The 72,089-nt window shown below is 34.4% G+C and overlaps 2 protein-coding genes and 1 long non-coding RNA gene across 3 annotated transcripts; 1 reads left to right on the top strand and 2 right to left on the bottom strand.

Moving 5' to 3' along the window:
- Positions 1 to 4,442: 4,442 nt before the first annotated feature.
- LOC124632093 lies at positions 4,443 to 8,056 on the bottom strand. Its single transcript, XM_047166758.1, has 3 exons — positions 7,691 to 8,056; positions 6,439 to 7,495; positions 4,443 to 4,633 (listed from the first exon to the last, which is right to left on the bottom strand). Exons 1-2 carry the CDS (start codon positions 7,803 to 7,805, stop codon positions 6,444 to 6,446), a joined length of 1,167 nt encoding a protein of 388 aa, XP_047022714.1. The 5' UTR covers positions 7,806 to 8,056; the 3' UTR covers positions 4,443 to 4,633; positions 6,439 to 6,443.
- Positions 8,057 to 8,621: 565 nt separating this feature from the next.
- Positions 8,622 to 9,161, top strand: LOC124631991. Its single transcript, XR_006984567.1, has 2 exons — positions 8,622 to 8,784; positions 8,958 to 9,161. It is a non-coding gene; the product is annotated as an uncharacterized LOC124631991 (long non-coding RNA).
- A 6,996-nt stretch (positions 9,162 to 16,157) lies between these two features.
- On the bottom strand, positions 16,158 to 46,245 carry LOC124631795 (alkylglycerol monooxygenase-like). Its single transcript, XM_047166400.1, has 10 exons — positions 46,029 to 46,245; positions 32,243 to 32,418; positions 30,064 to 30,191; positions 27,518 to 27,669; positions 27,102 to 27,205; positions 24,819 to 24,981; positions 24,363 to 24,514; positions 22,618 to 22,752; positions 20,209 to 20,322; positions 16,158 to 17,597 (listed from the first exon to the last, which is right to left on the bottom strand). The coding sequence occupies exons 2-10, from the start codon at positions 32,396 to 32,398 to the stop codon at positions 17,331 to 17,333; spliced, it is 1,371 nt and encodes a 456-aa protein (XP_047022356.1). The 5' UTR covers positions 32,399 to 32,418; positions 46,029 to 46,245; the 3' UTR covers positions 16,158 to 17,330.
- Positions 46,246 to 72,089: the final 25,844 nt, after the last annotated feature.

The raw sequence follows: 72,089 nt of genomic DNA, 5'->3' as shown, positions 1-72,089 counted from the left end.
GCAATCGGTCACTGATAAATAATAGACATCATTGTTCCATGACACAAATTCCATTTTCCGAAGCAAACATATCACCCAATTACAGTTATTTTTATACGATAAATGTAAAGATAAAAATAAACAGTAGAAGAAAAAGCTTTTTCTCTCATTTTGATTAGTATTTGATCTCTTCATTTTACGGAATAAACATTGTGAGGACATAAGATGTGCTTATTGGGATTTATTTTTATATTCCTATTTATTGGAGAAGACTTGGCGATATTATTGGTACAGCAATTAAATTTGGAAATGCTCACATTCTTCTATTGTTTGTTTGAAATTGATAATGATTAATATCGATGGGAAGTAATTGTCTACTTCAAATGAAGGTTATACAATTTGTGTAGGTTGATTTAATTTTAATGGTAGTATCTTTTTGACGGTGTCTTGTTTGAAGCTTGGTGGCTCTTTGAATTACAGTTGGTTGAGAATTCCTTGGTAGTACTTTTTAACGTTAAACATTTTTCACATGATTTTGATTTAATAAGTAATGATGAATGTTAATGGTGAGTGAAAGAAGTTAGATTTTGGATGGATTGTTTTTATTGAAAGTCAAACCCTTGTGGAAAAGAAAACATTACATTTTCAGGCCTTGTTATTTTTCCTTGTCCAATCAAAACTGACTTCAATACGGCCTTCTTAATAAATAGAATTCTCAAAAATACGTCAAAAATTAAATCTCTAAACTAAGCTCGTCTTGTTACTTGCAAGTAAGTGTATTCAAAATTTAATTAGTACAACTGTGTTGATAATGTTTATATAACATACTTAGTTAAGTTAGTAAATACAGGTAAATCATTGATGGTTTATCGGTTCGTTAATTTTATTGGCTCAAAATATATTAGGTAACTATTGATATACGATTTTAGTTATAGTTACTGTACCTATATCAAATGACATAGTATTAATTACTCTCTAAAATAATTGTAAATAATAGGTACTTACTAGATTTGATAATTAACAAAAAGAATAGGACAGTACCGAAACTTTTATCTACTTGAATCATTGCTTCCAAATATAGCCTTTTAGCAGTACTTAATAAAACGTATAACAATGTTACATTTGTTTATACAGTACTTTTTTAAATTCCCTTCAATAAATCTATTCTATTCTGTTTGTATTTCCCTTCTATTTTTATTATCCCTTCAGTAGTTGTTGTGATTATAAACAACAGACAGACTGACAGGCGTAGGTGCCTTTTTACACATACTGACAATATCTAATTAATTACCAAATTAAAATTACACCAACTAGTAAAATTCTATTCTTGTTTTGATTATTTGTCTGTAATGCATAAACACTGATTTATAAATGTGAATACCATGTAGCATTTTAATTGTCGTTTTATCCTCATATGTTTTCTTTGCGATTCTACATGATCTTCGCATGCTGTTGTTGTACTTATGTATCAATACATACAAACTGTAATACCACACTATTTAAAAAAAGAGTAACCATGGAGTTTCTTGCCCGTTCTTCTCCATAGGAAGCTACTTTTGGAATGAGCAACTAGAATTAAACTTAGTTATATTTTTGACGTTCATAAGTGCTTGTAAAGGCCTAAATGAAATAAATGATTTGACTTTATATTTTTTTGACTCTGACTTTGAAATCCAGCAGATTAGGGAGTAAAAAGAAGATTACATAGGAATAGGAAACATCGTAAAGCGGATGGTAATAAATCTCCAACGATAAGAAAGACCCTCAAGCTATTTAAAAATCGTAGGTTCTTTATTTTAACGTTCATAGCCTTTTAAACCACCAAGTTTTAGATAATAAGGAAATTGATTTACATTCAAAATAAAAGTCCTTAAGTAAAAAGGCTTTTAAAAAATAACGTGTTTATAATTTTCTTGAAAATGTATGTATTTTGATTTATCTCGCACAAACTATATCAAAGTACAAATATATCCTCTCTTTATATTAAAAAAAAAAACTGTCATGCTTGATACATGATCTTTAATAAAATAAGATATTAATTAATTTAAGTCTTAAAGATGCGCGAATGTAAAAAATTGGTTTAGTCAGGGGTCAATTTTTCAATCACTAGACAACTTTTATTTGAATAATATAGTGTTTTAACAGCTTTTGTAAAAAATGTGTCAAACCGCTATATTAACTCCTCAAATAAAAGTTAACTGATAATTAAAAAATCGACCCTCAATAAAAAATAATGCCAACTTACCTCAAATACTAAACAAAAATTCCAAAACACACATTCACAAACAACACACAGTTCTTAATTCAATTTAAAAGACGACAGAACATTTTTGAATAAAGAACAATTTATTTAAAACCACATATTAAATATTTTGAATTTCGAATACTATGTTCCGAGTTCTCCCGACGAGATGCGATGACGACCGACCGCCACGTGGGGTGAGATCGAACGTTCAGAAGCAACTGGCGGTAAAAGCCTGAAAGTATCTATATATCTATGTTTTTGTATTAAATACTTTTTGGTAAAAAAAAAACTCGTAATTCGCTTTTTTAAATAATCTTATTTTTTCCGTTGGCCATTATGATAGGTTTATTTCGTTTGTAATGAAGCGTGAAATTTATAGGGTCAGATTCCTGATTGTTTTTTTATAATCTGTAAAAGTGAAGCAATTTAAGTATATTTATAAAGTATGATAAAATACAATTGTATGCGATATTTTTTTTAATTTAAATGATATTAACTTATGACAATGTTTTTTAAAATTAACTTGCATTTCATATTATGTGGTAGCTTTAATTAGATTTTTCGTTTTTCAGTAAATTGAACAATTTAAATATTCTTTGCGAACTTTGAAAAAAGGTGTACCCAATGGCTTATGTGTAAATATGCTTTGTGAAAATAAATATTATCTTTTGACGTTTTATGTAACGTAATGACTATGTTCAAATAAATTTTACAAAATAATAACTAAAAACATTTTACAAAATAATTGATAATCAAACGAACTTACCAAGTGATGTTCGATGACAATTATGTGAACAGGTTTATTCGACGCGATTTATTGTTTACATGTTGTACAAGTATCTCCATTCACTGGCCTTCTACACAGATTTTTAAATTAGTCTATGGATTTTTTGTTGGTAACACAGGGAAAATAAATAAAATAAAATTTTATATGGTAACATTCTACCCACTCATTATTCACTTCCATCGACGGAGCTTCATTTTGTTTAAAGACATAACATTGTTATATTATTTCGTTGTAGGGTGTGGAATATTTATCTAAAACTTATTGAAATAACCAGGACTAACCATTTAGGTAAGTACTCATTAATAAGTTTTTGTTTTCAGGGAGGGTTAAGATGTAAATCGCGTCGAATAAACCTGTTCACATAATTGTCATCGAACATCACTTGGTAAGTTCGTTTGATTATCAATTATGTTTCACAGGTTTATTCGACGCGATTTATTGTTTACATGTTGTACGATGTTCAGAGAACACAGTGCGAAATAATATAAACAATGGACTGAGGAATTGCACTTTTTTATTCAAGAAAATCTACAGATTCATTACAAGTGGGTAATTGATCATTTATTTATTCACAATCATGTTTTATTTTTAAGTATTCATTAAATATAATTTTATTACAGATTGGCAGATAATATGCTGTTAGCAAACTGATTTGGATCAGAAATAATATCACGATTATAAAACCGTGCAAACACGGAAGAAGATTCCGTCCAGCCAGCGGTTTTTCGAATTACATCGATACTCACTCCGAGTCTGTTGGCTGATGATGTGGAAGCATGCCGTGTGCTATGAGCGCTGAATATAGAAGTATCAATACCACTTTTGAGAAGAATATTTTTTATCCAGTGACCGAGGGTTTGAGAAGATACTTTATTGTGAGGTCGTTTGTAACTAATAAATAAATAATCGTTATGACGAAGTGAATTTGTTTTATTTATGTAGTCTTCTAGGCACATGGCGGGGCAAATTTGAGGACGAGCAGTAAAGTAAGGTAATTTTAAAACAGGTTGAAAGGAATTTGGTTTAGATGTTTTAATTAGATCTGGTATAGTGATAGTTATATCATAAGGTGAGTTTATAATGATATTTTCAGTTTTTATTAGAGCAAAAGTTTGCACTCGATGTGCTGTCACCAAAGCCAACAGACTCACAGTTTTTTTAGACAGAGTTTCTAGGTTGAGGTCAGCATTGGGCCATTGTTGTGCTAAGTAATTTAATATAATGTTAGGATCCCAAGTCAAATTGTATTTAGGGATGGTTGGCCTCAACCTGTAAACTCCTTTTAAGAATCTCTTAATTCTATCATCCTCTATTATATTTCCTAATATTAAAGATAGTGCAGACTTGTAGGTATTTATAGTACCATATTTAGCACCCTTATCAAACATAGTAGTCAAAAAATGAATAACGATAGGAACTGATACAGCAGAATAATCATAACCATATTTATTACAATAATTTAACCATGACTTAATACAACCATCGTATTGTTTGTAAGTAGAATCAGACAAGGACGATAACATTATTTCCACTGATCTCACAGACAGACATTTCTTCAGTAATGTTTCCCGGAAAGCTTCGCGGCTACTAAGATTAAGCTGCGGTGAAGATTGTGACGAGACCTGAAAGGACAAATTAATAGGTCATCACTGGGGCCGAAATAAATTTGTTCGGAACACACAAGCTTTTTGAATATAGGAAACCACGGTTGAGTAGGCCAATATGGTACTATAACAATGCCTTCAGCTTTTTCACTAATAATTTTTTGCATGACTTTAGTAATCATAGAAAAGGGTGGAAATGCGTAGAAAAACTGTTTTTTCCAAGAGATTGTAAAAGCATCTCTTGCCAATGCATCTGGGTCATGAGTCCAAGTTACGTAATTTGAGCACTTTGCATTACATCTACTAGCAAATAAATCTATTTCAGGTATGCCGAAAATACTAGTAATTTTGTCATAAACAGCATTATTAATTTCCCATTCAGTATCTTGAAACTTTTTACGTGATAATTGATCTGCTTCTACATTATCCTTTGTATTGATATAACCTGCAAAAACAGTTATTTTACGCGTCTCACACCACTGCCATATTTCTCTAGCAATAACATCAAAATGGTTAAACTGTACGCTTCCCATTTTGTTGATGCAACATATTGCAGTTACATTATCAAGCCTTAACAGAATGTTAATATTACACTTATGCTTTGCAAAGCATTTGAGAGCAAGAAATGCAGCCTTAAGCTCCAACTCATTAATATGCAGAGATTTTTCTGAAGGCGTCCAATGACCAAAACACTTTTTTGTATTACAGTAGGCGCCCCATCCTGTAGATGATGCGTCGGAAAAAATCTCTAAATCATAATTACCACAAGCTAACGGATTAGAACTGTGGTCGATATGATTCAACCACCAAAACATATCAATTTTTAGGCAGCTAGGAAGTTGTACAACTTGATCATAGCTAGGGTTTTTTAACAAGCAATGATACTTAAATTTCTCCATTGATTTAGTGTATAGCCATGAATACTGCACGGCAGGACAAGCAGAAATTAATATACCGATAAAACGAGCAAACTCTCGAAGTTTGCAACCCTTTAATTTTAAAAATTTGTTAATACAGTCCTTAATTTTCAAGATTTTGTTATGTGGTAATTTTATTTGCATATTAACGGAATCATATTCAAAACCTAAAAATTTGCATTGAGTATGAGGCTTTAAGCTACTTTTCTCCATATTTATTAGAAAACCTAGATCCTTGAGGAGTTTTATTGTGGCTTCAATATTGTTTTTGCATTCCAAAAATGTATTTCCGATTAAAAATATGTCATCAATGTAAATTACAGATATAAAACCATTTAATCTAAGGTATTCCATGACGGGTTTCAATAATTTTGTAAACACGTACGGTGCCGTACATAACCCGAAGGGTAGACAGTTAAATTCATAAAGAACATCATTATAAATAAAACGGAGGTACTTTTTATGAGAATTATGAATAGGTAACAGAAAATATGCGTCTTTCAAATCTACCGACGCCATATAGCAATTTTGAGTAATAAGTTTGGATGCGGTACGGTAATCCTCCATTTTAAAGTGTTTATTATCAACAAATTTATTTAAACATTTTAAGTTTAATATGAACCTTTTGTCTCCGTTTGGTTTAGGTACCAAGAACACGGAGGATATAAATTCTCCTACTTCATGAGTGCATCGAGATATTGCGTTAACCTCTAATAATTTATTAATGGATTTTTCAAAATCTAAAGCCTCTTCGATTGATTTAGGGTACACTTTAGGGGTATCAGTACGACATGGAGTACATTTAAAGGGTATTAAATATCCTTTAACCCATGACAAAATATTGCTATCGGAAGTTAATTTCTTCCATTTGTGTACATAATATTTGAGACGACCAGCGTAGTTTACCTGGGTTATTTCCGAGGCTGCGTTTTCCGCCGGGGAGACGTCGTGCGCGTTGGTGACGGACGGCGTTGCCGCGACGACGACGTGCCGCTGCTCTGTGGCCGCTGTGCTGGCCACGGTGGTCGTTTCGGTCCAGCCTGGGGTTTGTGTTCTACCTTGCGATGTTGAGCTTGGTAGTTTAAATAACCTTTGTTCCTGATTGTAGCAGCATTAGGGTGCGCAGGTATTTTAGGTTTTTGGCTTTTCAGCGCATCGCCAGACTGTTGTATTGTTTTTGCGGCTTTTAATTTTTCAGTTAAATTTTCACCAAAAAGCATTGAATCTCTGGTAGCTTCTGTCAGAGTATTTTTCAGCTTGTGATTTATTGACGTAATTATAAAGTTTCGCCGCGTCCTTGTCTCCTGATAGTGACTATCACATAAAATACGCGAAGCGTCACTCAGTGGCTTGAGCAGTTTTTGTCGGGACAGTTCGTTGGAAATGATCATGTCAGTTAATGTTGCTAATGCAGACAAAGCTACCCCCAGTTGCTTTTGCTTATTTTGGAGAATCGCATCTCTCTTAACGAGAGCTTCTGGCAGAGCCGCTTTAACTTCAGGATTTAGTAATGGTGTTAACAGTAAATCGCAGTTACTAGGAGCATTATGATCTCTACAAATGTTGTCTTTGGAATCTTTAGCAAGTCCATTGGCTAGAATTAATTGCCATCGACTGGCAATATCTTTGTGAATAGCTGGACCCCTTGGAGTCTCAGTTTTAGGAGCATCACCCAATAACAACAATATGTCCTCTTCCAGTTCAGTCTCCTCAATCATTTCAGGCTGGGTATCTAATGATGAACCTGGTACTGTGGTTGAGGTTAGATTTTCTAGTGGCGGCTGCTCAGGCTCCGGCTGAGACGGTGGCGGCTCAGGCGGTGTTGATTGAAGGTTCGACACGTGCGTTGGTGACAACGATGGCATATCCAGTATTTCGATGTCATCTTCTACATATGCTGAGCCCACGTGTATATCACGTGGTGACACCTCGACGGATATGTCCTCTTGCTGTCGTGTCGGAACTGTAGCGAAGAGAAAATATACGATTATTTAAAAAATAACGTATTTTTAATTTAGTTTTAAATTTTTTACGATAGTAACAGCCCTAGTAGCAGTACGTATCGTTATATGTATTAGCTCAATTTATGTGACAGTAGTAGCCCAAAACTAGCAGTACGTATCACGGTATTGAACCAATAAAAGTATAAATAACTTACAGTTTAAATCATCGTCCGATTCGAACGTAACCTTCCTCTCCCGCAACGTGTTCTTCAATTTTCTTATTTTTCGCATGATGTCTTCATCACTTCTCTCGTGCTTCCTTTTCCCCATCTTTAGAGTATTACTGGATCGGGAAGAGACGTGCGAAGGCCAGCAGACAGAAACACAGAATGAAGCTCCGTCGATGGAAGTGAATAATGAGTGGGTAGAATGTTACCATATAAAATTTTATTTTATTTATTTTCCCTGTGTTACCAACAAAAAATCCATAGACTAATTTAAAAATCTGTGTAGAAGGCCAGTGAATGGAGATACTTGTACAACATGTAAACAATAAATCGCGTCGAATAAACCTGTGAAACATAATACAGGTTGGCACAATCTGTTTCACGCATATTTCGTATTTCAGATAACAGCTGTGTTTTAGTGTAAAAATAAAGCCCTTCTTCACTAATTAATTATTTTGCTCGAGATAATTCAGTTGAGAACAAAATTTATAGCTTTTGGCTTTGTCTACTTAGTCTACTAATTGTTTATCGTTTTAAGCTTAGGTCAATCCACTATCTTAGATTATATTCTAGGCCACAAACCCTTGTTTTAAATAAGACTAATGCCCTCTTATTATAAAACGCGGTATCAAATAAGTATCGGCTTTTGTACTACCTTTAATCCAGCTTTAAGTACGACCTTGAAAAAACGTTATTACAAAACGCAGTTTATCGCAAGTCCTATTACTATCTGTAGTACAAAAGATAAACCATCGATCCCCCTAGTTTAACTGCAGTACTTAGTCGACAAACGTCAAATTCCGACATTATTTACTTTTGAGGTTATTTGTTTTGTGATGAAAAAAACGAAAGTGGATATAAATATGTGTGATTTGGAATACTTGAATGTGTTAGAATACTATTGAGAGTGTCCGGGGACCCAACAGAGTGCGTCATCGAGTAAATCTCTTCAAATTACCTGACAACAATTTTCGATATCAATATCGATTTACGTTTTTCGAAATAATAATCAATTGAATGCATGATGATAATCCATGACAATCCAGGATGTTCCTATGATGCTCAACTGGGCTCGCCATAAAGTAAGTAGCCTTTACAGTGCAAGTAGGTTGCCAAAACATCCTAATTAATTGTATAAGAGTCGAAGTTTTTATTATGGATGTTTGGTTATGTTCCACGCATAAACTACCACATGGATTTTGATGAAACTCCTAAAATATATCAGATTATCATACAGTCTACTGTTTATTTACAGATTCAAGACTATTTTGGCGTTTTGCACGCCGTATCTTTGCCAGTAATATGCAATGTTTGTAAAAGACTGGAAGCTTGCTAAAATGTACAAGAATGCCAAGATGAGCAAGGGAATAAGATTGTGTGATGAAGAACAGTGTCCAACATGTATCAGTGCGTTTGACTGTATGAATAGACATCGGAATAAAATATAATTTTCTACTTTTATGTTGTTTAATTTTCTTTTGGTAATTTAATGCACATAATATTCTGTGTGTAAGTTATCGTGCACTTCATTTTGAAGAGGTTCTAATTAGATGCACAACGTCTTATTTAATCATTAAAATCGGGATAAAAATAATCCAAGTTATTTCTAACCTAAAAACAAAACAACTCGGATACGCGCGCTGACGTTCCGTTATAGGTACGCGCAAACTCGATAGTTGTTTAAAAGAGAATAATTGGATCACGTATATCGTTAAAAGATACTAGAAATATAAAATTACCTTTAAATAATAAACAGTAATATTTTCAACTGCAGAGATATTTTTTTTATTATCATAGTTTTTAATTTTTCATCAACATAGACTTACCAAAATAATGTAAAAAGGAACGGCGCACAGAATTCGGAACGATTGAACCATTGACATATATTCTAGCGATAGACAAGAACATCCATACAAATAATTTACCCGCTTATGTCGTCTGTTGACATCTCGATGACGTATTGTGACATGTAGTCATCCTCATTGATGTTAATTGCAGAAGTGTCGCTCGTATTTTGCCTACATCTTTCATTACTCAAAAAGTTTATATCTAAGTGAATTCAAAATCATGTAATATATCAAAAAGTTTATTTATATCTAATTGAATGCAAAATCATGTTATATATTAAAACCAGGAACTTATTTTTAGGGTTTTTAATATTAATTACGATGTTTTTTTTTCTTAAGAGGGCTATCACAAATTTTCGCGAATTTAATTATTTTTTCTTGAAAGTAAGAACATACCATGACAAAGTGAAGTCTGTTTTCATTGATATTTTACCTACTGCCAGTTTTATGGCACATCTGTTTCTGCACGATTTTCTTAATCCATAATTTAAGATGGCGGGCGGGAACAAATTAATGCATATTTGTAAAATTGAATTATAAATGAAAAGTATGATATACAAGCGTTGTAATAGCATGAACAGCGTATAATTTTACTAACTTGACTCTCGAATTAGTTTATATGTGTAAGTTTATACCTTGATATGTATTTTCTATTTTATAATTGTCGTTTCATAGACATCCATCTGACGCAGGTGTCAAAATCGCTCTGATTTGCCATTTTGGGCACTGCATAGTCTGCACTGCAGTTCAGTGTGGTAAGCTTTTTGTTCGGAACGTTCTATCTAGTACGTAGTACATATATATCGATGGATTGAACGAATAATTTAAATATTTGTTGCTTATAATCTGTGGATATTATTTGAACCACAGACAAATCGAAGTACCAAACAGTCTTCTCTTAGTCTACGTTTTGTAATAAGGATGTAAAGACTATCGTAAGTACCGTAACAAACCAAGACGTCTTCAGTCTGGTTTAAACCACTACTTGCGGCAGTTTTTATAATAAGGGATGATGATTTTAAAGTCACTTAGTGAATTTGTTTTTACGAGGTGAAAACATTAATGTCTGGTCATTTATTTAAGTTAACATGCAAATATTTTTACTGATGTGTATTATTATAGGAATTTTTAAATATAAAAATAATTACCCCCACTATGATATACAAATGTACTTTTAGCTTTTGAGTAAAGAACGTTTAATTTGGCAGAGATGAAATAACGCCTCCCGCTGTGGGTTTGCCGCGTGAGGGAGTATCAGACTCTTACTGACTAAAAGCCACCATGTTCCTTCTTAAGCCCTTCATGTCCCAGGGCCGCGGTAACTCTTTCGAACAATCCCGTAGCCACGGCAGACTTTTGGCCAAGGGGGGTTAGACAACGACTAAGGTTGTAACTTTTTTATAAAAAAGGACACTATACACAGACCGTAACATGACTAACAATATATGTTTTCATATTTAAATAAAAATATCTATATTTGTTCGAAACATTCATTTGCTATATTATCCTTCAGTCAGAGGGCAAACCACAAAACCCCGAAGTACTCTCATTTTAATAAATTATTGCGTACATTCGCCAACATCGTTGCCTGAAACTATGATTGTTTATTTACTTACCGAGATTTGTACGCGAGTGTACGCAGAGTAAATTGTATTTGCGTTTCATAATGTTGCTGAGTGTACACTGTTGAGTACACTTAGATGACAAGAAACTGGGGAAATCACAAATTAACTTTATTCAAGACCACTATCGTTTACATTACAAAGAAAATATAACAGAGTCTATTTAAAGGTTGTCTTCATATAAGAAGATCAAACAACTGCGCGGGGCATAAGTATTATAGTGCACAAGCATTTACGCAGACACAGTTGTACTCACTTTCCTTCGTTCTCATGTAATTATATCAAAGGATTATATTACTATCCAAAAGCAAAATCGCTATACCTATAGTAAAACTAACTTAGACGGCATAAAAGAAGGCACGAATATTGTTAATATCTCGCATAACCCAAACACATTATTATTTCATCGTAGTCAGGGGTTACATCAGGGGATGTGGAAAGTAGGTATCCATGATATTACAGGAAGCCCCATTTTTTGCTTATTTACGTTTATATTTACAAAATTTTATTTACCGATAAATATGCAACTGACCCGAATTAATTGTCCCCAAGTGTAAGCAGAAGGAAACAGTACGTCTCGGTAGTTGTTTGTATTTCACGAACATGGGTATGAAACTCCGAAGGAACAAGCATCTACAACTTTATTGAACAATATTATGTCGTAATGTAATATTATATTATCAGTGATTGGTACCTATATGAAGTACCGAATAACTTTCTTGATAAAGCACAAATATAAGGTCATAGGTCAAAATATCGTGAAAGTGAGTAGGAGAAAACACAAAGGTTTGGTACATGCATCTCTTCCTGATTATGCCAGAAGGAGGATATTTTTTTTGGAGTATATTTTCTACTCTACACAGAACTCAAACGGCTTACTATATAAGTTGTTTTGCTTTTGATAACTATCATTTCACGCAGTGGGGCGGAATTTGAACCAACTCTTTCGTACATGTATGAGCTACTGTATATAATCTAATTAAATTCATAACAAAAACTAGCTCAATTAAAAGTTAGCTCTCAAATTATTTAAGACAGACACTTGAAAACCCTTTGAATTTCGTATTAAGTGCGAGTACTAACTACTTTACAGATAACTTTGTTTATTTCTGTTTACAATAGAGTCTGGCCTGACTTCGTCTGAATGTAAATATTTTCAGTTGCTTCATGTTATTCTGAAGCTAGATTTAGACTGACACAAATGTCTTTGTTACTGTTAATGCCTTTTTATCGTTCCACTGCAGGGCACAGGCCTCCTCTCACACGGAGAAGGATTGAGCATTAATCAGCACACTTGCTCAATGCGGGTTGGTGAATCAAGACTATATAGTCCAGGTTTCCTCAAGAAGTTTTCCTTCACATTTTTATCAGCCATTGGTGTCCAAGATATACTTAGAAAGTACATACAAACTTAGAAAAGTTGCATTGGTACTAGCCTGAACTTTAATCGAACCCACACCCTCATACTCGAGAGGTTGGTTCTTTACCCACTAGGCCACCACGACTTATTCTTTAAATTCTGTGTATACAGTAACGGCCGGTTCACACATGTCTCCGTTTTACTGTCCCGTTTTATCGTGTACGTTTTTTTTTCGTCGATGGCGTATGTAGTTGTATACAGAATACTGTGCCATGTGTGAAGTCACTCATACAACTACATACGCCATCGACGAAAAAAAAACGTCAATTGTTATACAGCGCTAGTAGCGAGTTCGCTGTTGAAACATTGTTGATATGCTTAGAGCATGTAACTAACTGGAGACGTTATTGGCAGCGGCTTTCCCTTTGTTGAAGTTACAAAAGTTTCACTCATACTCGTATGCATTGAACTCCAAGACCAATGCAGATTTCACGTGGATTTATTACTCATTATTTAAGCGAGCGGAGTGTTTTTTTTCTGAGTAGCAGTTAATGTAGGTAAATAAAATAGAATCGTCTTCTTAGAATTTATCTTAATTATTTTTATCTTAATTATTTAATTGAATTAGTCTCAAGCACTACTTTATAGTCAACTCTTATCAAATACCTTATACTTTATAATGTTAGAAGAGTCACGTAAGTACATGACAAATAAGTGTTACCTACGAACGCAGTGGCACTGAAAATCCTTTGAAGTCTAAACAATATAGTCCTATTAACAAAGCTTTCTAAGTACAAGTTGTTCTATACATTCACATACTTAGGTAAGTAATTAAACAAAAGAAATCTACACACACGTATTTACAACTCTCAAAGAAAATGTGAACTTGGTTTTAAATTAGAAAAGTAAGAATTGTATAAAGGTTTAACAAAGAGGTTGGTTGTAGGAACGATTAATCGTATGTTCCTGTACGTTTACAGTACAAAGGAGTTTTCACTTGCAAAAACTTATTGTTACAGTACCTTAGACCATGCAGCACGTATTAATATAAAAGCAAAGGAATTTATATTGTATTTGTGATGCATTATAGTTTTAATTTGTGTATTTTTATTAAGCGCTGAGTGGCATAAAAATCATACGCGCAAATGATAGCTTTAACCTATCAAACAGAGAGTAATAAGTAAAAAAAACCTGGCACATAAACCCAAATTCCCTTTAAAAAGTAATGTATACTCAAATAATGAAGAGTAAACTTTTTTTGTTTATTTGTGACTCTTAAGGCTCTGAAATTGCTGAATTAATTTTAAAAATTCTTACATTGTTGGAAAGATACACTCTTCCCGAGTAACATAGGCGGAAAACAGTTAGTTTTGAATATAAAAATCAATACATTTAAATATACCTATTGTTCCTTTATATGATTTTCAATAGTACAATCCTATAGATATCATATTATTGTGCATTGAACCGTAGAACGATTCATTCAGGGGCCCGATTCTCCTAAGTTAATAATGTCAAAATTGAATAGAAATCGAATCGCAATATGATCGCAATAGTAGTTTTAACCATATCGGGCATTCTGCTACTAATATAAGACCAATCGCATTCCAACGATATTCGATTGGTTTGCGATTGGTCTCCTGTTTTGGTGATTTTGGTCTAAACGTTAGTTTGTTCTACAATCATATTGCAATCGTAAATCATTTGCAGACAAAATGATTCATTATTGAATGACAGAAAAGGATAAGAACGTTTATTTCAAAGAAAAAATAGCGGAATGCCACATACGCTTCAATCGTAATCGAGTCGTGATTGGATCGCAGTCGAATGTGAATCGAATGCCACTTAAGTAAAATTAGGAGAATCGGGCCCCAGATTCAATCATGAAACTCCAGGCTAGCGATTTCAATTTACCAATAACTAAAATTGGTTCAAAATATTTGATTCAGATTTTAATTTGATTATGGTATTGTGTTGCCAGGGCTATAAATCTGGAAATGCTATTACTACCAAATATTGAAATCACAATGGTCAACCTTGTTTTTATTACAAGCTAGTTTTTTTGGTGGTTGATTAAGGTAGACTTCTACTGTTATTGTGCTATTTAGTAACTTTTTACTCGGGACTACAAATCGCTGCAACACCTTGCAGGATGCAGCAAAGCTTAAAACTTAGCTAAGTAGCTATCTACTTTTGATTTGACATACTTACATATCACCTTCCTTACCATAATTTTCATACCATATGTAAATACCGGGTCCATCAAGCTAGGTATCTGGGTGGCCTGTAACTACGGCCATAGATATGCATATGGGAACCCATTGTTGTGTTGGACCATGGGTTAGACCTACGTGCTTTGCAAGAAAAGGGGTTTTTCAAGTCCCTACCATGTAGAACAAAATGACGAGCGAAGATGAATGAATGTAAGAAAGGATGAGGAACGTTACTAGTTCCGCCCTCATAAGCCTTCTTTGGAACTCTGGAACCCTGAAAGGTGCCTTACCTACCGCCTTATGGCTTTTACGCCTTATTTTGATCATAATAATATTATATACAAAATATTATTTTGTTCGGCGCTTGTTATATTCAAAGTTTTCCATTATCAAATAGGTACATTAAAAATATACATACAATATTTTTTTAAACGAACAAAGTACATATTAACATTTCAATGTTTTCCTGGTGTATAAAAAAGCAAGCCGTGTCTGTCTGTTTGTGCTGCACACCGATGTGTAAGATTTTGAGTTAAATGGACGAAGCTTTTATTCCGAATGTATTTATTCTGTGAGAACAATGACATTCGCTTTGGATTTTGCATATAAAGGTTCTTTCAAAGGTTCCTTCAAAGAGTAGAGATACTAAAGTACTTACGTAATGTTATTAAATTATACTGATGTGCTTAATGCATTACTTTAGTAATGAGTAGGTACGTAGTTGTTTTTGAGGTAAAAATGCTGATCCAATTGTAATAAGAAAATAGATTCTTAATGTGAATTTCGGACGAATTTTGATGAAACTTAGAGTAATATTGATGCCATATCAAAATCGAAATTTTATCCGGGTGCGGGAACTTAAATCAGTCCCTATTAATTTACAAAACTTTCTACTTTCTACAGACTGTTTATTTTACGGCTATTGAACCGCCTTTATCTCTTAGTTTAACTGTTAGTATGCAATTATCATTAAAGTGTAGCCTACAGCCGTTTCAGCCTGTAAGCCTAGATTACCTTAACAGCCTTCTAATTACGAACATCGCAGCCAACTGCAATGCTAGTTCTTGTGATAATATCCCCGTATTATCTTAAGTACCACTTCTGCAGAACAGCTAAAGTGGTAGCCAAGATGAGCAGAAATTGTCTATAGGATTCGATTTTATTTTTGGGTTTTTTTTTTCTGGTCAACGCTCATCTTCTTTGTACGAGAAGAGGTCTTTGCTCTGTGCCGGGACAATAAGAAGAATGATGATGATGTATGATACATCTGAATACTTATATATTGTGTATGTTTTATATGCGCACTTCCAGCTTATAAAAATATAGTTTCATAATATGTACTACCAATTTCTTTTCATAATGTCACGGTAACTAAATTCGTGAAATAAATAGGATCGAACAAAAACGAACAAATTGCTAAAAAAGTTGTATTCAATAAAATCGTAACAAATAAGTTATCAATATTTACTTTGATCAACATAATTATTAATAATTTATAAGCTATACAAATGCTAGGGCGACTTCAAATAATTCATACAATTATAAATTATTCTCATACAATCCAGCTGTACACTCAAAGAATAATTATTATATTATTTATCTTAATTAAGCTATAATTACCTTAAAAATTCTATTTATTTGGTGTATTTTCGTAAAAGTATAAAGTGTGTTTTTTATAATTAACTTTACGTAAACTTATTATGTATTTTATTGTACAAATATGACTACAGGTCAAGTATTTAATTTACATTTTATAATAATTATTGCATTAGCTAATTATGGTTTTTCATAATTTCGTTGTTTAGTTTATGAAAATGTGTCTACATTTCGTTTAGGCTGACGACGTAATCAGATAATATATTTGATTTTAAAATCTTCTATTGTGATAATACAGTATGGATATGCGTATATTCGCTGTCTTTTTATACTTCAGTGTGACACTGATAAAAATCAAAAGTACAAGAGAAAATATACAGCCTACCCAAACAGTATTATGCTTCCATATTAACAGCAAAAAAAGCGGTAGGTTTTTAGTAGAGATACAAAAGTAACATATATTAAATGTATACTCCTTTTCACGCCGAATTAAAACAATTAAAACAATGGCAGTAAGACTTCATCTCACGAAGCAATTTTTAAGTTTAACAGAATAAAAATTGTAGCTATTTTTATTGAAATAACCAAGAAATAATTCCATAGCATAAAACATCAATTTATGGCCATTGTTTTGCTTAACTAATTTCAGGAATTCCTTTAACATGCATACGCGAAATGAGAATTCCGCTGAAGCAATTTACAACAATATACTATACAATGTTCATATAAACCCTTGAAATATCACTACTAAGGCAAAACTTGGCTTAATCTGTTCATTTTTGTACATTCTTAGGCACTTATCTAACATTTCCTAAGTCAAGCATTCTACAAGATGACGAAACAGGAATCATTCAAAACCCAAAGAAAAAATAGGACTTGGACTTAAAAAATTAAAATTACACTAGTTCAATTCCTGCACACATCATCTACCATTTCATAGCAAAAGTCATTCTGGCAATGAAACACGATATAAAAATCAGTCGTGGAAACTTATTCGACCTTCTTTGTCTTCTTGATTTCTAAGAATTTGAGGATGTTGAGGCACCAGAACATAGCTGATGCTACGTAGAAGGTTTGGAGTGCTGTGGCAAAGCCGGGGCTGGTGATGGTCACACTCCTGGTGAGGAAGGCGAGGGCTGAGCAGCGGATGACCTCCAAGAGGGGGGCGTGTTTGGAGTTGTCGAACAACATTCCGATGATGGTGAGAGAAGCGATAACGTAGAGGACGAAGATAAGCACTGAGATTGGTGTCATGCCCTATAACAAAGAAAACAAGTGTTAAGAGTACATGTTATAAACAGTTCAAAAATATCTTAAACTTAAAAGACGAGATAGGAGATCTAAAAGCAGCGGGATATATAAATTGAAACAATCAACATGACAGGATTTTGACAAAACTATTTTCTTTGACCCTTCAAGGGTTTCCAAAAATAGCAAGTTCATTCCCAGATAATAATCTTCAGAACTAACATTTAGCTACAAAAGTAAATTAGGAATTCGTTGTAGAAACAAAATGTCGGATACAAAGATTGAAATTGTTTATAACAAATAACAGCTTAATTGTTTCTGTCGGTCCGACCGTTGTGTACAATCTTCTCTGTATAAACCTTAACCTAAATGTCTGCGGATTCAGCTTAATGTTTCGAAAGATAGTTCACGGGAATTTGAATAGAATTTCACAGAGAGGGTCCCCACATCTAAAATTTTACGACATATGACATATACAGGGAACATAAAGTAAGATTGTCGGTTTTCAAAGTTAGGCGTTTGGGAACATTACGTTTTATAGCTGCAATGCTTTTGAGAGTTACATGAGTTTCAGTAACTTCTGCTATTGAATATTTATAATGTCTGTTCTTTTCGGATGTGTTCGTTTGTTTATAGATTTTTGATTTGTTTTATTTTAAAGGCTCAGTTTCGATTTCGTGAAGGGAGGGAGTTTATTTTTACTTTTTATTTTAAGAAGAAAGACCGCTTTAAAATGACAGAGCTGTTTTTGATTTTCATGATGAATTATTAATATTGAACTACAAGAACTTCAAAATAACTTTTCCAGTCAGTTGATGAGTATCCTGCTAAAACTTTATTGCCTAGGAACGTCAAATTGTTAATTCATCTCCGTGGGAGTTCAACATTGAGATTTCAACAACTTTTGACTTGTAGTTCAAACTTTGAATGTCAATCAAAAATAGTTGAAAGTTGTTTTACTGATTTAAATTATTTTTTTTTCAATTGGACCGCATCTATGTTTTTTGGCATGATATCTCTGGTATCACCTTCAAAAAACTTTGATAAAACCTTAAAAGACTCAATGAGTCCTTATTATCAAGGTACAAAAGTCTAGTCTACACTCAGTTCTATAGAGAGAAAATTAATTGATTTTAATCCAATCTACTCAAAGTCTCGGATAATGAATAAAATAAATCGAAATGAAAAAGGTGACTTTCATTAAAACTTTCCCAATGATTCTTTGCTCCCGATCCGATATAAGCTTCTTACCTAGCTACCATTATCTGATTAATTAATTTACCTGTAAAGGTTTGTATATATCATACAGGTGTCAATATATTTTTCTAAAGTAACAAATAAAAGAAATGTATCATTTTATGCAATATTTTAAATTAAAGTTTTAAATGACTAGATACTATTAGTAAAAGGAAGAGTAAAATCTCACAGGTCTGACTAAAATAAGTATTTCTTTCATAAAGTTTAGCGCTAATTTTAGAATATTCAAGGTACTTGGAAACCTTAATATCACATGCGAAATGCGACTTAAAATATAACATCAAGTTTTCTTTCAAACAATTTTGTTAGACTTCGCTTGTTGCAAGAGTTTTATGATTAGCAGTGACGTCAACTGGAAAAATTGTTTCAGCTTTAATGCGGAGATAAAAGTTTCTCAAAAATCAGGAATAATGATAACGGGAACTGAAATGTATAGTAGTCAGGCTTATGTCCGCAGTTTCACTTAGGTCCTGGTGGAATTCTAATCACACATATAATAACTATCTCCAGAATACTACCTATTTCTGTGATAAATTTCACCTCAATCGGTACAGCCATTTAGGCGTGATAGCGTAATAAATAAACTGTCATTTTTTTGCATTCGTAACACTAGTGAGGACAATGGAACAAACTAAAATAAGGAGTTAAGAATTTTTTTATAATAAAATCAACCATCGGTTAACCACACGTCAGAGGCCATCAGGCAGATTTTTTAAACTCTTACAATGGTGCTTGTGAGGTGATTAAAACCTGCAGCTCATTCAATAAGAAGAAGACTATATCGGTTATTATATTACTCGTAGGTATATGAAAGACAAGTACACTTGTATGTATGTAAACTTGTATATTTATTATCGTCGCAATAAATAGGGTATGTAACAATATTTGTGGACGCCTTCGCTCCAATTTCACAGGGTAGTGACAAAGGTTGACTGAAACGTGATAGTCATTATTTTTACCCCAAGGTAAGCTTATTAATCTGAATATTATATTTGGATCCTGATTAAGCGATACAGACATAATATCATATTTGTTCAGACTATGTGCGCGAAATAATCTGAGCAAAAATACTTAAGCTTTGAGGGTTGCTAAGTCTCCGTATAAGAAGTTTTATTTATTTTTTTTATCGTTATTTTCACTGTTATTTCATTAAAAAATAATCACCTCTGTTTATCTCTTTTTTTGTTCAACTATTAACTATATCCTAGTGCTTACACTTTTTAACCTACTTACTTCTTAAAAAGAGTAGTTTCTCAAGTCGTCCGCTTATATTTTACTACCTTTCTACGATATGGAAGAAACTTCAAAAAACACTAATACACATACACATATTAATATAAAGTAAAATGAAATTGTAACTCACCATATATCTAGAAGCCAGCTCGAAGAACCCATACAGAACAATAGTGTAATGAGCCACGAGGTAGCAGTTGCACCAGGCGGGTAGTTGTACGTCGTACTTATCTCTGTTTTCAACCTGTTGACAAAGAAACATACCTTAATAAGTACAAGTACCTAAGTAAATAATAAGTTCAGGCAATCTTGAATCGCTAACGAATATCAGGTAGCTGAAAACAGTTTCGTATCAGGCAGTTTAAAGAGGAATGTTCTATGGAAAAGAATGGACAAGAAACTTTAAAATTACTGTTGTTTTATTTTCTTTTTTAGATTGTTTTGAAGTATTTCCTAGTGCCATAAGTGGCTTTGAGTTAATGTTGGGTCACTCGCTATAGCACCAAACAAATAACATTAATATAAAAACCAACAGCACAGAAATTGAAGGAATTCTGCCTAGCCCCATTCAAGGAAACAGGCGTGATACTATCGTTATGAAACTAGAACTAATATTAGGGTATATGAAACATTAATTTGGTGACCTTGTCGCTTATGGAGCTAATAAAATAGATCAAGAGCTCCACTCTGAAGGAAATTGGTAGGGCATACCCGAAATAATATGCGGTGGGACGTATAAGTTCTATATTTAGGGCCAAAAAAGTTTTAGTTTTCTTAGTAAAGGAAACCTGAGGGCTGGAAAAAAACCTTAGTAGTTAATCTTTAGGGTCCATTTTTGAAGTAGGACATGTGTTTTTTTTTTCTAAATTTTCAACGCTAGAAGACTGTTAGTAGGTACTTAAAATATTTTGGTTAGTTCATCGGTCGTAGGTTGGTCGTAGGCCATACCTATTATAAGATGTTTACAAGAAAACCTACTATGAATAAGACTGACAAAGTAATACGAACTAGTTACATTATTTATACATATAATCTATTTTATCATTTTACTCCCACATAAAGAAGGAAATAAAGATGACCGACGATATTAACTTAGAACTGGCATTTCAAATTATATTGTTTGTAAAGGTCGAGTTATTTTCTACCATTATATTATTACACATTTCGGTATCTTTTGACCTTTATTTTTTTAGTTTGAGTTATTTTTAGTTAATCTTCTTATATATAAAAATGAATTGCTGTTCGTTAGTCTCACTAAAACTCGAGAATGGCTGGACCGATTTGACTTTTTTTGGTTTTAAAATGTTTGTAGAGTTTCAGGGTAGGTCTAAACGGTGAGCAAATAAGGAAAAAAAATTGCGAGTAAGATTCCCGGGATCCTTGGCAGTCGTTACGGGTAGTCAGAAGCCAGTAAGTCTGACACCAGTCTAACCAAGGGGTATCGGGTTGCCCGGGTAACTGGGTTGAGGAGGTCAGATAGGCAGTCGCTTCTTGTAAAGCACTGGTACTCAGCTGAATCCGGTTAGACTGGAAGCCGACCCCAACATGATTGGGAAAAAGGCTCGGAGGATGATGATGATTCCCGGGACCGGAGTGATTAGACAAAAACCAACTTACGGAATGCCTCAGAACAACAAAAGTAAAGTACTAGGACAGCATAATTCACCTTAGTAAAGTATACCAATAACGAAATTTCGATGCAAATGCTCACCATGTACCAGGGTAGCATAACTTATATGAGTATACCAATACCAAGTGTAGGTAGCCGCTACTGCTCACCATGTACCAGAGCGGCAAAAAATACACCGGGCGCGGGTAATACCGCGGGGAACGGCTAGTTCTTAATATTTGTACCCCATATCAAGATATGCCTCATGAGTTTTTTATTTTAGAAAATTATGCTTTAAAACAATTTATCTTTTCTTAATGTGGTAAACATTGCCACTAGCATTACCGCATGTAAATCAAGTGAATTTAAATAATTCGATTTAAATTTAAATTCCCTCGAAGGCTGAATTTAAATTTTAAATCTTTCGGTACTTATCGACGATCTCAGCGGTTCAATAATTACTCTGTCAGGCTTTTGAGATGCGGTCGTAATAGTACTTATCTTCTTATTAAAATAAGGCTTTGTCTGCTTAAATTAAATTGTGTACCTAAATATTAAAGCTATTTACATTAATATTTGGAAGACTGATTAAATTAATAGGCGGCTTAACAGACAGTGTTTCGTTTAGAGTTTAGAGGTAACATAATTTCAAAATCGTAGCTTTTATTTTCATTATACAGGTACTAGCAAACATTGCGCCGTCTAGAAACTAAGTATCTATGTTAGATACATTTTATATAGATACATAGTTTCTAGACAGCGCAATGTTTGTTAGACAAAAACGAATTATATTATTTTAGTGTCAAGTCCTGGGAAAATGCTCGGAAGCTGATGAATGTCCGGAGTTAAATGGAAGGTGGATATTAACACAACACTTAAATTAGCCACTTATTAATCCTGTTTAAGATGACTTTAATATTTAGTAATTACGTCAACTTTCATATCCTCATCGCCCAATCTGGCCGTGCCTGGTTCCCAGCTGGGACCCCAGAAGACTGCCTTCAGCTTGTTCTCCCAAGTGTCGAACGAACGGAACTTCTCAACTACGTAGTTGTTGTAGAACGCCTGTGGAAGAAGGAAAATGTGTGGTAAATAATTATTGAGAAAAATAAAGACAATTTGTCTTTAAATGTCTGGTGAATTGTAAAATGCTACAGGTCTATAATGCCTACACCTATTTGAAGATTGGATAACATTTGCAATGATGGCATTGTACCCCACTATAATAAGGCTGATGTTTGTACAGAGGATTATATTATAATGATTCTTTTTTGATATTATCACGAGTAGTTAAAAGTAATTTTGTATTAAGGATATTAGTGTCGAGAAATGTAGACACAAATTCCACATTATAGTTAAAACAAAACGTGACAAAAACGTCCCATATTCACAGACAAAGACAACACACACACACAATCTTTTAATCTAATAAGCACAAAGTAAAAGACACTGTATATTGTTGTCGGTAAACCGTAATACCGTAGTACACATACCGTAATATACATTATAACAAACGAGCTCGTTCCCTCATTATACGGGTTTCTCTTTATGTTTATTTTTTGTCGGTAATCATCGTCGTGACAGACCACAAAACCTTATATTAACGGGTATCGTACAAAGGTGTAAAGGCTTTTTCATACTTTGAGGTGTATGTTCAAGCGCCTGATGGAGATTAGTGAGCAATGTGCAGTATTGAGTGAAATTAAGTGTTTGGTTATTAAGACAGGCGTGTAATTTATTACCTCAAAGGTAATTTTGAAATGTTGTCTCGTTGGTTATTTGGTCTAGGCTTATATTCAAGTAAAACAAAAGCTGCGGTCACCTAGTTTATATTATTTACTTTTCCATAGTTATTCTTTGTTAAGTATAAGGTAAGACATACAGCATACATAATGTATTCTGAAAATATGTGGGTATAAGCACTTCATTCTCTGTCATGTAAATATAGTATTTGATGTAAAAGAAAGGATTGCGAATAATCTACTCAAGGCCCTAAAATTTTTCAGCCAGACTTATGTCGCTTCACGAGTACTTAGTTGTAAGCGGCTGAAAATCCCACCCCGTGTGTCTAACCCCGCCCTTATAATCCCTTGTAAAGTACCACTTTTTTCTGCGTTCCTCCATTTTCTGAGGTTAATTGCTATATTATGTTTACCCTACGAGATGTTCGTATCTGGATTTAATATGCTATTTATTATATTTACGTTAGTACGGGAACGTGTCCTGGAATATGAGATTAAATATTTGATGATCCGTTTTCTCTGAAATTTGGTAAACATTATCTATTTTACATAATAAGGTCGTGTGATGGTGTCATATCTTTTGTTTTCGAGTGCGATTTCTAGGACATGTGTTCGTATACTAATTAAAGGATTATCCGAACTGGGTGTTCCAATTTCTGCGTTAATTTTGAAATGGATTAAACCCATTCCTTTTGTGAAATAGGTATTTGTTAATGACGACTTCTTTTGTTTGCAAACAGATTGATACACATGCTAGATGTCCCACATTCTTGTGTGACAAAGGGTTATGAATAAGTTCTACATAATAATGTTTTGAACCAAATAACGGAATTTTAAGTGGAAAAACAAGGCCTCAATGAAATTGAGCCATCAAAATTTCTGTTTGCAGAGTCCCAAATAAATTAGCGTTTTATAAAAAATTCAAACAATTACCTGCAAGTACAGAGGGTTGAAGGAAGGCTGGTTGTAAATGAGGCCGTATACGATCTCAACCTTGTCGGTCTCAGGTCTGAAGGTGCCGAAGAGACGATCCCAGATGATAAGAACTCCGCCGTAGTTTACGTCCAAACAGTACTTGTTGCTGCCTAAAGAGAAATTAAGAAAATGGTGAATGTCTAATAGGTAGTATTTGATGTATCTATCAATAAGCTTGAAAAAGAGGTTGTGGGAGTAGACGTTTTTTTTAGCAATTGATAACCCTTTGATATCTGATCAATGGTGAGTGTAAAAATATGATGACTTTTTAGAAAGTTAAAAAAAATATTAAAAGGAATTTTACATGACGCCTAACTCTATCCTTTACTTATTTATTCATTCTATTGGCTCTCATCTCACTACCATGAATTTGGTTCTACTTAGGTCATATGAGTTAAGGTATGAAAAACTTACCATGGTGCACTCTATGGTGGCTAGGAGTGTTCAGGATGTACTCCAGAGGTCCCAGACTCTTGATAGCCTCAGTGTGGATCCAGAACATGTACAGGTAACTGAATTGATGATGCATCACGAATTGGGCAGGAGGAATCACCAGCGCCAGTGGGAGGTAGAAGGCCTGGAAAGAAATGTAGGGATAAGAAAATGAAGATAGTTACAGTCTTTTTATCGTCCCACTGCTGGGTACAGGCCTCCTCTCACACGGAGAAGGATTGAGCGTTAATCAACGGGTTTGCTCAATAAAAAAAATAAAGATGTTTGGCGAAAAGATACGACGCGAGATTATCCTTTGAAGAGAGCGTAAGTAGGTAGAAGTAGTTTAAATGTCTGTTTAACAATGCCTTTTATTTATTTATTTTTGAATAAACCTTTTTGTATCCTTAAATATTTTTTCGTCTCTCATTGTGTTGTTTAGTATTTGTTTTTATGTTTATCATTTTGTGAGAAACTTGTATCGTCCATAGGCGTAGTATTCCTTGATCGATCGGTCCAAAAATATACATAAGTTTATCTTTATCCTGAACTTTATATATTAATAATTTATTAACCCTTTTGCAGTACTCCATCACGTCAGTTGCTCTGTCTTGCTTAAATAATACTGAGTTCATTCCCTTTCTGAATGCTTTTGTACGTAACTTTGTGATCTATGCTGTTGAAGTATGACAAGAATACTCGTATTGTTTTATAATCATATAATTTAATAAAAGATTACATCTTTCGAATTCTTCTATTTTGTGATAAATGTTTTTTGAGTAAATTATGTTTAAAGAATTCCGTTTTGAATGACAATGCTGCAAAAAGCTGTGACATTTTAATATATTTTAATACTGTACTATTTATAATAGAATTTGATATTTAATGAAATTACAAGAATACTTTTAGAGACCAAACTAATATTTTTTCATCTCCTACCTATGCCGTATCTTCTCTAGGTAGATATAGCCAGGCACATTAGTAGAGTATTTCTTTCACTAATATTACACTCATAAAAAGAACATCCCTACCTATAAAAACGTTTTAAAAGCCACAAAGCCCACATAGTGGTAACATCTCGCCAATATATTCGGAGTCACGATCTTACACCAAAACTTTTAGTGCTATCGACTTTCCTTATGTATTATTTATAACTTCGTAATGGAAGACAGAAGAAAATCTATAGAGAAAGGAAACAAAACGGCTTCCTGAACAGTATGGGATCCTGTATAAGTCGGACTATATTCTGGACGAAAATTTTACAAAGTTACTTTTTGTCTCCAGTATTAACGCATTTGAAATAAGAATACCAATTTCATTACTATCGTATTTTGTTTTAACTCTCACCTAATTTGTATGCTTAATTTAACTCCATGATTTACAGTACAGCTGTTTAAACAATATAGCTAATATAAATTACAGTTGTTATTTATAACACTTTCTTACCACTGAGCTACAGTTCAAATGTTCTACTAATAATTCGGATATAATAATCTTCAAGTTAATCTAAAAGGTGATGGATATTATGTTATAGGTATTTGATGGATTAGCAATGTTCATGATTCTTTCATTAGTGACTTAGCAGCTTCTTTGTTTTGCTCCTAATTATTATTCGATCCATTAAGGCTGATTATGATCGAAGTTGAATATTTTTGTGGGTAACCAACAGCCTCTCCGGTAAATTAACCAGAGATTTCGGCATAAATATTTATTTGATTAAGTAAGTAGCAAGTAAGATAATAAATAATACGGAATTACATGATTGGTTGAAGACGATAAAAAAAATACTTTTATATGAAGTTATTTCCCCAAAACCCGAGTGATACTGGGGAAAATATGTAGTGCAAACAAAGTACTATGTAATAGAATTGCCTCGTTGGTCTAGTTGTCGCAAGTGTGGCTGCTGAGCACGAGGTCTCGGGTTCGATTCCCGAGTCGGGCCGAAATCGCTTTGTGGGTTTTAGAAGACTTTCACAAAGCAGCCCGAAGCCTGGAAGTTGGTGATTGATTCACCCGTGCATCGGAGAGCACGTAAATGTCGGTGCTGCGCCTGATCTCTTTCCGGTCGTGTCGGATTCCCGTCCCATCGGGCTATGGGAGTGAAGGAATAGGGAGTGCACCTGTGTCTGCGCAAATGCTTGTGCACTATAATATGTCCTGCGCAGTTGGCTAATCTCCTTACATGAGAACAGCCGCCGTAGCCGATAATCGGCTAGGAGGACATCATCATCATCAATAGAATAATAATATAAACATTATACTTACAAAGCCACACCATCCTTGTAGCATAGACTGTCTGATGCCGACGCCCATGTTGAAGTCCTCAGACGTGTGATGGACTTGATGCTGTGCCCATAAAATGTGAACCTCTGTGAAGACAAAGAATTTCATGAATATCATTTGGTAAATAATGTAAAGCTTGTCAGATTTTGGTGAACTGAGTCTGAATTTTTATATACCTAGAGAATGTTTGTTTAGTATAAATTGACACAAATGGGGATTTAGAAGTCAGCAATTCATAAGGCCAGACTTGATCCCCACATTTGTAATAAATTAATTACAATATTATCCCAATTGGGTATCTTATGACACTTTTTCTCATTAGGTCCTTTAAATAACTGCTTAAGAAAAGCAAAATTGAGAAGAAAGAAAAAAAATCTTATATTTTTAAATACACTTACCATGACAAGCTCTGTGCATCCAATAGTAACAGAAATCCACGCCCAAAGCCGCCGCATACCACGTGACCGCACTGTCCCAGGGTAAGTCTACCAGTCTGAAGTTCGCGTATATCCATGTGTAAACGAAGGATTCTGCTCCACGCCATACTAGCCTGGAAATAATGATAAAGCCGTCGTTAATAAACGAGAAAGTTAGAAGGCAGACGAAAACACTTCAAAAGGAGATAAGTGAAAACGAGTACAATGATAAACCATATTACTTTGAGGACAGAGAGACATAACCTATTATTAGTCTGTGTAAGGAGTACCTATTGATAAAAAAGAATTCAAATCTATTAATACCGAAGTTAATAATGCAGACTAAGTTGCAGGACACAATAACTGCTAAGCCGGTTTCGATGAACCCGTCACAAAGACGGACCATGATCGGAACACCATTCCACACGGGAGACGAGTATAAATGCCAGTTAATAATAATGCATAAAAGATGAGATTCAGATTACAAAAAAATAAAATGTAATAGGTAGACCTCTCTGGGGAAATTACAGGTTTCATTTATTAGCTTTGATAAATATAACTTGTCGCGCTAAAAGCGGTTGATAATGAAACGACCTTGATGAAGAAGATGGGTCATATTCAAAAAAATTGTATATTAAAACGTCCAACAGAGTTATTCTTTTTTAAAGAATAGCTACTAGCTAATTACTCTTAAAACAGAATAAACATTTATTTCAGCATTATGAAAAACAAAAATAACGCCCCATAATCCTCAATGAATGATTAATTTTAAAAGAAAACTACAACGTAGAACATTTGTTTTCATATAAGCAATGCGTGTCCACATTCTTGGCGCGACATTTAGAAAACATTTTATTATTCAATATTAGTATTTTAACTGACAAATAATTGATTTCTTAGCAGAGCATTGTGAAACCTGAAGGAATTTGCTAAAATTATCATGAAATATAACACGCAGAATTCAGGAATAATTAATTAAAGCAAGTCTTGATTTCACTTCATTTCTGTTATTCCTGTCTGTTACATTAGTAATTTTAATATTTTTGTAGTAGTTATCAAAATTATTTTACCTAAAACATTAGCAACTGAACTGTCAAAAGAATCGACGAATCAAAAATGTTCGGTAATTTTGAGAAGCGCAACAAGCACGAAATATTGTGGTGCAGTGATTATTCGACAATTAAAAGTTACTTATTACTGTGAGACTTTTAAAGTATCGGTAAGTACTTTTACTGTTTTATAACTCAGCTTAGAATAAATGTATATTGACACTATCACTGTACTATACAAGTTTCGTATAAAGTAAGAATTAGCATTGAAAAAGAGATTTTTTTAGATTAGACACAAGCAATTTATTCATATCGGTTATCATATCGATTACTTTTTTCTGTGACGTAACAGATATGAACGGTTAAGGTTTGTTCACAGTGTACGTACCGAGATAAAAACGTATTTAATCAAACCTACCACTTTTCTTTTTATTTTATAATTTTATAAAGGTATCTTTACGAAAAGTCGACATGAACAGAGTAAATAAAAATCAATCCACTAATAAAATATAAAACTCGAAAATGTTTTCTATTGATATACATTTTTACAATCGATATTTGCAGGTAACATCATGTATTATAATGGGATAAGTTTGGGATAGTTACCTACCTACGAATGGCTTTAGTTCGGGTATAAGAATTGCTGTGGGGTTTGTTTTAGAATATTTAATATTTATGTATTAAGGTTTTCTTTTCTTCACAGGCAATATGCCACTAACACCAGGTGGACGACAGCGAAATTATAGAGAACAATTCGAATACTACTATCTACTTATTTTCTTTTAAAAGTACGTCGTTATATACTGACCCTAATAATTCGTCTCTGTTACTTTTCCGTTATAACAATATAGCTTTCCTATCTGTTTCATATCTGTTTTTTTCAATTTTTTTGAAAACGACCCAGATACATTATTAACTAACCGAACTTTAACTTGATTTTTTCTATCTTTTATACAGACATTTACTATCAGACACAACAAAGAATGCTACTGCAAAATTGATGATAGTGGTATTGTAGATAAAACAATCTAAAGAAATGAATGTATCTTTTTGCATGGTAATACAGATACAGTATTTCTTAGAATACTGATACTTTGCATATAAGTCTAATTTGAACAATAAAGAAAATATCGAAGCGTGCTACAATACTATGGCAGTCTGCCAGCCAAAGATGCTAACTTGCGGTTTCACCTAAATCCAAAAGGGTTTGCAGATTTACTATGGTCAGACATATTGGTAAAGTCTTGTAAAATATTTTTTTTAGGAGATAAAGTCATATCGTTGTGTGGACTTTGGATTTTTGACCTCTGCTTTACAATATTGTCATCCAAATTAGATCTGTGGTCTGTACTCCAAGTCCGCATTTTATTCATAATCATTTCTTTAAATAACCGTTCTAGTTTTTGGTTCTAAATTACTCATGACACGTCATTAGAAAATTTACAAAAAAAGTTACTAATGATCTGAAAATTGTTATACCTTCCACACTCCTGGAGAATTCCATGTGATATACTGGTGATGCCATCGTTTAGCCTGATACCTGGCATACCCTTTAGCCTCAGGACTATGTGTTCCAGGATCATGAAGAGGAAGAAGTATGGCCATGACTGGAAACAAAAAAATAAAAAGTCACATTAAAGATAGTTAACGGTCTTTCAAAAAACGATGAACCTAAAATTATTCAACTTGATAACATTGGATTCAATACTGCAGTAGATAATAATAATAAATATTATGAAGAAGATTCACATTTTAATCATACTTAGACTTCTTAATATGCAAACATCTTTTATTCTGATCATAATGCTATAAAATGCAAAACATACGAAGCAATATCTTTAACAGATAATCTTCAACGTTAAGCAAAGTGCAGACTATCAGACGAAAACCATTAAGCATTGATTGAACAAAACTTAGAAGGTTGTAGTACAAATAGGAGTAGGTGTATACCTTTCTATACTAAGCTTAGGTAATAACCGCACAAAAATCAATAGGTAGGTAACACAATATCGTAAAACACACCTGTGTTTGCCCATGTATCACTTTACCTATTCCATACTCAAGAATAGTCTGACATGGAGTGAATGTTGATGTATCGAGTTCCGTTGGTCTTATTGCAACAGCTGTATTAGGCAATGTTTGAGTATTGAAATTATCTTTTTCTATTATGTAGATTATTTACTTGGTTCATAGCTGGCTTTAATGATAGTTGAGTGTTAGTAGAGGTAATATTAGTTTCTTTAGATGTTAAAGCTATGATTGCAGATTTATGATTACTTAGTGTTTTGACATTTATTACTTCTTTTCGTTCAAATGAGGTATCTTTATTTGAATCCTTGTCATATAACGTTGCATTGTTATTGTCTGTATGTAAGGTATTGTTAATTATTGTCATATTCTTTCAGTAAATAATCGTTATTTATATGTATCAAGTGTCTTCCTTTAAAAACTTTTTAAGGAAGTCATTCAACAAAATACTGATTGATGAACCAGAAACACATTATAGGTAATAAGATTAAATATATTCTGATCGCGTACAAGTAATTGTTCCTCAATAAAAGGCAAGAATTTCAAAGACATCGTTTTAAAAGGGAATAAGAAGAAGTTATATTCAGTACTATTACGTTAATGTCGTAAAATAAAGCGAGCAAAGTGTTTTGATAAAACAGTAAGAAAATCTGAGATGTGTTTTTTTTTCGATAGATACATGATTTGTTACATTAGTTATATAAAAATGGATTTTAAATCCTTATTTGTTAAAAAATATACGACCTAGTAAACGCAAAATTACGTTGCCTGTATTTTATTTATTAAAAGGAAATGTGCTAATTTACAAATATAGAAATAGCAAGAGCAAGCAAAATGTATTACAAGCCGAGCTCATAAATAAAATATAAAAAATTGACATAAAAGTAAAGACCTACGTATGTATGTACGAAGGTCTGTTTAGAAGTACAGATATAACCTCGCAAGCGAAAGTAAAGTCGACAAATTAGTGTTAACATGTCAAGAACAAAATTAATAATAAAATCAACTAAACTAACAATTCGAATATTAACAAATACTACCTTGATGACATTGCGAAAGAAAATACCTGGGAAGAAAATGTTGCAATCCTAATTAGATTTTGTAGACCATACGTGTATTGGTTTAAAGGTTATTTTTGTATGGCGAGAACGAAGTCAAGGTGTTTTAGGCTATTATTAAAATGTATTGGTCAATAACCTGGGAGTTATCAGTTATTCATGAGCTTTTTTATTTTTTTCGTGTCTGCCTAACTGGAGAAAAAAATTGGCGGTCATGTATCTACAAACAAACCCAATACGGTTAATAGTAATCCTTTCTGACACTTAATCCTTTGATAATATATTATTATGTACCAGCGTAAATATTTTATTTTTTTACCAATTGAATAGTGTAACTATACCCTGTTCACTCTTTTTGAAGGCGGAAGTTTGTGAATGAATACCTATGTTTGTTACTTCTTCACATTCAAACCGCTCTGGACTAATTTTGATGAAACTAGGCTGCGATGTATCTTTTACATCAACGTGTCATGTAGGCTACTTTTTATTTGGATGTGGTAAGTAGCTTCTTTAGGACGCAGATGAAACCGCGGGGAGTGGTTTGTATGTAAGTATATGAAAAATCAAATTACCTGTCTAAAAAAATTTGGTACATCCTCCTTCCTTTCGAACATGGTTTCTTTAGGTGAGTGGAGGTAGAACATTCTGCCGATGCCCTTCAGGTGGTCGCTCACCAGCTCCGAGAAGCCATTCTCCTCCGTCGCGTTGGCGAAGGAAAAGTCCGCCATTTTGTTCTTAAACTAGGGATCTGGAAATAAAAAATGCGCGTTAGATTTTCTCTCGCAATAAGTAGAATAGTTTTGATAATTTTGCGAGTATTTATTATGTCAAACTTAATGGTAGTTTGTAAAATAATTCAGTTTTTATTCGTTTTACATAAATTGCCCTAAACCAAAGGTAGTGTGTATAAAAGCTAGAAGACCTATTTTGCGATTGAACGTACACATTACACATTGCTATGTATGTAAAATCTAACTTGGCCATATTACAGCCTTTAACGTTTACCTATTTGGATTTGAACGAGTTGACACTTTAATTCAAGTTATACAATTATTTTATAACAACCAAACACACTTTATGTAGGTACAAATTACCCAACATACGAGACATATGTATGAACGCAAAACGGCCTAAAGTTATGAAATTAAATAACATTGTTTATTTATACATTATCAAACAGTTAGATACACTTCAAGACGAAAAATTCCACGGCTTTGATAGATGCTGAACTGTGAACCGAGCTGATTAGTTATAATTGAATGAATTGTTTTAATCATTTTTTAATTGACTGCTTCCTTCAGGAAACTGTGTTAAAATCGATAATTGTATTTTATCCGCCTTTATAAAAGCGTGTAGACTGGTCTGTGTCTTGTTTGTGGTAGAAAATAAATCAGATGACCAGAGTACTTTCCCATATATTTCAGAAGGCATATGCATCAATTTTTTCCCTTTACCCATCCGTAATGAATTGTCTATCTAACACTGAAATAATATATTAATCGGGTCAGTAGGTCCCTGAGATTAGCGCATGCAAGCCAACCAATTGATTCTACCATAGCATATTTCTAAACTAAGTCTACTACCAATAAATCGGGTTACAACGGGTTTGGTACTAAAAAACTTACCAAATAGTTTAGTAGTATTTTATTAGATTTTCAGCCGACATATAGAAACTTTCCACGGGTTCTTTAACCTGCGTTTTATGACCGATAACAACCTTTTCCAACTTTTCTTCGATACGATAATGTTTTGACTATAAACGATAATAGTAAAGGGTTTATTGTCAGAGTTCAGTGACCTCGTACAATTATTGGAAAAACTTCACTGTATGTATTGAGAAAATATTTCGTAGTTGGGAAAAGGCAGATGATGATGTTATTTTTTCTACAACCCTCAAATACAAATATGTCACTAAGCCATTCACGATATAAAGGCTTAACCATTTTATATACAATTTCTTAGGCTTACTTATCACAGCATACAGTATATAAATCTATACATTACATAACGTAAACACCTTTTATTAGTAGTACTTAGTTCTTTATTTCTTTCTCGTATCAAGTTCATATCTATAAATTACAATCATTTTGAACTCCATTTATTCCTTATAGAATATAGTTCAGATCAGGCAATAGACATATTCCATTATCATATGAAAAAGGATACGCTAAGCAATACTTTTGCTTCAGTAAACATATTTACTGCTAATACGGAAGTTCGGATGACAATGAAGATATTATTAGCTCTGTATCCGCATAAGAAGGTGTAAACAATATTATAAAATAGACTATAAGCCCAGAAATGTATTTGACTGAGATATATATGAGCACTAGCTTCTGATACCATCTCGTGGAAATAACACCACGCACCTGGATAATAAGAGATAGGCTTCCTCGATGAAATTAATTGGGCTATCTAACACTGAAAGAATATTTAAATAGGCCCAGTATTACCTATGGAAAATTAAGCTGGACGAAAACATAGGCTAACTATGTATTTTGCTGGGAGTCACATATTGATATTATTTTTTATACCTACCTCAAAATCTTTCAAATGCTAAATATGTAACGGCTGTGTCTAAAATTAATATAATGCGTAATAAACATGCAAATTAATAACCTTATTTTGTCAATGAACTCTTTTACAACAAATGTAGAATTGATCAGAAAAATCCAGATATTTCTCTAATTTATATTGAAACAGCCTTGATTTAATTTTCGATGCTTATTTGTAAAAACATGTTTTTTATGTTCGATATTTTATTCTTATTTATGATGCGATTTAACCAGTTCAAGGATATCTAACGACCTGACAGCCTGTGAGAAAACATTCTAATAGTTCCGACTTCTATTTTAAGAAACTGGCTTCTTTAGATCCTTCTAGATAAATGAATGGTCTAGTATTACTTACAATAGTTCAATGTTCATTAAAAACAATGTTTAAATCAGATTTTAACAGAATTTCCAAAAGGAGAAGATACGCAATTTCTTCGCGTATCACTTGGACAACAAAAATGCACTCACTTTTTATTTGTACCTTTTAAACAGTTTTTTGGCCTATTAATTGAAAAGAGGTTATCACGGATAATAACTCACACGCGGACTTTTGATTAGGTAAACTAACTTTTATGTGCGTAAACCGAAAATTACACTGAAATACGTAACTGATGGTATTGCATTTAATAGAAATTTATAATACGGGTACTTCTATTTTGATATTTAGTAAATTGAACGTGGATCAAAACAATAAAAATATTTTACCTACCTGCAATTCCTATTCACAAATTATTAACGTATGAAAATGAAGCAGTTCATTTCATACTTGCTAGATGTTTTATAACTGTGTTATGGTGTTCTCTTATGCATTGAAACTAGAAGTACCTAATTACTGTAGTTTCAATTGTATTTTTCGTATTAAAAAACACTATTTACCCCCTCTTTCCCACTGCCAATAGTCCAGCTGTACTGAAACTATTTATTACAAATACTAAGATTTATTTATATTGAAAAGCCGTCTTGTTAAAAAAATGCTTTTTATCAAATACTGTTTATCTTACATGAAGTAGGTCACAAAGGTTATTTGTCGAAGAAGCATTAAAAAAGTTATATTATCTTTGAGTTTATAGAAACAAACATGCTAAGAGTGTTCCTGGGTACGTAACACGGTTTTGTGACGTGATAAACAAACAATGACCCTCAATATTCAATGATTTATCAGTTGTTTCAAAATTATTATATCTTCGTTGTTGTCCGGGCTGATTACATTTTGTGTGTTTGGGCGCGAGAGTGTTATAAGCAGCTGGTGGCTTACAAAAAACTTTTGGGAGGTTTTAAATTCATTTAAGATCCCATTTGTTTCAGAAAAAGGATGAATCCGGTCTTATTTATGATGCTAGAAGGGTGAGTTGAACCATCTAACTTTAACGATAAAAAATCAAAGTTAAAGGTATAATTGCCGTCCATTAGTCAAATCGGTGATGGTCCAGTTATCGTTATAATTAAATAGTGCAACTCACCCTCTAGCTAGCAATCATAAAGGAGATCTCTGTAAAAAGTATTATATCCAAATAGTCACTGACTTACGCAAAATAAATAAAAATATACGCCAAAGAATCGAATTCTCATTTATATTCTATGCAAAGCACATACAACCAACATACTACATTGTATTTCTATATACGGAATTTTCGTCAGAACATATTCGTCAGTACAACGCACGGCCATATGTAATTCCATTGATCCTATGCCAAGTCGTGTTCAGTGGTTTATATTTGGTACACAAACACGTATGTTGCATACAATAGGCAGCCTAAATAGTGTACTAGAAAGGGCTAGTATTCATAATTTAATCCAGCTATTTATTTCATGGCTAATGTTTTAAAGTTACCATAGTTATCGTTTAAAAAAATCTAAAAGCATTCATTAATTTATAATAATGAATTTATTTTATTAACTCAGAGAAAGAAAATCTCATCAATATAATAAAGTTTATACATAGGTGGGTATGTCAGAATAACTTTATAGGCTAATGCGAGAAGAAAGTGTTCATTCAGTGTGTGGTCACAAAACGTTCAATTCGCATACTGGAGTACTTTATATACTAAACTACAAATACAGAAAAGATGCCAAAGTCCCAAAAATAAATACTATCCAGCAACATAAACATCAAACATTCGCAAACACTATGAAGTGAGCTGTCAATGTTATTTATAACACAAACGTGTCTTTCTTCAATAGATTTTCAACCTTATCACAATGGTGGAAGGTTATTGTTCGATTAGTAAAATTTTACTGATTCTGGTAGGTTGACCTACTGTCTATACGTGAACGTACTTCAAAGATAAATTGTGAATTTATTTACTTTGATATACAAGGAAATGTAAACAAAAGAAAGTTATCAATTGTCAAACAAATGAAATGACAGTGAAGGTGAGATAAAGATTCGGTTTTATGAAACAAATTGCTAAAAACCTATATTCGATAGTTTTTATCAGTTGAAGTATAATATTCTTAGGCATCATAGAAAAGTAATTAAAACACAATATAACGTATAATTTATGGAAAGTCGGTTAACAATATACAAACATATAATCAAGGCAATTTAATAATAATAATTGTTCGCATAATATCATTGACTGTTATCAAATGATTGCACAACATAATATTAATTAATTAAGTTGTATTAATAAACGTTCCATACTTACTGAGGTTTCATACAAATATCGTAGGACTTACGTACATACAGTATATTTATGCGTAGGAGTACCTACCATGGAGAACTAAATGACTTAAGAGGAGATGTCATAACGCAAAATCTCATAACAAAGTAGCACGCCAGAATGAGGGTGTTCGGGATACGAGTAACGTTAATAACTCCGCCCTCATAAGCCTTCTTTGGAACTCGCTCATTCAAAAAGTCACTAATCAATCAAAACCAATCTTAATCGGTCTGGATTTGACAAGGAATCTGAACTCCTCGTTAGTTCTAGTAACAGATCATTTTGATCACGCCTACCGTACGTTACTTGACCTACAAGAAGGTACCTGACCTACCTGCCTTATGGTATCTCTGCACATCTTTGTATCCTCCGTGGTACAGACAGTAAAAGTTCACTGCTCTTGATACAGCCGACATAAATAGAACAAAACAATTGATTTTGATTAAAGAATACCATAATACATAATACTCTTCCGATAGACTACAGATAATATTGTGACCTGAATAAAAACTGCTTTAAGTACAGACAAAAAAAGATTTATAAAACAAATGCTGAAATTGAGTAGAGAATAAATGAAAACTAAACAAAATGTTATAAGTAGGTCAAATAAAAATAATTTTGCTGACGTTGGTTACGGTTAAAAAATACGATTCAGTAAAAAGTACGATAGGTGAACACGTTTCATATATCTAGTATTTGTCTTGGTAGACAAATTTGTAAGAAACCTTTATGTAGATAAATCGGATGACAACCTGAAAATTGCCTATTTAACAGTAAGTGGTCAATGTCGTTCACGAACACCTGTTACAAGCATGTTTTTGACCATCCCGAATACTTAGGTATTCAAGACCCAAGGTAAAGCGAAAATGTATCTCTCTACTATACATATTTTATCATGTCGCTATTGGGGTAAGGCTATTTCTACATAGAGAAAGTTCCTACTATACATTTAACACTACGCTTGACAAGTATGGTTTAATGATATTTTAAATTAAGCATTCTTATTGTTCCTATGCAGGGCTTAAGCCTTCTCAAAGATACAAAGGAGCAACTTAAGTTGTTCAAGGCGTATTGGTAATTTTAGACTTTATAATAACTGAAGATATATTTGATTGATAATATAATTATGTAGTTCATAATTCCCTTCTTCGTAATATAATGTAAACATAGTAATGAATCGTGACATAACGCAATCAAATAGATTCTAGATACGTTTGTGTAAGGTGTAATAAAATCATATTGTTATAGCACTGTTTATTTGTTTATCTAATCTTTGATGTCTGTAAAGCTTTCATAAGTACGTATTTAACTAGTTTCTGAGTTGCGAGCTCTTTAATATCAAGATTCTTAAAAGTATCCTACAGTTCACGTCATGTAACTTTCACACCAAAGTCGGTTAGAACTTTACAATACTTAGTCGAAATATACTAACAAAACATTTATCCCTATGGCCTCAAATATTACATTAATTTATAATTATGCTCAAGAAATACATTAATTATAATTCAATATCCAAAATACAATTATCATTCTAATTAACAAAACAAAAAATATTAGCGATAAAAAAATCCTGCTAATTATTATTTTGTGGTCAGATAACTTGAGTGTCACAAAATAAGTGAACTCTGACGAAATTGTGGCGAAATAATTGCGAAACAAATGCTCAATCTATCAATCACTATCACTGTTCTGTAAGAGGTCATTGAACTCCATTATATTCTTCAAAAGATTGATTCGATCTTTCCATTCTCTATTACCAAAAAGATTAACACTTTTATTTCGTTTTTGTTAATTATCTAAAACTGATTTTTTTTTTAAATCGGCCCAATCATCATCAGCCTTTTTATCGTCCCACTGCTGGGCGGGTTGGTGATTTCAGACTTTATAGTCCAGGCTCAATATTTTCTGAGATGACAGCGTTCAAACAAACAACTCTTCACCTTTATAATATTAGTATTTCTATAAATATATTTGTAGTTGTAGTAATACGATGACAACAGGGTAGGATGTAGTTTAAAATGCAATGTAATTATAAAAATAACGTCGCAAAGAATTAGTTTCAATCAATAAAACGTGTGTATAATAAGTATAACACGTGAATCAAAACAAGATTATTATCTTATCTAACCGGTTTATCACGTCTTTCTCGTATTATTCTAAAGTCAAAATAACAAAATATTTGTCGGTTTTTGAAATAACCGGTAACATTATGAACTCAAAACCGAAAATCTGAAAGTATTTTCCTTTCAAAAAGTGAATGTATCGACATTTCATTTTGACTTTCGAATCAAAATTACGCAACAAAATGTAGGTAACTAGGTATACTGAATCCAAAAAAAAGAGGAAAGAGGAAGAGGTAATTCTTAGATAATTTAATAAAAATAGATAAAGTATTAAGTTTTGTAGGCCGAATCACATAAAAAGTACCTACCTAAAACTATAAAACATCATAATTGCTTATGTGCAATTAACAGGCAGCAAGAAATATGTTGTATTTTTAGAACTGATCTAGATTGAAGAAAAATGTTTTGATTGTCACATGTTGCATTTTTTGAACAATTTTGAATCGTTGGTTTTACTAGATTATAAAACATCATCATCTGCCTAGCCTTTTCCGAACTATGGTGGGTCGGCTTCCAGTCTAACTGCATGTAGCTGAGTACCGGTGTTTTACAAATAGCGACTGCCTATCTGGCCTCCTCAACCTAGTTACCTGGGCATCCCAATACCCTTGGTAAGCCTGTTGGTTGCAAGATAAAACGTTCCTTATATTTTAAATCTACCCTCACTGCGAAAAAAAATGATAATAGAAGAAATAATTATGCAGTCGTAAATAGGTTCCACTATCCACATATTTGATGGCATAGTAGCACAAATAAATATTATCATTGTAATGTGTGTGTGTGTCACAAGTTTTATAATTATTTCTGTTAATTAGTACTACCGGCACTACGCTTGTCCCTCATTGGTTAGACGTTTATCTGCCATATTGAGTGAATGGCTTTTTGAACAGCTGTTATTTCGAAAAATTATAATTATCGGTTACGCACTGGAATTTGAAACTGAACTATGACTACCCAGATCCATAGAAAGACCTTTTAAACCCAAATAAAGTGACCAGAAAAATCTTTGAGCCATGTGTCTAGCAATGATTTATCGAGTTAGCGTGAAAATAACAATTAATGCAGTTTTTTAATAACATTTATAGTAAACAAACTTAAACTAACGATTGTTTGTAATCCTACCCGAGAGAATTTTAAATAATTTCAACTGACGTTTTATTTTTACAAAGTCCATTATCTCAATCAACAATTTGTGGGATTCTCGCCACAGAGTGTCTTTGGTAAGCACGTGTGCCTAGAATTTTCAGCTGTTTTCAGTGTTTTAGTGATCTTCTGTGACTTATTTTTGTGATTGTGTGTTGTCCTTGTGTTTGTTACCAGTAGTGTAGTGTTATTTAGGTAATTAACTAGGCTTAACAAGCACTATGGAACTCAATAAACCCCCCGACCCCCGATCCTCCCGACATCTCTGCATTTGCTCCTCTTTCCCCCAATTACCCACTCTCCCAATTCGCCGATGTTGCCTGCAGCATCGCGGTCCTCCCTCACCTCATCACCCTCGAATGCCAGGAAACGCTCCGGAGATGATGCAAACATTGCCGTGTCAACCCCGCCACCGAAACAAACCTAAAGAATTTAATTGGCCGCAGCAGGTACTCTGCTACTGATAAGGCTCCGTTCATTGTACACGTCTCTCGATTGGAACCCCAGCCTAACACCGGTAACCTCTCTGCATCCAGTTACTTTTGGCATATTCCTTCAAAAACACAACATAACCTGCATTGTCCGCGATGGCGTTAAAAAAGGTTGGCAGGAACCGTGTGTCGGTAGAATTCAAATCCCCTCAGGATGCGAATTCATTTATTATAATAACATCCTTCCTAAAAATAGTTTTGTTGCGTCTATCCCTACTTTCAACATTACTCGCATGGGTGTTGTTACCGGTGTGCCCACTGATCTAATGAAGAGGAAGCTCAAAGGTATCTACAAGTCCCCTCAGGTTGTGGTGAAATTCTAAAAGTGCGACGCATAACTAGGAAAGTGGTGATTGATGGAGTGACACAATTTAAGGGCAACAGAAACATGTGTTCTAACATTTGACGGACAGGTATTACCACAAAGAGTTTTCTGTTGTTATACTTCCCTCCCAGTCCAACAGTATGTCTACCCCACCATCCAGTGCCGTAAGTGCTGTAGGTTCGGTCATGTGGAACTTGTTTGCCGGTCTAAAACCCCGCTGCAGTAAGTGCGGCCATGATCCACCTGGTGATGGTTGCAGCATTTCTGAGGCGGAGGCATTTTGTGTGCTCTGCTCGGGGAATCATTTTGCGAATAGCAAATCTTGCCCGGAGCTGGGCAGACAGAAGGCCATTAAGACCGTTATGGCTGAGAAGTCCCTCTCATATGCTGAGGCCAGCAAAACTATCCCAATTGTTTCTCGCAACTACGCGAATGCAACAAAAGCAGTTCCTGCCCCCACTCAGTCATATCGCAAAACCGTTTTTTCTTAAGCCGAAGACCCATGCCCCTCTATCTCCCTCTGACGATAAAGCTGCTCATCAGCACATCATTAACTCCCCTGCATCTTCACAGCCTGATGGCTGCGCTTGAAATAACCCATTCGTCGATAATAATACTTCATCACTGATAGAAATTCTTGTTAAACTTTTAAGTACAATTTTATCTTCTAATAATGCACAAATACCGTCCAACGTTGCCTATCAACTAGTTAACTTGCTCTCAAATATTAAAAATGGCGTCCCGTCAAATATTCCTACAATGGAATGTGAGGAGCGTGTGGCATAAGAAACACGACCTCATATTCCTTCTCAATAAATTCAAGCCTTTGGCTTGCTCAATTGCTGAGACTTGGCTTACCCCCGAGTCTCAGTTTTAATATACCACTTTTTAATATTCTCAGATGTGACAGATCTGATGGCTATGGAGGGTCGGCTCTCCTTGTTAATAATCGTGTTCCACTCTCAACCCTAAGCCTTTCTGCTCTGGATGGTGACATGAATGTAGTCGCAGGTAGAGTTGAAGGTATCACAGTTTTATCTGTCTATATCTCCCACCCACAGCACAGGTTCTTAGGTACTATTAGAGACATCCTAAACAATATTGTAGGACCCGTCCCTTGTTATGGGTGATTTCAACTGTCACCATTTTAGATGGGGTTCCAATCGCTGTGATTCTTTTGGGGAAGGTTTAGTAGAAATCTTGGATGACCTAGACCTTTGCATCCTAAAATGATGGTAGTCCTACTCGTAGATCCCTCCCCGGTCAGCAAAAGAGTTGTGTAGACCTCACATTCTGTTCAGTAGAGTTGGCGGCATCAATTCATTGGGAATGTACTAGCCTTACGCATGGTAGCGACCATTACCCTATTGTTATAACTTTTCTTAATAAAACCTATTTAGAGAAAACTTCTCCACCACTATTGAAGTACAACCTGACCAAACCTGATTGGTCGAAGTTTTCATCTTTACTGGAGGAGAAAATCAGTTTGCTTCCAAATTTAACTTCGAGTTCCCAAGTTTCTTCTGGTCACTGCCATGCTAAGAGTTGTTACGATGGCTTTATCTCGGCCATTACTTCAAGTGCAGACACTTCCTTTTCATTGCGTAACTCTGCCAGAAATAAAATCCCGTCACCGCCGTGGTGGGATCAAGAATGCACATCGGCTGTCAAAGAAAGGAAAGAGGCCGAAAAACAGTACAATGAAGCGATGAATAGCGACAATCTCCTACGGTACAGACGAGTGTTTGCTCAATCTCGGCGGCTTCTTCATAAGAAGAAACGTCGTGGTTGGGTTAAGTTTTGCACTTCTCTATCCCCTTCCAATCCCATATCAGCATTATGGAAGAGCATTAACCGTTTTAGGCGAGGCTGCTCCCCATCTATCTCCTCCCCCATCACGAGAGAAACTGCTGAATCCTTCTTCGACAAAATTGCTCCAGCCTATGTTCCTTCATTTCCAGAACTTCTGCTACCGCCTGTAAATATTTTGGACGATCCTATGAATGAACCATTTTCGTTGGAGGAACTTGATGCGGTGTAACGTCATGTTAGGGATTCCGCCCCAGGCATAGACGGCATACCGTACTCATTTGTAGCTCATTCCGGTTCTCAAGCTAAGCAATACTTCCTGGAAATTATCAATTATTGCTATCAATATGGTTGGGTTCCTGACCAGTGGAAAGTCCAAATAGTTATTCCGCTCTTGAAACCTGGCAAGACTGCTGATGATCCGAATGGGCCTTAGACCAATTGCTTTGTCCTCAGTGTTGGCCAAGTTACTGGAACACTTAATTAAAAATAGGCTTGAGTGGTTGGTTGAGTCTAGGGATTTACTGCCGAGCCACCAGTTTGGCTTTAGAAAGGGGCTTAGTACCATGGATAGTGTGGCAATTTTGGTAACCGACATCCGTACAGCCTTTTCCAAAAATGAATCTGCTGTAGCCGCATTCCTTGACATATCTTCCGCATACGACAGCGTTCTTCTTCCAGTTCTCAGGCAGAAACTGCAACAGCTGAGGATTCCGGGTAAGATGGTACAATGTATATGCGCACTTCTTATGTCTCGCTCATTAATGCTCAGAGTGCAGGGGGAGGTATTCGAGGTGAGGCAGACGTGGAAGGGCCTTCCTCAAGGCTCTGTTCTAAGCCCTTTACTCTACAATCTTTACACGGCAGACATTGGCTCCAGCCTTAATTCTAATTGTCATTTACTGCAATACGCTGATGATCTGGCGTTGTATGTTGTCAATCCATCCATCGAGGATGCTGCCACATCTCTCTGTCTCTCCCTGGACTCTCTGCACACATGGCTTCTGGACCATGGTCTCTCATTATCCGCCCCAAAAAGCTCGGTAGTGATCTTCTCCCGAAAACGACTGATCCCTCAGGTCTCAGTGAACATCCAAGGTCAAGGCATCCCCATAGCCAAAAAGGCAAAATTTTTAGGGGTTTATTTAGATTCAAAATTATCCGGTATTCACCACATAAATTATCTAATCAAAAGATGCGAACGAGTCATCTCCATTTTGAAAGCTCTTTCTGGGGTCTGGTGGGGGGCACACCCCTTCACTATGAAATTAATTTATAATGCTTTAGTCCGTAGCATTCTGGATTATGGGTCACACTTGGTGATTCCTGGTAACAAGGGTGCCTTGGCCGGCTTAGATAGGATCCAATCTCAATGCCTCCGGATCATCACAGGTTGCATGAAGTCGTCGCCTATTAACGCCTTACAGGTCGAATGCGCTGAACCTCCTTTAGCCCTGAGACGTCAGTACCTTGCTTCCCGTTTTTTGTCCAGGGTTATTCCTAAATCATCCCATCCTCTCATCCCAAAACTCAGAGAGCTTGACACTCTTTGTCACAGCTCAAAATATTGGGAACATAAAGAAATCCCCTTATTCCTTAAAGCATTCCGATTTTTTCAAAATTTAGAATCTCCTATTGCATCACATCCCAGGCTTCCTTTATTTAATTATCCCTATGATGTACTTTGCTTCACTCCTAATATATTTTATAATATTGGCATATCTAAAAACTCCCCATCGGCAAATTCGACCTTTAATGCGGTTTTGGGTGAACGATGGTCTGGGTTTCAAAGGTTCTTCACGGATGCTTCCAAATTCAATGACGGTTATACTGGAGCCGCGGTTTATTACCAGAACTCGAAAATTATTATGAAATTCAGATGCCCAAAGGAGTCTTCTATATTTACAGGCGAGTGCGTGGCATTATTGGAAGCTTGTCACTTTATAGAGTCCCATGAGATCAACTTCGGAGTTATCTTTACTGACTCCCTTAGTTGCCTCCAAGCCCTATCCCAGAATCCCTTTAGATCTAAACTCCATTGTCCTATTGTCCTAGATATCAAAAAGTCCCTTTTCTCTTGCACTCGGCAAGAGAAAGTTGTCCACCTAGTTTGGATTCCCAGTCATTGCGGTATAACGGGAAATGAATGTGCCGACGCATTGGCTAAAGATGCATGCACATCTGAATCAGCGGACCTTGCACACTTCTCCCTTCAAGGGCATGACCTACTAAACGTACCTAAATTGAGTCTTGAGACCTCGTGGCAGGAATGGTGGAATATCTCCAGCAGAAAGAAGGGTAGTTCGTACTACGCTATCCAACCGGCAGTAAAATCGAAACCGTGGTTTACTCGTTTTAAAAAATACCCTAAACAAGTTATTTCGGTTCTATGCAGGATACGTTTAGGACATTGTTGTACTCCGGTCTTCTTGCGCAAAATTCGGGTGCAGGACTCATCTCTCTGCGAGTGTGGACTGGATGAGGGTTCCCTGGACCATATATTTCTTAATTGTCCCAATAACTCATCTTTTGATTTATATGGTCGTCTCCAAAAACTGAAGATTCCTCTCCCTACTAATTTCCGTTCCCTCTTAACTTACTCCTGTCCAGAACTGCTCCAGGCGCTATTGATGTCCATCCATCGTAATAATATTAAATTATAAACTCTGGCCTATCTATTTAGACCACTGTTTGTATAAATGTGGTATATATGTTACTTGTTTTATGTTACTAACATTTTGTTATTATTTATATATGTAAATGTATTTCTGTTTGTTTCAGTGCCGTCCTACTAACACGATAAGTTACACAAGTTTGACTACAACATCAACTTAATTTTGTCTTTTTGTCAATCACAAGCACTACTTGCTTCTCCTTCCACTAGTCATTGGCAGAATCGTCGACGTTTGCATCGACATGGATTGCCATAAATAAAAATAGAATAGAATAGAACAATTTGTGTCATGCAAACAACGAATTAAAAATCATCGACTCATTCGACTCCATTTAAAAAGATTTGCATACAGTTCTTTTTTCCAATTTTAGAATTGGATAGCCGTTTCAATCTAAGCCCCAATCACAATTTTATACGACATAGAAGGTAGATTAGTAAAAAAAAACTACTTAACATAAAAATAATCAATATAAAAATAATGCAAAGTATTGGAACATTCTTAACTTATAACACACCAAACAAAAAAGTAATTCGAAACAAATAAAAAAAAAACAAGTAAAAGAAAAAAAACTTACAAAAAAATTAAAAGACGTCCTCACTGAATAAATTATAAAACCACAATAAAACGAGGCACTCAGTCCCACACTACTTTTTAAGTCCCAACCCTAAAACGCCACTGTCCGATACGGGCCCCGGATCAAAAATATCGAGAACGAAAACGAATACGAGTTACGTGTTGCGATCTATATCGATCAAGCGTGCACTCGCGGTAAGAATCGAATGCAAACAGTCGGACTGAGTAGGTCGCATTTGTATTAATAGCCACCGCGACGCTAAGTACTTAACACTGCGACAGTGTTTTGGTATTTTTAGCCTGTTTGTTTTATGACGTTTAATTTATAGAGATATTTTTTTTTGTTTTGCTGTTGTTAATATAAAGTGAAATAATGTGACTTATTTATACGTATTTATTTGAATGTTTTTTAAATTATCATAAACCTGTACTCTACTTACTTTCTACTTACATAAAGTTTGATGAAAGTCTTAAAAGTTAATTCTAAGGTTTAGAATTTATCATTGTACTGTGAAATAGGTACCTATTATTAGAGCGAAAAGTAGTACAGCCTTTAAAAAAAATACCCTTTTATCTTGCGTGGCTGGCTAATCTCCGTATATAAGAACAGCCGCCGTGGCCGATAATCGCCTGAGGACATCATCATCATCATCATCCTTCTATAAAATGTGTTTGCGAATACAAAATTCATAAACTATTAATAAATAAAACGCCATGTTAAAAATATCTTCACTAAAAGTTTGCCCTCAACTGGGTAAAAATAACCTTAAACGCTCCACGGGTATTTTGTACCGGCATCACCATTGAAGTGTTAAGCGTAAAGTATTAATAACATCGACGGTAGGTATGTCACACGTCGTGTTTACTTTCCGATAATACTTACAACAAAATAACACTGATCCTATGTGTTATGCAACGTTTATCTGACACTTTATCTATACTAGTATAATAAAGAGAAAACATTTTTTTGTTTGTTTGTACGCTAAAGGCTCCGATAATCATATCATCATAAATAATAATAAATCGATGTGAAAAATTATTTCATTGCTGGCAAGCTACACTCGTTCCCGAGTGACATAGGCTATATTTTATCCCGGTAAGGTCAGTAGTTCCCACGGGATGCGGGTGAAACCACGGTAAAACGGTTAGTCTTTTATTATGTTTATCGAGTTTTTAGTTACAGCTCTTAAAATATTGTGGTTCATTTACTTAGGCACTTATTATTTTTATTGGTCATTCTTTTTTATTGGCGGTAGGTGCATATTTTTTATGTTTTTTTTCTTTTACTTTTTTTTTACGTTTTTTTACTCATTTATTAATTTTTTTGCACTTTTTGTTATTGTTACGATGTTTTAATTATTATGAATAAACATTAATAATATGGTGCTATAATTTATTGAGGTATTTTTTTGTGCAGATTATAATATTGTTTTTACAAAACAATAAATTAATGGCACGGAACAATATAATATAAACGTGTTTTATAAAAACAACTACTTAGATTGTTGTTATTGCATTCAGTATTTGCAAAACCTTGATAAGTTATTTATTTTTAAAATATCAAAGTGGTGACTAACTGTTTTATTATAAATACTTTTTTTAGAGTCTTCATAAAATCACTGGTAATTATGCCGATATTGATTAATTAACTTAGCTGTGATTTAAATTATCAGTATTGATATAAATTATTGTTTCCTTTAAAAAATAAGGCATAAATTCAATTTTATTTTACAGATATTTATTTTACAGTTAAAAAAAAAAAACAAACAATATTAATTCAATAAAACTGTGATGTGCCGTTTACATTAATCTTAAAACTCATATAAATACCAAACATTTTTGCACAAATAAAAAAAAAACAGAATTATATATAGCACGCCGTAAATCATTAAATTATGTAATAGTCGTTCATGAATACAATATTCTTCCGTACCGAAACTCCCTTATTCATAAAAACTTGACATTTAAGAACTATACAATATACTGCAATGTCCTTGTAATTTTATGTCATAAGTGAGAGTAACAAACTGCTCTATTGAAATGTGATACTCACTCACACATGCATACTGCACCATAGTTGCATATGCAGGGCAAGACTAAGGTAACTTCTTAGCAATAGTTTCGTTCTGAATAGCAATTGATATTTTAAGGTGAATCTAAGTTTGCGTGTTTGTTTGTACCGCTTTGTTTGTAAGTTGAATGATAATGATGATGATTCAGGTTTAGAAACAGATTCAGATTAAATAAGGGGATAGGTATGTGGTATCCTGGAGGTTTTTAAGTGGATACAACTTTTTTTTGGTTTATTAAAATATTAAATACTAGCTTTTATCACCATGTCATGGAGTCATGGTGGCCTAGTGGGTAAAGGACTAACCTCTCAAGTATGAGGGCGCGGGTTCGATCCCAGGTCTGGCAAGTACCGATGCGATATACTTTCTAAGTATATCTTAGACACCATTGACCGTGTTTCGGATGGCACGTTAAACTGTAGGTCCCGGCTGTCATTGAACATCCTTGGCAGTCGTTACGGGTAGTCAGAAGCCAGTAAATTTGACACCAGTCTAACCAAGGGGTATCGGGTTGCCCGGGTCGCAGTCGTTTCTTGTAAAGCACTGGTACTCAGTTGCATCCGGTTAGACTGGAAGCCGACCCCAACATGATTGGGAAAAGGCTCGGAGGATGATGAGCTTTTATTACCGGATTCACCTGTTTCCAGTAGGAACTTCCTTAGGCATCTGGATACCTGTAGAAGTTCCTACATTTTTCAAATCGTTCCAGGAGATTAGCGTTTTCAAGCAAGCAAACTCTTCATTTTTAAGGTATAGATAAGGTCTGCCGGGGCTGCGGGTTGTTCGAAAGAGATACCGCGGCCCTGGCACATAAAAGGCCCACGACGGAACACGACGGTTTTTAGTCAGTAAGAGTCTGACACTCCCTCACCGCTGCTAACCCACAGCGTAAGGGGTCATTTGATGATTTTTGACATCGTTAAAAAAAAAAGGTATAGATAAGGTTTTCTTTCATCCCCGTTTTCTTTCAAATGCAATCTACCTACCTACTTATTTTTTTTCCCCTAAAATGCACATTTAAAACAACAACAGATCCAGAGATATATCTATCCATTTCCTTTTTCCTAGTGTTGAGAAAATTCCAATCTAGAAAAGTTTCTTCTAACTTTATAGCCACCATTTTATGTTGACCTACGTCTTCTTATTAAGTCTATGAAGCTACAGTTCATTACCAGTGGTCAGTGTAGACATGATCTCAAACTTATTTCAAGTTCTTTAACTTTAGAGTTTGCAATACTGCAGTTTGAAATGAGCATTTCTAAGTAGCTTTTATTTTGTTTAGCTATGTTTTATTATTTTAACAAAAGTATTAAAAATCTTTTGAACATTTATTACTATAAGCTGAGTAAGAGTTAGTTTAAATTCGCTAATCTTAGAAAGTATTGCACTCCATGGGATTCACACCAAAGTATCCATCTTTTTAGAGATGCACTATACGTATTGATAATGGTAGGGTATGTATCATGTATCATGAAATACTATAGGCTAAAGGTTACATTTTATCCGGTTGAGCTGAGTCGTTCCCACGGGTCGAGGGTCAAACCGCTGATGAAGGCTCGTACCTATCCAAAGTTCCAAATCGTCCAATGCAGACGTCAATAACCGAGCGGGCCCCAGGACGACCAAGGCCTGCCGGGGCTGCGGGATTGTTCGAAAGAGTTACCGCGACCCTGTGCATAAAAGGCCTACCACGGAACACGACGGTTTTTAGTCAGTAAGAGTCTGACACTCCCTCACCGCTGCTAACCCACAGCAGGAGGGGTCATTTGATGATTTTTGACGTATTTTTTTTGCATTTTCAAAAGCTAAACCACACTTCAACATTTCAGACACGCGTTACAAAAGGTTTCTTAAGAATCTTCACTGTTCAATTTTCCCTAAGTGACCACATCCTTTACAAGATCACGACCATGCCCTAGTGATATTTATCTTAGCCAATAAAATAATACCTAATCGTTTAAAAACTAAAGTCATGATTACCTTTAACAATGTAGGTATAACTAAACCACACAATAGGCTAGTTTCCTAAAAAATAATAATTAGTCCGTCTTGTAGATTGTCCAAAATTAAGCGATACGTATTTTTTCTTTTTTAAATTGGATCAGAACTTGTTAAGATATAGCGTGTTAAAGTTGAGTGTGACGTCACAAGTTGCTACAATTTTCAGGACACTGTGACGTAAAAGGCCCCCACTCCTAATTTTTGAAGTGTATTATCTTTGTCATTTTATGTTTAATTAAAAAAGAAAAAATACGTATCCAATATTTTTTGATTATCTAAAAAGCGGACTAAATATTATTTCATTATTTCGACCCTGGACACTACCCTATTCTTCGGTATGGGAAAATCCATTTGAATATTGCTACCATTGCTGGGTTTGTTAACAAAAGGCGAACAATTGTTCAAAGTGAAGGAGCAATGTACGGTGTGTCGTTGAGTTTAAATTCATTGAACTGCATAAGGAAATTATGTTTGTTTTGTTGCTAAGATTGCACGGTTAAGATAACGATTTACGAGTAAAATATAACTTAACAGCTGTGGTTAACTTGTACTTAAATAATGATGATTTGTAATAAAGTAAATGATAAGTTCCTATGATAAGTTAATAAAAAAATTAGTTCCTTCATTTTTTTATTGACTTCCGGCGATTAGTTTTCCCGTATCCGGATAAAGTATAGCTACTTGGAGATAGTTTGGCTTTTCTACAGTGAAATATATGATTTTTTACAATTGCTACAGTAGTTTCGAAGTCTTTAGGGTACAAACAAGCCACAAAATGTATCTAGGTAAATGACAATATATCTACATAATGTATGTATTTAAGATTATTTCTTATAGAAGAAGTATTATAATGGTTTATAATGGACGCAGGTTGTCTACGTGACAAAAGCCTGAAAAATTCATTAAAGAAAACAAAAGCCGACACGATAAGCCGGTTCACTGACAATGACAATAAACTTAAACTACGTACTAAAAAAATATTAACAGTATGACGTAACTAATTAACTATTTCACAACTAAAAATTGTCTTGTACAAGTCCATTATCTAACGGTAACTGATAATAATGTTCTACTGTTTTTATTTAATTGTGTAATCTTTGGAATAATAGTTGACCTCTGTCGTTGTCTACCTGATTGTAGAGTGTTCCTATTCAAAGTTTCTTTAGGTTTCTAGAAAGAAGGAAGGAACTGGGTTTTCTTTAACCTATCTATCTATTAGTTGGGTGTCTAGAGTTAAAACTTTGACTAGGTCCCATAAAAACAACAGATTAAGCTAGCTTGATAAATCTATACTTCTGTCATCATCATCATCTGCCTAGCCTTTTCCCAACTATGTAAAAGTCGGCTTCCAGTCTTACTGGATGCAGCTGATAATCTGTACTTCTATAGGTACTACCATAGGAAAGAGGAAAAAAATCTTGTTAAAGGCTCCATCACTACTGAAACGATTTGCAAAATCCTTTGATTGTTGGAAAGCTATAACAAAGGCTATATTTATCCAGGTACTAGCATTAGTTACCACGGGACGCGGAAACTACGGGGAAACATATAATACCTATATTCATATTTAAAAAAAAAAACATGCACCAAATGAATGTCACTCCACAGTTTCAGTATCTACTTACAAGCTAATTAATATAACAATAATCGATTGTGTAAAATTAAGAGATCATGTAATTAAAGGTTATCAACATAAGAAACAAGTCTAACCTTTCATGTTTGATGTATGTATTTCTCGTTTTGAGAAAATGCGACTATTGATAAATATTTAATGAAGACTACTTTATTTTGATGTTAATATGCGGGGGTTATGTGATAAGGTATATTGTAGTTCTGTTACGAAAGTGCAGTTCAATTTTAATTGGTGTCAAATGTTTGGGTGATCGAAGATAGTAGTTAGGTAGGTACGTTTTATGTGTAGTCTTTTATGAAAATATTTGATAAAATTTTAATGTGAAAAAGATTATTGAGGAACAAATTACGGACATGGTTAATAATATAGGTACAGTCAAAAATATAGGTAGGTGAAATAACATGCTTGAAAGTAATCTCTAACCATCATATTGGAAGCTAGGAAAAATTCAAGTTCAAATTCAAGCAGCAAAATAAAAAGCTGCTCATTTAAAGTCAGTATTTAAATTATTGATACAGGCTTTACATTTATTTTGATATTATTTACATACAATTTACAATACATATTTACAATAAAAATCAAAAACTATCCTAGTAAAACAAACAACTAAAAAGCGTCAAAAAATTCGTCCCCATCGCTGTCAACTGGGAGCGTGCCCAAGAGGCTGGCAGCATTACCTCGTTGGATCGCCATGCTGATTCTTTGTCCGAGGTAATAGCCAGCCTTCTGGTCACGAGAAGCGTCAACCAGCCGCCTAGAAAGATCTTTAAATAGAATGTGGGCATTCGGACCCCACGACCCGAGGGTTTCAACCCCAAACGGTTCGAAAATATAGTTTCCGACAAGGCCACTATATTTCCGCCGCTTGAGGTTCTCCGCAGCCGCAGCGGCAGCAGCAGCACAGCACGCAGAACTTGGAAGGTGTGATGGCGCAAGAGTATCGACACAGGTTGCGTCCCATACTAAAGGCCTACCCATCTTCCAAGGGAATAACGACATGCCGTCTGGTCTCTTACCGTCGTCGCGTGCCAGGCCGTTTGGTTCTAATACAGCTGGTACCCCGACGGCAACAAGAGCTCGACGGATAATGTCATTTATGTTTGCATGCCGCGCAATACGGCCCGCACTGCGGCTGCATGACAGGCCGTGGTGTCCGAGGCTGGTGACAGCCTCACCACAGTGGCAGCGATGAGGGGAGCAGCACGGTGCTCCTATACGTAAACAAGTAGCGAGGCGGAAAGTTGTATCGTCAAAGATGGTGCCAATGTTTGACGACGGTAGTGCCTGAAGCCAAAGCCCCGACTCCCATCTACCCACAGCCAGTAGGCGCGCTCGCTCAGCAGGAGTAATTGCCGTTTCTATCAAACTATTCCGGGTTACTCTGCAGAGCGGCTCATCCCACTGTCTTTGGGAAGACGGGTTGCTGGGTAAATTTTCGTTCGGGCAAGTAATTTTCCATGCATCCATAGCCTCGGCTAAATACGGCACCTCGAAATCAGCCAGTGTTGGAGTAAGAATATTCCTGGTTAATTTCTCGGTGCCGTGAACCGAGGATATGAATGCCGGTAAACTAATACTGGTAATTTTGCGGACGCCGAGACCTCCCATCCGGATGGGCAATGTGGCTTGTTGCCAGGCTCGGTCGTCCAGGGCCACATTGAGAATGGAGCTGAGGGTATGGCGGATAATTTTATCAATTGGGTCTAAAAGGTGGCTATGTTGAAAGAGATGAGAAGAACGGAGGTAATGTGTAAATTTAGGACCAAAACAGCAGTGTCGAATAATTGTGATGGCCGAATGCATTGATATTTTCTGTAGGCGTTCCGAAATATCGTTGAAATTATCAATTTTTATCATTTTTATCAATTATCATTTAAATTATTCATTCATTCATTCACAACATGATAAAATAATGAAATATTCAATCATGTTGTAAGAATCTATGACAGTTTCATAATAAACTCGAACCTATACTTAAGTGACCTTTTAAAATATCAAAACTGTTTCTATTTATAATAAAAACGTAAAAAATAAGATAAAATTAGACATTCGTTTTATTTACCTACTATAGTTCGGCCATTCAGAGAATGCGTCCTGACACGTCGCGATTGAACTGACGACGTAACTACATTCATTGATTATTGATATAATAATGTTGTTTTAATGCTCCTCAATTTTTAAAACGGTAAACAACCAGCAAAAATATTTTTATCGTAACTGCAACGCCATTGCAAAGTTACGTCGTCAGTTCAATCGCGACGTGTCAGGAACGCATTCTCTGAATGGCCGAACTATAATTGTATAAGTTGACTTAATTAAAAATATGCAAATTGCGTAATTTGTATGGCAGGATAACTGATGTTGTTTTGTTTTTTCGTTCGCTGTTATATGTATAGAACTGCTTAGATCCTGGAGCGACTCATATTTTGTTGACTAACACAATTATTTTTAATGGTGAGATCATAAAATTGTAAGTCTTTTTGACTTCTTCTTTGCCTTCCATGTTTATATATCGAGGCTTCTGTCCTATCTTAATTTCATTTTGATCAGCACAGCTTGATAATTCTGTCACCTCCTTCTTTTCCATGCTACTGCGTTTCGCGTCATCCTACAAGTAACATTCTTTCACAGCCACATCGTCTTTCATAGAATCCTTACACCTTTGCTATAAGCCAACTTAAAATCACTACTACCATGTTCACTCGAAAGCCAGTGATGAAATTTGGTAGATGAGGTAGGTCAAGGGCTACATTTTACCCCGCCCAAGGATGTGATTTTCCTGGAATTTGGGTGAAACCACGGGAAACAGCAGCTTCGTAAAACAAATAATTTAATAGACTTCTAACTTGAGAACATATTTAATGAATCAAACTGCATGTGGTATAGAACTTATCATAATGACCTTGGGTTAAATACAACTGATTTGCTATCGTTACAATTCAACCATGAACTTGAAAGTAATGTTTATGCTAATGTGACACACGGGTTTTTGTAAACATTACATATTAATTATTGTGTTAATTAGTTTGTCTTGCAACTACTTTGTTAGCTCCTATCTTGGTAATAACCATTATGAGCTGATTAGGTCGGCTGGGTGAATCTTCACAAGCTATTTATCAATTAATGGTTGAATTTAGACCCCTCTGTGTCAAAACGAATATAACAATTAACAACGTTTCAATGTATTAATATTAAGTAGAATGACTTTTGGATTTAACTAAGGTACTGGGATTAGCTTCTCCAATACTTGATTAAAAACGGTTCCCATACAAGAGACTAAACACTACACTACTTTTGGCCCTGGTGATAGGTTTTTTATTTTTAAGAAAATCGTGCATTACAATCAAAGTTTCTATCTAGTTCGTGTAATAGCGGAAAAATATCTCATCGTGTTATATGCTGACTTCTATTCATCTTCATACTGATTTATGAGCCCTAACCAACTATCGGCCGACTGGAAGTTTGTAGTGCGAGGGTACTCTTACTGAAATATGAATAGACAGCATTTTGTACTTCTAGTCAGTTTCAAAATACCTCTAATGGCTACTTCTTTAAATTTTGCTGATCTCCGCAAAGAAAGCGGATTGCTTTTCTTCAGTAACTACTAAGATAAACGCAAAATTAGGCCTAGAAGGTCTCGGTCGAACAAATGAAAGTTATCTCTGTCAGCATTCCGTGATTTCGAAAAAGGTTTTCTACAATATCTATTGTGGGTCCTAGAAATACGAACATAGACTTGAATATCTTTTGTACTAAAAGTATATTTAGGTTTCCAGCGGTCTAATTTTGGTAGGAAAGTTTTTCTTTTGTTATCTTTGGTAGGTACTGAGTAAACGGGCTGTTGAGCTCGTTAGGTACTTATTGGGATCGAATTTTAACCGACTTCAAAAAAGAAGATAGTTTTGAATTGCACCACGTATGGTATATAGCTTTTTATTTGTGTTCGCGGATAACTTCGACGTTTATGAACCGATTTTATCAAATGTTTTTTTTTCGTGAAGTACATTTAGGTGCAAAAAAATTTGGCCAGTCCATGTTGATGATTTATATGAATCACGTGAGTCAGTTTTTTATTTGTACTATATATATAATTTATTTTAATTATTCACATACGAGATTTAATTTGTTTAGTAGTTTTTCTCGCAAAATCTGATTTAATATTCGCAGAAATTACAACATTTCCTGACTCTGTTTTGGCCTAATAAATTTAGTTTCTTTGTATTTTTTAAATTTTTGTTCTAGTATGTTATTGCCGTATTTGAAAACGTCACACATTACATACTTATAATCATTGTTATATGTCATTTATTGAGTTGAGAGATACGAGTTGATATTTTTTTATTTTTAAGGTGTTTATTTTTTACATACTAATCGTTGTTTATTTTTTTATTTTTAGTAAAGCGTGTCATTCACCATGACCGTGCAACACTACTGGCCTACTTATTAACTTCCTTGTTCGAACTCTAAACCCGTTTTACTTTTGATTAGTGTTGCTAATACAAAAAATGCGTAGAATTAAATGTTTACAAACAACTTTGATAAGACGTAGTTAAGTACTTCGTAATATAGGTAAAATAATATGCATTTTTTATAATTATAAACACGACGTAATTTTACTGAATTGAGTCATAGAAATTATAACCTTTGGTCTCTTTTTAGTAAACATGGACTATTGACCTTTGGAATAAAATTCTAGTAGTTAATAATTTATTTCGTTCTGTATTTACTAGACATTTGTATTTTATATGATCGCATGTAAGTACGCTTGACTTTTATTTGTACCAAGTTCGAATTTTCATATTATATTTTTTACAGATATATCTTGCTAAAATTATTATTTTTTATAAACATACGTAAGTAGCATGAAAAGCAACAAAATTATGTTTTTATTTATTGCAATAGTTTGTTAGTCGTGATTATTACTTTAGTCTAGACATTTTTTTATGAATTGTTCATACAAACAATTATAAATTAATAATTACAAATATGTATTTACTCTTGTACAATTGCATGATTGATTATAATGATAATGAGTCATGATAAGGTTCTTAGATACCTATGAGACTACTGTTGCTAAGCACATTCGTCTATACTAATATTATAAAGCTGAAGAGTTTGTTTGTTTGCTTGAACGCGATAATCTCAGAAACTACTAGTGCGATTTGAAAAATCATTTCAGTGTTATATACCACATAGACCATTTATACCATATAGACCATTTATTGAAGAAGGCTATAGACTACTTTTTGTTCGGGTTTGTGCGGAAGCACCCAGCGGGTGTAGCTGCTGGCAGAAGCTAGTTCACTAACAATCTAGAAAAAATACTTTTTTTAAAGGCCTATTTATTCATATTATTTCGTATCGGGTGCTAGTTGGACGAATTTTATTGCCAAAAATAGAGGTATTCAAGTTAATACATATGTATGCAATAATCATTTTTTTATTACCCATGGATGACATAATAAGGCTTATTAGTCATTGATTCAATTTCTGACGATTTTCTATAAAAAAAATGTTTTTACGTAGATTCTGCGAAATTATGCAAAATATCGACAAGGAAGCGTTTAAGACAATAACATTGATAAAATGACGTAAGTTTCATCAAATAATCTACAGTAATAAATCAAGTTAAATTGGCTAAGTAACAGCCGCAGGTGAAGCATCGCTTAGCCCGGTCGGTAAGTGGATGGGTGACAATCTATGACATGTGTTACATCTACGTGTTTCAGTAGACACGAAACATATTGGGAAAACGGTTAGGTGGAGGAAGAAAAAACGTGATATACGAAATCTAAAATATTTTATGGATCTAATAACAAAATAGTATAAACAAAATAAAGTAACCCAATTTTATGGCACTGAACTGTACGAAAAACAATATTAAATACGCAACCTTCAGTCTGAAATCGCTCAGAAAAACTACTTAATCCTTAGACCATTTAACTAACTGGAGACGCCATTGTTGTTCCTCCCCTCTACTAAAACGTACGATAGATCCTCTCTCATACTAGTGAGTCATGTTTATGCTTGTGTTTATCAATTTTGTTGTGTGCGTACGTAACGATGTGTTCGAAAATGCATAAGTGAGCCATCGGTATCGTCTACTATCATGTAGCCTCGACTTTTCGCAGACTTTTGTGCTCAAGGCAGCTCCAGTTGGTAAATAATCTAAGCCTCAATCTATCGATATAAATCTTAACGATCATTTTATACATAAGGAAAGGGAACACATTTATCATTAAAGTGTATAAAAATAGTTTTTCATGTTAATGAACTTGATCACACATGATGCAACAAGCATTAAACTTTCATAATAACTGGTTATGTAAAGTGCATTCTAACTATTATTGTTATGGTGATAAAGTTATGATTATGATTAATATCTTTCGACTACGTGCGTACCCCGGTTTGGGTTGCGGAATGCATCGCTACTTTATTGAAGTCCGAAACTAATTAACAATTTTTCAAGCTAATCTTCCTATTCAGATCGAAGGAGTTACTGGAACCTAGGATGCAAAGGGTAGGTAAAGAAATAAAAAACGTAAAGGAAAAGCTATCAATTCTAGCCCATATGACCCTCATATATTATTTACTCTCATCCATTTCTATCAGGATTCATTTCTAATCGAAAACAAAAAGCAAATGGTCACCCATCCCAGTATTCCATCGTACCTACATGACCCAGCTTCAAAGGTGAGATAGGCAGTCGCTCCTTGTAAAACACTGGTACTCAGCTGCATCCGGTTAGACTGGAAGCCCAACATAGTTGGGAAAAGTCTTGGAAGATGATGATCATGACATAGCTTAACCTGCTTAAACGGCTGATCTGCCTTTAAATGCAAGTTCCTATAAGACACATACCTATTGCATAACTTCTTATACTGGACCTTATTCCCAGAAAACACACAAACAAACCAACGTACTAATTAAATATACCATTCAACACGTGGATAAAGATTAGAATAAATAAATCCTCCGTATATTTTGATGACGTATGCAGCAACAAAGATACAGTTCAACTTTATATTGATGTGATTATTATTCAATTATTTAATCTGTCATGTGTATAGAACCTAATGAATATTGTTGCTCCGATTTGTGATAACAGTCATTTAACATAGCCATTACGGTTCCGTATAAAGATTTTGATAATAGGTACTACTATTAAATAGCATGAAAGTGGTCGGCTACAGCGGCTATTCTCAAATAAGGAGGTCAGCCAACTGCGCAGGACATTATTATAGCGCACAAGCATTTGCCCAAACACAGGAGCACTCACTATTCCTTCACTCTCATAGCCCGATGGGACGGCAATCCAACACGAGAGCGATCAGGCGCAGGACCGACAACATTTACGTGCTGTATGCAGGGGTGTATCAATCACCAAATTCCAAGCTTCGCCAATTTTCAAACATTTAAGTACTCACGTCACGGCAAAAGCCATTATCGAAAATAAGAAAAAGCAATCACAGTTATTTGTATGCATGAAAAGTATTTGCTCTCGGCATCAGGAAAACGGGCAGTTACTTAAGATAAATTAACCTTTCAAAACAAAGGTGTAATCGCAGTGTTTACTTACTTTACCTTTTCTTGCCACCAGCTTCAGTGTAGGTGTTGGCTTACATCAGGGGTCGGCCCTCAGCCCGTATCTCTTCCTGCTTGTAATGGACGCGCTTACGGCAGATATACGGGAGGAGGCACCCTGGTGTATGCTTTTCGCCGATGACATTGTTCTGGTGGGGGAGAGTGGGCCAGAGGTCCAGAGTAGACTGGAGGCATGGCGGCTGAGACTGGAGACAGTGGGTTTAAAGGTGAGCAGGAGTAAAACCGAATACCTTCATTGTGATTTTGGCGGTATTTCGGGACCCATGACCATAACCCTAGCCGGCATGCCCCTACCAGTTTGCTCCGACTTCCGGTACCTTGGTTCACTCGTCCAAAGTGACGGTGAGGTGAACAGGGACGTTACGCATCGGATCAATACTGGATGGATGAAGTGGCGACAGGTAACTAGCGCTATTTGTGACCCGCGGATGCCCCTCAAACTGAAGGGCAAAATTTACAAATCCGTCATTAGACCTGTCGTCCTGTATGGATCGGAGTGTTGGGCATTGAAAAAGAGGGACGAGAAGAGAGTGCATGTAACAGAAATGAGAATGCTGAGATGGATGTGTGGTGTTACAAGAATGGATAAAGTGAGGAATGATTACATTAGAGGAAGTCTGAAAGTAGCGCCAGTTACAGAAAAGATGAGAAGTAGAAGATTGTCGTGGTATGGACATGTAATGAGGAGGGATGATACGCATGCAACAAAGTGTGTGCTAAGTATGAATGTAGATGGATGGAGAGGAAGAGGAAGACCTAAGAAAAGATGGATGGATTGCCTGAAAGATGATATGAATAGGAAGGGAGTGAGTGTCAGTATGACGAGTGACAGGGGAAAATGGAAGAAAATGACATATTGCGCCGACCCCCAAGTAATATTTGGGAACAGGGCAGGAGAAAGAAGACTTACTTTACCTTTTCTATAGGATTAGAAATCAACTAGCTGATTATTTGATTACTTTGATGTCTCAATAGTTTTCCTGCTGGTTCAATAAAGTCTCTTAATAACATAATTAAGGAAACTTTTCTTTAGTTTTGTTTGGTTAAGTGCGAATACCTTGTTTATTTAATTATTAAGATAAACATTGCTAATTGCTCGTAGAATTAGCCGGCTGAAGTGGAAGTGAGCCAGCCAAGTCTGCAGACGGACGGACAGTCAATGGAACAGACATGTTTTAGAGTGGAGATCGCGTTTCGGCAAATGTAGTGTAGGACGTCCTGCCAAATGGTGATATCAAGAAGGTGGATGGATTGCCTGGAAGATGACATGAATAGGAAGGGAATGAGTGTCTGTATGACGAGTGACAGGGAAAAATGGAAGAGGATGAGATATTGCGCCGACCCCAAATAAAATTGGGAACAGGGCAGGAGGAAGAAGAAGAAGAAGGATGAATGCAAGCTACCCAAGACTGGGAGAGTTAGCGCTCATTGTATGTATTTCCTATATTCCGCAATATTTTATTTATTTTTCATTTTATTTTTATTTATTTTTTATTTTACATCTGCAAGATTTTCTTTCGCTCTTTTATCGCATCAGGTTTTTCTTTGTTGAACCCTAATAGCTAACAATACAAACTGTATCTAATTGTGTCTGCTAGATTTACGATTTGTTTATGAATTAGAAGCAGATAGAGCAACGAACCGAGATATTGCATCATAAATTTATGGAAGGTTGTTGAATTAATTAGTCGGACACTTAGTGAAGCTGTTCAAATGTTAATTTGATGTGGTTTACTACTGATTAGAGTTGTGTAGAATGTTGTAGAAGTTTCGTGTCACGGTTAGGGTTTATCGCGCAAGCTATACGTACCTAATAATAGACTTTATAACATGTTTCTGATACAGGTGGTACTATATTACAAAATGGTTACCTAATATTTTTTTAATATAAAATTTCAAATAGTAAACATGTTGTGTAGGAATCCAGAAAATAAATGCTTCACTAAAATTAGACTGAGGACGAAGTACAAAGTATAAGGTTCTACATTTAAATAACAAAACGTAGGTTAAAATAAATAAGAGGCTAACTAACGCAAAAATATAAAATTCAAATTACTACTTCAGGTAAACTAGGTTTACTTTTGCACAGGTTTTTTTTTGTTAGCATAAAGTTTGTGTTCTTATTCAAATTGCTTGACTAATAAGCATACTTTGCTTGCTTTTGAGGTTCACGTACCTAGATATGAAACTTTTATATTATTTTAACCTTTGGTTTTAATTATGAGTTTATCTACTTTTTTATAAAGATACAACCTAAATTAAACCTACATTTACCTATGTTAAAAAAAGAATTCATGAGACTAATTATAAATCGTCAAATAATTGTTCACCCTAAAGAACCTACCTATATATACTCAAAAGGCTGGCAGCATTGCTACGTCGAATATAATATAACACATGAGTAGATTTAAAAATAAACTAACTGGTATGGAAGTCAAATAAATACTCGTTGAAATTGGCTTGTTTGACCATTTCGAAATTTCTGCGTATCACAAATTGGTTTTCTGAAAAATCGAAAAATCGGATGGTTCAAATCAAAGTTCCAATACCTATCCAATCCGGATGATTGATACCTATCTATTTGTGCTATGTCATGTTTGTTGTCAAAGCAAAAACTGTTTTTATTTCTACTTTCAACTTACCCAGACTTTTCCAAATGTTTAATTTACCTCTTCTTAATTGCGACCATAAGTCAGTCTGGCAAATTATCCTAGAAGGTTCGAAGTTTTGGCCGATTCTCAGAGTATTGAACCTACAGGAGTAGCACAGAGCACCAATCTGTATGCGAAAAGTCAGCTCGTACTATACGTGTTCCAGATGACGCAAGCAACAAATTGTGGTATAACAGCTCACGCATGCATGTTCTAACACAATATTTTGCACGCATACCAGAAAATAACATATGAAAGTGATTTCATACTTTCTAATTGTAAAGCTAAAAAGTTTGTTAATTTGCATGAACATGCTAATCTTAGCAATTTCCTGCTTTACCTACATATGAAAAAACTTCCAAATAAATAAACGCACACTTAAACTTGACAGAAACAAAGACCAAACGAGTATGATCAACAGTCTCATACCTGTCAGAAAGGAAGGCATGCCAAGCGTGTCCAGTTAGTTAGATGCTTTTCTATCCTTAAAATAACTGCATCTATTGTACACAAAGCCACAGTATTTGCTCCCAGTTCCAAACAAAGATTATTTCAGAGTAACTTGAACTGTGAATCAGCCGCAACAGTAACTTGGTACTAAAGTTGGAACATTTATCATTTTGTTGCTCTCCTCAAATGTTATGGTTTGCCTTAACTTGCGCTGTTCAGAGTTTTGTATGGTTTTGTATTGTTTCTTCTTATTGTGTTGTTAGTAATTGCTTTTCTTTTAGAGCTGAAGTTTGGCAGGAATAGAAGGTAAGTCAAGGGGAATGTTCTACCATAAGTTGATTCGTAGAATCTTAATTTGGGCAGAATGATGGTCTTGGCTACTTTTAAATTAGATCTACATACATAGGTACAGTTTCATGTCCTTAGTCTAATAAAATCTAGAACAAATCTATTCGCATGTAGTTTTAGTTTCATATGTACTCAAATTGTCTGAGATACTGGGGTATTTGAATTGATTATATATTTGAATTGAGATTCCAGAAGCATTTCTGAAGACACAATTTTTTTTTTTCCTTTATTTCAGGTAGATACATCTCAGGTCAACTAAAGTCCATATAAACAACAAAGCATAAAAAAAAACTTAGCAATATTAATACAAAACAACTATAAAATACTATTAATTTAAAAGCTTTAAATAGAACACAACTAAACCTTATTATGAGCTTGAGAAAAGATCTCAAACAAAGTCCATATAAACAACAAAGCATAAAAAAAAAACTTAGTAATATTAATACAAAACAACTATAAAATACTATTAATTTAAAAGCTTTAAATAGAACACAACTAAACCTTATTATGAGCTTGAGAAAAGATCTCAAACAAAGTCCATATAAACAACAAAGCATAAAAAAAAAACTTAGCAATATTAATACAAAACAACTATAAAATACTATTAATTTAAAAGCTTTAAATAGAACACAACTAAACCTTATTATGAGCTTGAGAAAAGATCTCAAACAAAACCTATTTTCTAAGTTAACTTGACTATCTCCTATTACTCGTATCATAAAAGAGCCAACATCCGAGCATTTTATTCCAAGCGTACTCGAGCACAATAAGAAAGTTTTCAGAGATCAAAACAATCTTCAAGTCTCGAGACCGAAGTATGAAAATTACTTTCAAGACTATTAAATCTCGTTCTTGGTTTCATTTCTTTAGTTTAGCGGAAAAATAAATTGTGGTTGCTATTTTGAGGTTATTTTGTTTTAAATAATGGTTGGTTTGAATGAAAATGTTCTGCATTGATTTTTTGATGAGATAATCACTGTTTTCAATCGGCTTAACTGTTTCAATGTAGCTTCAACCATATGATAACCGTACTTTATTACCTGATAAAAGTAGGCTGTGTTATAAATTTTTTATGAGAAAACTGAACTAAATACTTTATAAATATCAACAACCTAAAATGAACGAACTCGTTGGTGAAACTTCAACATACTTAAAGATCGCTAGTGGTTGGGTGGTTCTAAAATTATAAATTTTGCTTTCTTTACCTACATTCAAAATTTCTTAGTCTTTAGGGAGTTCCGAAAAGTCTATTCAGCAATTTTATTACTAGTTAGTTTAGCAAACTGGGCCTGGAACTATGCCTAAGTAAACTGAACTTTGGTCATTCATCATTTACTTTAAGGCTCTGTTTTAATATCAAGACTTCAAAGATGAATTGATTTTTGTAGAAGTTTGAACTTAGAAATTGGACCTACTCTTAATTAAACTAATGCAACCTTATATACTTGGTATGTTTGTTATTCGAACAAGCGAAAACGGGTAAGCGGATTTTGATGAATCAACTCAAAAATGTGAGTTCATTTTTGAATGCTGCTTTTCACTGTTAAGCCGCTGAAACTATTGAAATAAAAAATATTTAGGTATATAGGGCACAAAAAACTATCATTTTATGATGTGGATTAAACCTACAACAATTAAAAATTAGAATATACCTACCTAGTACCAGTATTAGTAAGTATTAACCAAAGGTTTCAACACAATGCTGCATTTATACCAAACTTTAGTTTTAGAAGGTTATATACATATTGAATATTCGATTTTTAAAGATCATGTAGACAAAGTAACGATAAAAAGCTAGTTAAATCTAGAAGAAGTATTAATAAAATCCTTTGACTTTATGTAGGTTGTTTCGTAGGTGGATGTTTATTCATCCTCCAACATAATTTCCTACGCTTTCCTAAGGCTGTCAATCCAATGATTTTATTTGAAAATTCTATCGAGAGTTCCTGCCTACACTCTCATAATACTCCTACACTTGTCGTATTTAGAGGAAGAAAATGGTAATGAGTTATTTGAGATGCAAGGGTATTTAAACTCACACCTACAGAAAATCACTTGATTGCTGATCTATCTACTATTTTATATGTATATCTATTTCTCTATATGACCCCTCTCGCTGTGAGTTAGCAGCGGTGAGGGAGTGTCAGACGCTTACTAACTAAAACCGTCGTGTTCCGTCGTAGACCAGGACCATGGTAACTCTTTCGAACAATCCCGCAGCCCCGTAATCCATACAGGCTTGTTTAGAAACTTCGCCTAACATAAGCACTAGTGAAAAAGTCCAAAAAACTTAGATTTCATAAATGTTAGCTTTCAAAATTGGTTATCCTCAACTTATAGTGCATCTGCAGGGCAAAGGCCTGACTTCTTCCACTTTATTGTTTCAAGTGACCTGAGGCTATTTCTTTGGTTAGGAGCCCAATACATATGAAAAGTAAACCTATTTTCTAAATTGAAAACTAAAGTGTATTACCAGACATTTTCTAGAATAATCTTGCGAGTCTTCTTATGTAATCCTAATATATGGTTAAAATGGTTTGGCAATCTCAAATTTTAAGTCGATTTTAAGATTACGTCAATGGTCGAGGGCGTGCGAGCGTTGATTTCGCCAAGTCCAGGCGGCCGTATTTGAGTATGCTTCCACCTTCAGCCCTCGACAAATTGAGCGTAAAACGATGTACCTACAAGTAAACATTGATATAGTGAAACTAGCTTTTCCTCGAAGTTATGTTCGCAAAACGAAGGAAAACAATCCAGCACATAATTGTCCCAGCACATATTGTGTACCCAATTTTAAATCGGTTCAGTAGTTTTGGCGTGAAAACGCTACACAGACAGTTATTTTTGCATTACCAATATTAGTAACGATTATACTATTTCTCAATACCAAAGGTTTAAGCACAATGCTGCATTTAAACCAAGCTTTCCATACATAGAAATGCGGAATTTTCCATTTCAATTTCCCTAGTATTCCAAACGATTATATTAAACCATTCCGTTTGTGATACGGATATCGTTGTTCAAGGAATTTAATATATATCACGTGGAAAGCATCTTATTTTCGTTTATAAATAAATCAGATAAGTACTACGATCGGGTGAACTGTTGTTATTTCCTTGTGTTCTTGTTATTTTACTTTCTACCTAGTTTAGATGGAAACAGAAGTTTGTATGCATCTCATGATTTGGTGGTATCTCTCGTCTCAATTCAAACAATCATAACTTAATTATTTGCATGTTTGCGATAAACTACTCAACAAAGGTAGACATCATTTGGTTAATGTTAATTATTTACGCTAAAGGTTCCTTCAAATTGAATGTTTCGTGAACTTGTCGCTGCTCCTTTGTTACGTTTCGGAACCCTAGATCCTGTGAAGTCTGACAGCAAAGAATATAATTTACATTACTATATGAAATAGAGGTATTACAGAAATAGAAAATATACCTACATCACCCTGTCTGAGTCATAATATCCTTAATGTACCGTTAAATAAAATTAAATAAAATGTGTCCCTTACTTTTACTCCTGTTTTCACCGACACATACTGTCTTTCAGCTTCCATTTCGAGACCTTCAAAGCCTCGAGGCGGATTTCAACGAAAATATTCGCTCAATCAACTGGAAACATCTCCACTGATTACGGCTAGGCTTTTAACTAAATGAAATGATATAAAATAACGCTGAGAAAGTAATATAAACGCAATTTCAGTAGATTTGTGTCTCATTTGTTGAAAGCTTTGTATTTACAGGGAATTATTATTGTAAGACTAATAACATTCTTGTGAGGTAATAACGTGAGTTGGTATTGTAATATTAAGAATTTTATAAATATTTTACTTTTATAAATGGAATTGGGGTGAAAATAATTTGAAATACAAATCTACAGGTTTCATAAAAAATCTTCATATCAAACTCACAATCTTAAGACGTAGGTACACTCAGTTACCTATGTTTTCATCTTTCTATGGCAAGAGTACAACCGTCGTACCACAAAAACTTTAAAACGTCTGTTGAACACTTGTCTAAAAACATTGACAGATTATGACGTTGAAATAAGGTCCGTTTTGCAGCCCCACTTTTTTTAGACAGTGTTCAATAGATGTTTATGTTTTTGTAACCTTTAGAAACATTTTAATACATCATCTAAAAATAGTTTTCCTGAACCAAAAACAAGAATAATCACCATTTTCGCTTCAACGGCTTTACTTTCCGTAACAGCCAGTTACAGTAAGTAATTAACTAAAAGGTGAGGTTAATAGGGTGAAAGGGACGTAACTGCCTATTTCTGGTTCACCCGTATCTTAAGGGTCTGTTGACGTTAGAAGCGGAATGAAAGAATAACACTTTTTCTTATAGGTTGATTGGAGTAGGTATACTTACCTATACATTGTACTTTTAAGTAATTGTGTGAGAAAGTAAGGAAAGGTGACGACAAAATTGGGAAAATTGCAGCTATTTTTGCTTAAATTCTATGAGTTAGTTACCTACATGAACATTTTAGACCAAGATACTGAATAGAAAAAATAACCTTTATATCGTTCTAGAAATTGAGACACCAACATCTAGAATATGTTAGGTGGTTCTTAACCTTTTAGTCATGAGGGACTATTTTACCAAAAGTTTGTCTTGCCAGGGACCAACCCCATTGGCTTACCTAAATTACCGGTTAAGAACAACTGTGTTAGACTTATATATGACATCCTGGAATAATGTAGATTTCTCAAAGTAAACTATTTTTAATCGATTCAGTAGCTGAGAAGACTTAAAAATCGCCTTAGTAATAATAGTTTGATTAATGGCTTTCTAAGCTCTTAAAGTCAGTTTTATTACTCCATCTTACACCCTGTCTAAAATAACAATCTTAAGTCTGGTCGTCAAAACAGAGCTAATAGAGGAGAGCCTTAATGAAGCTTGAAATACGGCACTAATTGGAACATTAATATCTCATCATCATTATGTCCTAAAAATACAGAGAAAAGTCTGGAAGCTTTTCTACTTGGATGACGACATAATTTTGGGGTAGAAAGCTGATTGACTGACGAAGCTTCGTTAGATTTTTGTAGTTTGCTTAATAGTATTTACTTTGGGACGATTTTGGATTGGAATCGGGTCCATTTGGAGTAGGTCAATCAAAACTTTTTCATTGATTTTCTTTTGTTTTAAAAAAAATCATATTAATTTGAGATTCCTACTAAAGGTCCGTTCAAACAGACCGGCACGAATTGCATCGGCATGCATTTTTCTTTTCTGACAGACTGGAGCCGATCGGCTGCGCGAGCATTAAAGAGCATACAATCGGAGCCAAACTTCAAGAAAAAATATGCTATCGGAGCCGGTCGGCTCCTCTTACTATTTCACACCGAGCGCCTTCGAGCTTTCTTAATGACAAAAGCAGTGCACATCCAAAAATAAATCTTACTACAAATACTAAGTACTCGATTTTCAACGTGTTAAGAATTTGGTCTTATCTCCGAGCCGGTGTGTCTGAACGGACCTTAAGGCTGTACTTACCTAATTATTACTGCTTTTCCAAACTGTGTGCAAAGAGCGAAATTGATAGTTTTGATCTTTTGAAAGGTAGCCTGACCATTGCAAAAATAATTATCAGATCAAACTAGTTTTTTACCATTCAAAAATCTTAGATTAATTACCCTTCTTGGTCGGGTAAAAAACGCTTAAGATGACATAATTAGAAAACATCTTGGATACCTTGTTTAGCTAGTCTTTATTTTTTTTAAAGTTTGATGTCCGCAAAGGTCATTCACCTATTGTATGTAATAACGTGAATGAGAAACATAATTGTTTCACCAATTAAGTGGTTTACAATAAGTTATCGTGAGTTGTGAAATAAACATAAATGGTTTAAAATCATAAAATATTGTGTAACCTAACGCTTCTTAATTAATTTCTAATGAGTGGAACTGTTTAATGGAATAGTTTTAATTCAATATGATATTAAATAGATGGTAGGTATATTTTTGCACGCTTTTTTTATGATGATTTTTACTATAGGTAATCGATGCACAACTTAGCAATATAGTAAGATTTTACAAATTCGATTAAATTATTAGATTGTGAGTACATAAATATTTGTAATCTTAAGTTATCCAGGACTTGGAAACTGGTTATTTATTACTAAGTTACTTCTACAAATTCTTCTGAATTTCATTGCAGACTAATAGGTAGCAGGTTTTTCAAAAGTTATTTTCGCACGGTTCACAACCTGTAGTAGATACCTGAGTAACCTACATAAGTATTAACTTGTAGGCATTTAAGTAGTAAGGAATAAGGATCTATGGAAAGTTTAATTAGCTTATCTCTTAAGAATGATGAAATATTAGGCAAATACCCCCCAGAAAGGTAATTAAATCAAATTGCCCTATTTCTTTATCTATCGTTAACGAGCTTGTTAAACAAAAACATGTTTGTTGATCTGATTAGTTATTTGTTAATGGTTCTTGTGATTAATATTTTTTATTGTTATTTAGTTACATAATAAATCTATTTTTTAGAGCATTTTTTATGAGTAGTTTCATAAGTATTTACTTAGGCACCTATGTAAGAAACCAACATACATGTATGTATTGTACATACCAAAGAAACGATGGATGGATTGTGTGAAAGTCGACAAGGCTAGAAATTGTGTTACTTGTGAGAAAACACATCCATAGAAAACAATGAAAAAAAAACATTCTGCACCAAGCATAAATAAAATTAGGATAAGGGGATGATGATGATATCCAATAGCATGTACCTATTAAAAATGAAGAAAAAAAAAACAAAATTAAACTAATATATACATACATATATTCTACCTACGTCACCTTTACAAAAAATGCATTCAATTACTAATTATATTATCGATATAGACCTGTCCACGCAAGGTAAAAAACTGAATTACCTTGCTAGATATCAAATTACTCGATAAAAAGTAGGTGCTCGCAATAAAAAGTATGCAAGCATGCGCTTAAACACGTGAGTTGTATAGTACAGCGTATGAACTTGAAAGTTTTTTATTCGTTTTTCTAAAATCACGTGTCAAAACTAGTAAGACTGGGTGGGCAAGTTTTGTTGTTATTTGTTGGTAAGCTGACACACTCAAAAAATCAAAGTCATTTATTCAAATTAGGCTGTAAAATAGCACTTTTCGAACGTCAGAAATTTACAAAAGACAGCCCCCAAAACGCCCAATCTTTACCACTTACTACATGTGTTTTTGTTGGGAAGAAGAAGTGTCGCAACAAACTCCCCAGCACTGTCTGTAGGTTAGAAGAACCTTTTAACAATTATTTATTTGTACACCTGCAGTAGTGTATATTGCAGTACAGATACAATATGAAACCACCACATGCTAGCTAGCACTCACTGGAGAAGTTTGAGCCGAAAGCCAAAATTCTGCACTTAGGTATGCATAATGGATGTAAAACAAAATTCATACTATATAATAGGTACGTCATCTGCCTAGCCTTTTTCCCAATTATGTTAGAGTCAGCTTCTCTTCTAACTAACCAATCGAACCACGATGCCTCATGGTGAGACTGGTTGAGAGACTTTCTGGCTTCTGACCTGCCGTAACGACGCAACGACGTCCCGGATCTAACTTATTTAACGCGCCTTCTAAAACACGATACAGAAAAATAGCGCTGTATTTTGTTTACGACAAAGAAAGGCAGACCACGAAAATGCTGGAGAGCAGTCTGGTTAGCCTGGCTGGAGTCAAGAAGCTACCGATAGAATATTGGAAGTGAGACAGTATAGGCTCAATGATATATTTATGTGAAAGCATCAAAGATAAGGAAACATCATAATTTTAGGCAATTAACGTACCTATGCCGAACATATGCCATTGATTCCCAAAGGAGCGGATAGAAGCGGCCTGCATAAAACATACATATAACTATATAAATCTATGTACTATTGTACCCATACAATAGTCCATGATTTGAGCTAGTAGGTACCTAGTTCATTTTATATTATGTAGTAAGTAACTTTATCCAGCGGTTTATTACGTTCTCACGGTAAACCGCAGAGCTGAGATTTTATTTTGGTTTAGTCTTAACCACCCGGTAGTCTATAGGTATAATAGAGCCTTATCTAATAATTATGACGTCATAATAAATTATGAATGTCGTTTTTTAAAAAAACGATTTTTATATTTTTAGCGACTGCTGAAAAAAGAGGAGTCATACCTAGTCTGACCAATAAGTAAGCATTTTGGAATCCCATGTTGTCTAAAATACATGATGGACCGTCCGATGTCTCATGATGGACCGCTTAAAAAAAGCCTTCAATTGGTTCGAAAATATTAGCAACAAATAAGTAAGCTTGAATAGGTACTCAAAAAATGGCAGTTAAAGAACCTCCAACTTTTACATAGAATTTTAGATTAGTAGCGACATCTATCTGTGTTACGTAGAACTGCCTTACATCCAAGTCCACAGAAACTTATTACCCAAACAAAAGTGCCCTATGTGCACTTTAAGTTAGTTCCGCTATTACACAACAGATGGCGGTTAACGAGAATGTATAAGAAGAGAATAGGTACCAAAAATGATTTTACAACGATGATACGAATAGGTATTTAACCACGTTTTAACAATATGAGAGATAATGTTTTGATTATTTTCATAGGTTTTCTTACAGAAGAAGTGGTTTCGTTGTAAGTTCTTCCATTTTGATTAACCTGTTTTTCAAGGAACTTGAAGTTAAGAAATAAAGTTCTGTAGGTGTAGGTTCTACCATGACGTGATGGCAAGGCGTCTTATTCGTGCGTGCAAACTATTGCTGCGTGGCGAACCATTATAAATAACAACTTCAAAATAAACATTACCTAGTAAGAAATATTACAGAAAAACAAACGATGAAAAACTTTTAATATATTCATCGTGCTTACTTTATTGTAATTGTTACACTATCAAGGTTCTAGTGTGTGCAGACTGCAGATAAACTTGAAAAATTATGCAGGAAGGTTATTTCCTATTTTTTTTTTTCACATAGGAATATTCTGTTCTTTATTTTAGACATTTCAACCCATACGATACACGTAGTCGTACATAACAATGAATTCATTAATTTGGGGGAGATATACTTGTATGTACCTACAATCTATGTTCCGAGATTTCGTTCACGAATTGAGAAAACTTTGGGTTTAGATAAAAATAATGGAGTGTTTACCTTAGTCTATGGAGTTTCATGTCTGTTCTTTCTTCTCCATGAGACCAATTCTTTGGAACCGTGCAACTAGTTTGACGTTTCGAAAGAGCTTTCATAAGCCCATTTTGAAATAAAATGACTTTAACCTTT

Source organism: Helicoverpa zea, chromosome 7 (genome assembly GCF_022581195.2).
Source record: "Helicoverpa zea isolate HzStark_Cry1AcR chromosome 7, ilHelZeax1.1, whole genome shotgun sequence".
In the NCBI taxonomy this organism is placed as follows: Eukaryota; Metazoa; Arthropoda; class Insecta; order Lepidoptera; family Noctuidae; genus Helicoverpa; species Helicoverpa zea.
The sequence above is the reverse complement of the archived record's forward strand: the minus strand, read 5'-3'. Positions and strand labels throughout refer to the sequence as shown.

Excerpts from the sequence above, each read along its gene's own strand:
- LOC124632093 (XM_047166758.1), bottom strand. The coding sequence starts at position 7,805 with ATGGGGAAAAGGAAGCACGAGAGAAGTGATGAAGACATCATGCGAAAA. Across the intron at positions 7,496-7,690 it reads ATCGGACGATGATTTAAACT|TTCCGACACGACAGCAAGAG; the intron begins GTAAGTTATTTA and ends TCTTCGCTACAG.
- LOC124631795 (XM_047166400.1), bottom strand. The coding sequence starts at position 32,398 with ATGGCGGACTTTTCCTTCGCCAACGCGACGGAGGAGAATGGCTTCTCG. Across the intron at positions 27,670-30,063 it reads ATTCTCCAGGAGTGTGGAAG|GCTAGTATGGCGTGGAGCAG; the intron begins GTATAACAATTT and ends CATTATTTCCAG. Across the intron at positions 24,515-24,818 it reads CCACCATAGAGTGCACCATG|GCAGCAACAAGTACTGTTTG; the intron begins GTAAGTTTTTCA and ends ATTTCTCTTTAG.